The sequence below is a fragment of the Fringilla coelebs genome (assembly GCF_963513975.1).
Source record: "Fringilla coelebs genome assembly, chromosome: 10".
In the NCBI taxonomy this organism is placed as follows: Eukaryota; Metazoa; Chordata; class Aves; order Passeriformes; family Fringillidae; genus Fringilla; species Fringilla coelebs.
In genome coordinates this window covers 14,438,647-14,510,210 of record NC_140036.1, presented here as the reverse complement: position 1 = coordinate 14,510,210, position 71,564 = coordinate 14,438,647, and the positions used below count along the sequence as shown (strand labels likewise).

The 71,564-nt window shown below is 44.3% G+C and overlaps 2 protein-coding genes across 2 annotated transcripts; one reads left to right on the top strand and one right to left on the bottom strand.

The window, feature by feature from the left end:
- Positions 1-51,105: 51,105 nt before the first annotated feature.
- Positions 51,106-56,551, top strand: OSTN (osteocrin; the record flags this gene model as incomplete). Its single annotated transcript, XM_084211958.1, has 4 exons — positions 51,106-51,204; positions 52,928-53,145; positions 56,046-56,142; positions 56,418-56,551. The coding sequence occupies 3 exons, from the start codon at positions 51,106-51,108 to the stop codon at positions 56,128-56,130; spliced, it is 402 nt and encodes a 133-aa protein (XP_084068084.1). The 3' UTR covers positions 56,131-56,142; positions 56,418-56,551.
- Positions 56,552-61,345: 4,794 nt separating this feature from the next.
- On the bottom strand, positions 61,346-69,815 carry UTS2B (urotensin 2B; the record flags this gene model as incomplete). Its single annotated transcript, XM_084211957.1, has 5 exons — positions 61,346-61,444; positions 63,111-63,204; positions 64,484-64,521; positions 67,414-67,515; positions 69,662-69,815. The coding sequence occupies 5 exons, from the start codon at positions 69,813-69,815 to the stop codon at positions 61,419-61,421; spliced, it is 414 nt and encodes a 137-aa protein (XP_084068083.1). The 3' UTR covers positions 61,346-61,418.
- Between the last annotated feature and the right edge of the window lie 1,749 nt (positions 69,816-71,564).

The following is a 71,564-nucleotide window of genomic DNA, read 5'->3' as shown; positions in this document are numbered from 1 at the left end:
GTCCTCTTGCCATTCTGGGTGAAGCTGTCTTAGTCATGAGGGGTTTTGGTCTTTTTACTGGCCAGGTCAGGTACAGGAACAGCATGTTTATTTCAATATTAAGCTGTCAGCAGTTTATACCAATATATTGTAAGGAAAAAGAGGTTCCTGAACATTATTAAGTCTTTAGTTTGGGATTAGGAGGTTTTAAGACAGATTTAATTAAACAGAGCAGGGACACCTTTATGAACCTGAAGTTGGGGTTAATTCGCTCCCCTAGTGCTCTATTTCTTGATTACACAAAGATGAAACAAATTCCATGTCCTACCTGGGGAGCCCTGGATGGGAATATGAAGTTTCATCTCGAGACAGTTCAGTGCCCTGTCAGTGAGGCCATGATTAATAACCATGTCAGGGGACTCTTAGTGCTGGGAAGAAATGAACTGGAGCCACGTCTGACAGTGAGCCAGTGCCACACTGGGAGCTTTCATGGAGATGGTGCTGCTGGCTCAATGGACCTGATAAAAGAGGCCCTTCAGGGCTGCAGCAAGAAGGGGGAAGAGGAAAGTGGGATCCAGAAGTTGTCAGGAGGTCATGATTAATGGAACCAGAGATAGACGAATTCAAATAAGCACCTTTGTGCTTGGCATCGCTTGGACTGTGATGAGCTCCTTTTCAGTGAAGCAGTGCAACGGGTCAGATGTAATTGGAGCTCACCCCAACTGCCACTGCCATGGTAACCAAGCACAAACAAATCCTTCTCAGAGCTGTCTTGAGTTTCTGATGGTTTTTCACTAGATGCTTCCCACTTTTGCTTATTTCTGGCCCCCATGTCTCAGTGTTAAGTGGAACAAGATTTGCAGAGGAGAACACTGTGACAGTCTGTGTTACACCTGCAGAGCTTTTCATCTTTAAACCTCTATTCATACAGACATGGACCTGACATTGGTGAGTTTCATGCTAGATGCATAATAAAAAAAATAAGCATGAGTGTATTTTGTTAGGAGAAATGAATGAATGAGATATTTGGGGATATTGCAATGAATTTTGTTTTGTAGAATCAAGTATTTGCAGAGCTTGACACCCAAAAGGGACCACCTTGCCTCTGACATCATGTAGCACTGTCGGTTCTCTTTACACTGAGGTTTTGTATGTGGTTAAAACATCCTATCCTAAAAGGCACCTGCCCTGAAGTACTAGAGGACAGTGTCACAGTGTGAGGGACAGGGCTGTTGTGTGGGAAACAGTTCCAGTGTTTAACTGCTGGTGTTATTTGAAGTGTTCCCCTTCTTTCCATTGTGAGCAGTGGCTTCCAACTATTGAAAGAATGATCCTGTATGTACCTGGAACCGGAAACATGCCCACATGTGGCTGTTGGTCTCATGCTGCTCTTCTCATTTGCTGGAATGATGTCAGCAAATCTGTTTCTCAGTCCAAATACACCTCAAGTGTTGGACAAGACCAGGGCAAAGCTGATTCCCTGTTCTGCAGTTTCATTCCTCTATCTGAAATGTACAGCTGTCATCTCTCTTTAATTAAAAAAAATAGCTTCAAATCCTTAAATTTTTTGTCTGAACTGAAAACAGATAAACCTGCAAACCATGTTCCTGTATTCTTTGCAGTTACTTTCTCATTTCTTATTCCATGCATCTGTATCAGTTTGGAAGTTCCTGCTGTGGGCAATCACAGCTGAACACTGAGTCAAGGATTCAAATGAAGTCCAGATTTTTAAAATGTTATTTCAGAAGTCCTGTACAGTTAATGCACTAAAAGCCTAATAGGCTTTTTATTTTTTATTTTATTTTATTTTATTTTTTTTCAGTCAGGCCACTTTATACACGCAGTATTTGGGGAAAATTTAAAGTCAGGAAACAGTCAGGATTTGGCTGTGTCTGGTATTCTGAATGCATTTTGATTTTCTCACTGGGACTTTTTAAATTGTTTTGTACTATTTCTGGAATGCCAAAGAACGATGTTGTAGCACTGTTGACATGCAGGTCTGGACTCGGGCCCTGCAGACAGTTAAGGAAGGGCAATAATGCCACCTTATGTCCTGATTTGTCACTGCCGAGCCAAGTACTTGGTTCAAGTCAGACACGTTCTGAGCAAGGAATGCTGTGTGCTGAGGCACCCCTGCTTTCTGGAGTTATTGCCTCTAGGCCAGAAAGACTGAGATGACTGGTGTTTTGGTAGAGAATTCACTCCTACCTCACATAAGTTTGGGAGCATGAAAGTGTGAGGGAAATCAAGACAATTTAGCCTCAAAGTGCTAACATCAAAACCTGTGAACATAATGCTGCAAGCTTGCAAACCTATAAATATTTACATGCTTCTTGAGTTTTTAATTTGCACTACTAATTTAAAAGATTTTAATGGTAAATGACACTAAAAGTGGAACTGCATTGGAAATAGACATTTACAGGCAGTAGGCATCTATTTGCTTTTGACTGTTGCATATTTTCTACATAAATTTTAATTTCTTAGAAAATATAATGATCTGAAACTTAGCAGGACTGTATTTTATGAAAATAGTTCCAGTAGTAGGAGCTAATTGAGCATCGATATGGCCAGATTCAAAACTAACATTTAATAAGGGTCTCTGATTATTGATTTATAGTCCCAGTTATTTGAAAGTGGAAAAGTGTGGTTTAAGAATTAAGGAATACAGTGTTTTCACTGAGTTTCTTGTTGAGAATGATGCAGAGGGCAATCTGCTGGAAAACTATTACTATTTTTCTCACATAAAGGGAACATAGTCCTGCCAAGTGGGTGTTGTTGAAGTCATTGCCACTTACTGAAATAAGCAGAAGTTAAATGTGATGCTCTGAGAAAATAGGTGGGCAGATAAAGCTTCTTCAGGTATAAGACAAGACTGTTCTTCCCAATAAAGACTTTCTGCCCTTTGGTACAAATGTTTTCTCCATGTTATTAATTTTCTGTTGGGAAGTTGTTATGCTGCTCCAAACAGAGTCCCACTCAGGGAGTAAAGAGGGTTAGAACATAATGCAGTAAGCCAGTAGAGGTACAAAGAGCTTAATGCTTAGGGGTGCCAGAAGGCCATAGCTGCAATTTTGCATGTATGGGGCTTGCAGAAAATATGAATTTGATAAAATTCTGTAAACATGTTGAGAACAGGCATGTGATCACACTGCATCATGGCAGAGGAACTTCTGCCAGGGTTGGTGACCTTCAGAAAGGAGAGATGTTTCCTGTAAGGCAGCAAGTTCAGTCTCACAAGGGGACGGGTGTGTGCTTACCTGCTGCACGTGTTGACACACGTTTAGGAATTTGCCACTGTAGATCTTATTAAAAATAAGTTGGCGAACTCACAGCTTTAGTGATCAAGTAAATGTTGTTGCATGGGTCAGCTGAATGCCTCAAATGCTTCTCTGGCATGGAAAATTTATACAGGACCCTTAACTCAGCAGAACTTCAGAGCAACCGAAGCTTTACTTCCAGTTACAGGCGCCTGCTCTTCTTTCTCTCTTCCTGTTTTCTGGGGCCAGCATGCCTGATATCCCACAGCCTGTATGGCCCTTTTCTGCAGAAATGGACATGCAATGAGTATTTAATTTCTCTCAGCCAAAGGAGAAACCCCAAAAAGCAACCACAACAAAACCACAGGTTTTGATCTTCCTGTTACTACAGCATGGATTTGTTTTTCTTCATGCACGGATCGCATGGTAGGGGGTTGCCGTTGTCTAAGCAACTTCTTTAGGATGGAATCCTTTAGAAAGAAAGGAAAAGAATCCACTTACTCTCCTGCTTTTGTAATTTCATTCCAGGATTTTGGCATCATCTCCCTGTGTATCTGTTGTGCAGATTAGAGAACATTTTACCTCTGCCTTTGCTATCTTTATGCCCTTATGGATTCCTTTGTAGGTAACACCTCCTCCTTGGATTGAGTTCATTTCATTTGCTTCCCTCCTGAACTCTTATCTCCTTGGTTAAATAGAGTGCTGAAATAGTTGGCAGACTTTGAGCATCTTTAATTATCATTAGCAAATTGTTGAGAACACAGCAGACAATTGACAGTCTGGTCTTCAGAGTGCCATTAAAAGAGATTAGAAAAGACTGTTTGTGTGCGTTGTACAAATTTGTTTGTTTTCTAGCCCTGAGAGTATAATGAAAATGTCCCAGCCAGACTTAGCTGTTGCCGTAGCACCAGTCAAAGCCTGGGACATATGAGTGAGGCATCGTTGTTCTGGGTTACCCAGGACCTCTGGGTTAATGAACCTGGCTCTTCTGAGCAGAAGGCTTGCAGGGCGAAATGAAATCCCAGTGCAGACTGATTGCCCTGCCCCTCCTCAGCTTGCTGGGCAATGTCTGTCTACATGGCACTTGCAAGTGGATTATAATGCCACTTGTATATAATGACATCACTTAATTATATAAATTGGTACTGTAAAGGGTGAATCTCTCAAGAAGTGTATTATGTCCAGAAAATATCAGTAAAAATGCTCTAGTTAAGAAAAAACAGAAAACAGAAGAAAAATACAGTCTCCAACATTGTCAAGGGAAGTTTGAGTTGGAGGTAATGAGTGCTCAGCCTGTTCTTGGATGTGCAGGAGGTTAGGACTGTTTAAGTGTTTATTTTGTCTAACATAAAAAAGGAATTCTCATTTTACGTGTGCAAGAACTCTTCTAAACTTTTGTTGTCACTAATGCCTTATGCTTGAGGAGTTTCCCAGGAGAAACCTCCCCAGCACCAGAGTGTGTAGAGACAATGTGGTGAAACAAGGGTCAGAAGGATGAGGCTCTGCTCCTGGTCATAGGTCTCCTGGCTCAGTTTAAATTACTGTAGAAAGCTTTCTTGGTTATGTGTGTCCAACAGGAGAGATGCTGGAAACAGCCTTCACACTTTGCAGAAATTCATCTGGCTTTTCCCTTTTTGTTACCAGTGTGTTTCTCACAATGAATTTGTCACTTCATTTTTGCAGTCACACATGAGTTTGAAATATTGAAGTGGAGCTTAACAAAATGTCTTAGATTTCTCACTTTCATCAAAATTCTGAGTGGTTGTGTTTCAAATCAGTGATGCTTTCTCTCAGGTTTCCTTGGAAATATGGAGACCTCTAGGAAACACTTACAAATGTGCCAACTTCAAGCTTCTCAAGAAATCTGGTGGGTTTGATATGATTTCTCACACTGTTTTGCTGACAGATTCACAGTTATCATGGTTGTGTGGATATCACTGTCCAAGGTCTGCACAGGTGGATATTGTAGTGTAAGGTGGAATTAGGGGGTGTCTGGAGAGAGTTTCCAGCTGCTCTGGTGGAATATGCTCTAGGATCTCTGGTGTTGATTTTGCTCAGCTGAGCTGCCCAGTATGTGCTACCATGGCTCATCCTATGAGATAGCTTAAATATGCAGGAGAGATGGTTCTGATTTCCCCACCTGTGAAGTGTTAAACACTGTTTTTAACAGAGAAGAGCTGAGAATTTTTCAGGCCCTGCAAACCACCAAGTGATCTTGTCCATTACTACCTGACTTTTCAAATAACTCCTGAAAGACATTCTGTGTTAGGGACTGGAGTCTCCTTGCCAAAAAGTGTTGTAGAGGCTAAAGTTTGACTTGTGTGCAAGGGAAGACTGGAAAACTGTCGAAAGGAGAAATCCAGCCAGGGTTACCAACCATTCAGAATGTGTCTCTTACTTGAAGTTCCTGGGCTGAAAACAGTTGGAGAGTGGAGGAATTTAAGGGAGAAGTATCACACATCTGTGTGCTCTGTCTGGTTACTGAGACCATTGTTGAGGCTGCTTACTTAGGGAGGTGTTCACTCTGATCCAATGCAGCAAACACTGTTTCTGTATAAAACATTTCTCTATTAGCATAATTTTCTCCTAGCCTTATGTTCCAGTCTTAGTGAGTACTGAATTCTCAGATAATTTGAATATGAATTATTTCTATCCAGAGCTGATAGATGGAACCCTTTGGAGCTGCAGACCACTGGGCATAGAAGGGAATCTAGATTTCTTGCAAAGATTTTCCTTCCTTACAAAGTACTGTACTGCTGCAGAAAGTGAAGTTTATACTTAGGGGGTAAAATTCATGGGACACTTTCCTGTGTAGCTGCTATGCTTTGGTCTCCAAGGGAAGTCCCTGTGTGAATCCTACAGAAGAAGTTGACAAAGTTACTGTCTGCAGCTCTGTGTGGTAGAAGGGCAGCAGGTAACAAATTCTGAGCATCCCTTTTATCCACTTTTCCGGCTTAATATTAGTTATTCCACTGTTAAATCAGATTTGAGTAGGATGTGTGAGTAGCTATTGCAGTGACAGAGATGAGGGCATGTTCCCCCTTTGCTGACCTGCTGTGCAGGCGGGGACTCCAGCTGGAGATCTGAGCAGCTGCTGGTCTGTGTGTGCTTGCTGTCCCCTGGGAAACCACATTGAGGGATGGTAGTGGCTTGATGAGACAATAACAACACAGGTTAAAATATTCTAAGTTTTCAGTCATGTCATGGTTGACTTAAGCAGAGAAACTGTAATAAGCCTCAGAGATGGGAAGAAGGCTCAACCCAAACAGGTTGAGAAGTGAGTTTTTGTCCCTTCCTGTAGGTCTTTAGCCCCATTGCTGCAGCATGTTGATGCCACGCCCTGGTGGAGCAATGTCTGTTTTCACGTGGCGCTGCATGTGATGCAGTTCTTTGGGTCTTCCTCCTTTTGACCCCCTAATCAATTTTTTCCACTTTCATTTGCGAAGAAACAAAAGGTTTGGTGGGGAGAGAGAAGCAATTTCCTTTTAATTGCTTGTTTGTCCTTGTCTGTTCTCCCATCTTTTCAGATTTCTCGGAGCAGGGTTGGGAGTGTTTTGTCTCTCTTATTTTCTCTGGTACCAATGGAGAAGAATGACATTTTCTGCTTGGATAGAAACCAATCACTTCTCCAGACCCCCTTGAAAAACCTTAATTTGCTCAACTAGTCAGTATTCCATCTTCGTTAAAAAGTCCCAGACTGGAATTTGGATTTAATCCTTTGACTCACATTTTTCCTTCTCTCCTTTGCCTTCCACATTCCCACTACTTTCCAAAGTACTTTCCTCACCACATTTTTTGATTGCTCTGCACTCAAGTTACCCTTAGCTCAGGAGGGAAAAGGACAGAAAAGTACTCCCAAAACAAAAGCAAATAAAAAAGCCCCTCACCAAAGTAAATAAATAAGTAGACAGAAAACAGGCTGCTAGTTCATTTTCTTCTGCCTTTCCCTTAAGGCATGAGGTAATGCCAAACTATTCAGTGTGTGATGCAACTGCCTGATGGACGTTCAGCGAATCCCAGCAGTGGCAAAAACAGTTTACCCAAGTGCAAGTTGGCAGTGAGACCGAGTTCTCCAACAAGAGACTATTTAAAGCCACAATGTGATGCATTTTTAACATTTTTATCCAGCACAGGATTTAATTGCTCGCTGACAAACCACCTAGACATTTGTGCCTGGGTGTTTGTGACTGGAATTGTTTGCTGTCTATGGATTGTTTCAGAGCTGTTCAGGCATCAGCTGCAAGACTGATGCAGGAATGAGAATTCATTCCCTTAGCACTTGCTGCCTGAGATGTATCAGGAAAGGTTTTATGCTCTGGTCATGTCTTGCCTCTTCAATTTTTCTGCAGTTATTTCTTCCCAGCAACCTTTACCCTTCTGCCAGCTTGCACGCAAAGAGTGGGGGTGGATGGCATAGGAAGGTTTCCTTGGCTGTATTAGCTACACCTAGAAATGAGAACCTGCAGCAGGGAGAGGTTAAGTGTGTTGCTGAAGGATGTGGAGGTGTCTGTGGCATGGAATGAGGAATAGCCACAGCTCCTGACTTGGAGCCACCAGGATGTCTTGGCCGTGCAGGTGAGCTTTGCATCAGGGGCTCAGCTGGCCTGGCAGAGCTCTACAGCTCTCTCTCAGGCTGTGCCCCTATGGATCATGCTGCTAACACAGCCACTGTAGGCATTTGACCAAAGCTCCTCTATGTGCATCCACCTTGGTATTCCAAGCCTTGAAGCAGTGTCACTTTGTACAGAAATGTGTTACACACACTCCCCATCAATGGCAAACTGTGATCCTCAGTCATTTGTGCATTTCTGTCTTTAATGCTCATCTGGTTCTTACCAGTTAAAACCCACTAAAAAGTTTTAATTTAATTTAAAGTGCCTAAAAAATGTGTTGCATCAAAGTTAACTCATTGCCACATGGGACTCACAGGATTCACAAACTCTGCTGGGTTGTGGCCTTGTCTGCTGAATGTTTTGACATCTTTGGACAGAAGTAGCTTTGTGTAAGCCAGGTTGAAGGGTGCTGGAGTTGCACTCACAGCCCAGCAGCTTTATTTCATTAGAGCTATGCAGGCAGTTGAACCCTAGCAGTGTCTTTTCAGAGCTGTCAGCAGTGAGCTGGTATTTTCTGAAACAAAAGCTCCAGAGTAAGCCATTTGTTTACCCATGTGGGCAGTGGGCATCACTGTGTTCTCTGAGGTCTCAGTTTCCCCTCTTGCTGAGAGGCAGCAGTGATGGTTGTCCTCCTTTGTGGAGCACTCAAAGGCTGCTGATCCTGGGCTCCCTGCAGGCAGGCACTGCCAGCTCCCAGGAGCTTGCTGCAGGTACTGATCATCTGAATATGGGAGACAGGAGGAGAGCCCAAGTAATTCCAGAAATTCCCACTCCCAGTAGCCTCCCTCCCATCACAGCACAACTTTGGGTATGCTTTGCTAAAGTATTAATTAACAAATGAGCCAATGGAGAAGCTCTTAAATGATTGGTCTGGTTGGATTGCTGAATCCCTTGGATCTCCTAGGCTTTCTTCTTTTTTTTCTTTTCCTTTCCTTTTTTCTTTTTTACCTTTTAAGTCAAGGCAATGTGTTAAATGTGGTGACTGTGTTGGCATTGCACAATATAGAACCTGAGTCAGATCCTTTTGCTGCCCTTGCATAGGAAGTCCCTGCAGGAACACTCTGTTGGGAGATTGCACTCGATGCCATCTCATTGCATGGCAGGGGTCCAGGCCAGCACCCAGGAGTGAGTCAATGTATGAGATTAGTTTAATCCTCTCTCAGAATCCTGTGATGGGGAGGGGAAGGACAATGACCCAGTGCCAGCGTTTATTTTGTCCACAGGTTCAGCTTGAATAGGGAGGAGAAGGTAGTGGTGGTGAGGAAAGGAGAGGGAAAAAAAACTTCCTGGAGTTCATTTGGTCTGGAGAGGTGCCAAGCCTGGGGGGGTGACTCACAAATGGGGAGTAAAGAAAAGGAGGGAAAGAAGAGTGGAATGATGATTAGAAATCACAAATGAAAGAATCTTGAAGAGGGGGGTAAAGAAAAAAAATAACAAAAAAAACTTCTCTGCTTCTCTGAATATGTGTAGGGAGGAAAAAAAAATTCCTTGCCTTTTCTAAGAGTCCTATTCATTAGTAAGTGCACTTGCCCTGCTGCCAAGGGAAGAGGAGCACTCTGAACAACCTCCTTGGGAGGCACCTACTGGCTCAGCCATGGTGAGAGGAAAATACTGTGTCTGCTGAAGTTTCTCTTGTGTTCATGTTTCTTACAGGGCTCTTTGGTCTCTTATCTCCTACTCCAGCCTCACATCACCATGCATACATCTCTAGGCACCCCAGAGACCACTAAGAACAGCCCCTGCAGTCTGCTCTGCAGTGTGAAATCACAGAGGGCCTCACCCCTGTGTATTGCTGCTGGTGTGGAGCTATTCCACACAGACCAGATGTGAAATCACCTAAATGTACCATCCAAATGTAGGTGGGACTTCACATCCTGGGTGTCTGGGTCATTTGAATAGCCCACCAGCCTGTGGTGTGTGCCTGGACACACTCAGCTGACTTGTCCAGTGGGACCAGGGACAGGCTGGGCTGGGTGCCCCATGGCTCTGCCTCATATTGGATCATCTGAGCTCTTCCTTCTTCAGCAGAAACCCTGAACGTGAGCAAGGATCAAGGAAACAGGCAGACGTGTCCCTGGGAGGAAGCAGTAGGGTGTGGGAGGTATCTGCAGCAGATTTTGGAAGCAGTTTAGGTGGCTGCTTTACAAGGGGGCTGCTTGTGGCTCTGCCTCTGCTACAGGAGCCTGTTTAAGGGCCAGGAGACATCCACTTCAGTCTTGACTTTTTATGGAGCTATTTGATGTGCATTCTACTCATAATTCTGCTTTGCAGGACAGCTAAGGAATGCTCTGTACACAAGCCCCTATGTATATCGTGTGTAGTCTTCTTGACTTAATTGCACTTTATTTTTCCTCTTTTACATATCCTTCCAGCCATTTCCAGTCCTTTTAAAATAAAAGAGCATTATGTATATCCTGCTCCCTCCTTTATGCAAAAAGCAGCTTTTAGATGGAACTGCTTTCCCTGCTGATGGGAACACGGGCAGGCTGTCCCCTGTCCGTCTGTCCGTGCGCACAGAGCCCCATCTGCACGGGCAGGCTGTCCCCTGTCCGTCTGTCCGTGCGCACAGAGCCCCATCTGCACGGGCAGGCTGTCCCCTGTCCGTCTGTCCGTGCGCACAGAGCCCCATCTGCATGGGCAGGTTGTCCCCTGTCCGTGCGCACAGAGCCCCGTCTGCACGGGCAGGCTGTCCCCTGTCCGTCTGTCCGTGCGCACAGAGCCCCGTCTGCACGGGCAGGCTGTCCCCTGTCCGTCTGTCCGTGCGCACAGAGCCCCGTCTGCACGGGCAGGCTGTCCCCTGTCCGTCTGTCCGTGCGCACAGAGCCCCATCTCGCGGCACGGCGTGCGCGGAACAGGCGGAGCGCAGCGCGGCCGGGCACTGCCGGCAGCCAGGGGCTTTCGGGGGACAGCGTTTTGTCTGACGTGGCCTCAGGAGGGAATGATCCAGCCTGGCAGTCCTGGGAAAAGAGCTCCCTCCTCCAGTGAGCAGCTCTGGGAGGCGGGAGTCTTTTTTATGGTGTCTGAACCCTCTCCGGCTTTATCCTGTTTGCCCCAGTGAGACACACGCAGTTTTCTTTGAAAATATTTTGTGAATAAAGATAGAAATTAATAGAGAATATATTATCTAAAAAAAATACTGGATAAAGGTAAAATACATCCTAGTCCCTGGTCTGGAACCCCAGGGGAGTGCAGATCTTTCTATGTGTTATGTGTGCATGATTATTTTATTTTCTTTAAACCATATGTGACGTTTGGACTGGAAATCCAGATCTGAATTTCCTCACAGATCAGGTTTCTTTTGTTCTGGGACCCCATTTTAATTTGTGGACAGCTAGAGAGGCAGAAACACGTTTCCTGGAAGCAACCTGTGTGATGCTGGATCATTAGGTATCAACAGAAATGACTGAAATGCCACATGTGAGTGCTGAGCAGGTACAGTTATAGTTGTGGAAAGCCTCTATTTTTTTTATGAATGCTATGAAGAGTGATTGTTTAATCTAGTAGGGCAGAATAAGTGTATTTGGAAACTGGAAGTGTAATTGATGTAGTCCCTGTTCCTGCAGTTCTCACCTCAGTGTGCCATCAGTCAAGCATAATGCAAGCATTAATTTTTGCCTGTTTTTTTTAATTACTTTTGACTACTTTCTAACACATCACCTGGGCTCTCTGAGGGTCTCAGAGCTGTGGGATAAGGTTTAGTGGGAGAGCTGTCTGATGGAAGAGAGAAGACTCCCCGTTTTTCCCAGCCCTCGCCCAAATCCCTTGCTGCGTTCCTTCTGGTGCCCACTCTTCACTGGCAGCAGGGTCCCGTGTATTTCCAGCCAAGGGGAATGAGGACTGCAGGAGCCATGTAATCCCAAAGAGGTTGTAGAGACTTTGCTGCCAGCAGACAGGTTCAGGTGCTCTTGCCCGTGAGAAGTGTCTGGATCACCATCCCTGGCTGATGGGACCATGTGCAGTAACACTTAACTGCAGCACATCCCAGTGTGACAACACGGGGCTCAGCTATCCTGGGTTTTCAATTACTGCCCAGGAAGCTATCGGGAAGGAAATATTCCTGGAGCAGCCCATCTAGTCTAGAGTTTAATTCCTCTGTATATTTTTCTAAAGTGATCTCAGAGTATAACTCTGAAAAGTGGAAATCCAGGGGGTGAAATTTGCTGTGCGGTACAGAATATGTGAAAGGGGTGAAGAGAGGATTCCATTTGCCTTACACTGCTCTGCTGCATGCTGAGAGCTGCCTGAGGTAAACACAGGCTTGAATTGTGCAACATCTCATTGGTGCTCAAACCTGAATCACCGTTCTTCTAACTTTCTTGTGTAGGAAACATATATTCAGGGATCCTTTTGCTTTACATTTACATAACTGCAAGACTGACTAATGTTAAAATATGAATCAGATTTCATCAGAGTTTTAAAATCCTTCCCAAACTATGTGCTTGGCTTGTCCTCATTTAGCATCCATATAATTGTTAAAGCAATATTCCAGTCAGTGAGGAATTGCAGGAAGTGTGAAGCTGCAGGTTTGTTTTCAGAGCCATTTGTAGAAGCAGCATTTATAGTCAGTATAAAATTCTGCACAAAACCCAAACTGTAATTTAGTTCAAACACTGTTATTTCATCTATAGGAAGATGTACAATCAATTATGATTAGCCAGCTCACCTGAGGGAAACTGAGGCAGGAGCATGGATCCATTGTGTGTTAAGGCTGAGCAACAGACCCGTGGGAAAGACTCTGTGGCTTTAATACTACAAGCAACATTTTGCATTATTTAACTTATAAATACACCTAACTGGGGACTGGCTAAATATCCACCCCTGTTTTCCTGCTGCCTTGTTAGACAGCCTGCTCCAGAGTGGGATGGTAACTACAGCTGGGAGTAGCTTGGCCTTTTCTTGGCAACAGTCTGCTGTAATGTGTGTCACCTCTCTCTGATTCAGTGGCACAAAGCATAATGCTTTCTTGGCATGGTAGGCACCTGCAGACCTCCTAATCTGTCATGGTAATAAAGACCTTGCCTGCATCCAGCTCCAGTGAATGATGGGTTTGAGTGCTGGGACCGGCTGCAGATGCTTTGTTGCATGTTTAGTGAGGAATGTGTAACGCTGGAGTGTTGCAATCGGTATCTTCTACTGCTGTAATTGTAGCCAGGTCATTGCAGCGACTTGCTCTAAACCTGAGTACTTTAAATGAAGGTGCAAAGGTTATAAAGCCCTTCCTAAAGCTCATTAAACACCTGCTGCACAAAGGGAGTTGCAGCTCTTTGAGGAACCATCTCAGAACTGTCACAGAAAGGCAGCTTAGTGTGAACTGTCATGTGTTAGGCTTGTGAGTGATGGAGGAAGAGGAGATGTGGAAATGGGAAGGGGTGTTCAGCTAAGGCAAACCAAGTCCTGGGCTTAAGGGTGTTAAGTGTAGGTCATTTGAAGGCTGTTAGCCTGGGGTGAACCTGTAGGCTCCTGAAGAATAGCAGCATCTTGGTAATTTAAGAGAGTTTCAGTATCAATACATGGGAAGTGATCAGAAATAGGCTGATGTAATTCCAGGAGCCTTCCACTGTGTGGCTGGACTGGCTTCAGGAGAGCAGCATTCTTAAAAACTGGAAAACACCTAGAACTAATCAATTAATTGTGGGAAGACTTCCAGCTTGTGTTGAATCTGCACACAGAAGCACACACATATATTTTAGCAAATTTATATTTCTGTTCTGTTTTCACATTTAGGTAATTGATTTCAAATTTATTAGGGGTTGAAAAGCTGTCACTGGACAAAAAAAAAAAAAAATTCTTTGGTGCAGACAAATGACTGTCAGTTTGATTTAAAGTCTGTTGTGAGTGAATGTTTGCTCCCTACAGCTCCTATACAGGCAGGCAAACATAGAATTATGTGGTAGATATACTAAATGTTTATTAGTTTTTCAGGGCTAACCACAAAGTGGAAATTAAAACCAGAAGTGGAATAAACTCTCGTTCTTGAGGCTTTCCCCTGACTAATGGAAGGAAATGTTTCTGGGCTGGTTGGTGATTCACTGTCCCAGCCTGGGAGCCGTGGTCGGAATTCTCTCTTGGACTGATCAGATCTGGCACTTCCTGCTTCCCTTACCACAGGGTGCCAACACAGAGGCATTATTTGCCCTTGTGCTCTGAGCTCAGCTTGCAGCTCCTTCCCATTTAAAGCTCCTTCAACCTTTACATTAAGAAGGACTTTCATTTCATATGTTAGAAAAATTGCTTTAGTCTGTTTTCTCACTGAACTGCCGTGTCTAAGGCAAAAGCTATCAGGTAAAAGATATTAAAAAAAAAAAAAAACCAAAAAAAAAACCCAACAAAAACCAAGGCAGAGCTTTGATATATTTAAAGCAATCACAAGCAACAGTTTCTTTGGCATCAATTCAGGAAATTTTTGTGGCATGTTTGTGACTTACAGTGAAAAAATCCAGGTCTGAGAGAGAGGGTGCTGAGATAAATGAATGCTTATGATGGAAACAGGCCTTGTTAACAGCGTGTGGCATTTGTGTTCCCCTTGGATCCCTGGTTAGGATCAGAAGCTCTCCAGTGGGAAACACAACTGCAGTTTTTCAATGAACACCTGACAGCGCTTAGTTTCAATGACTCTTTTTCTGGCTCTACTGCATGCTGTGTGTTTTCTTTTTGGAGCCTCACTTGGTCTCTCAGTGGTCCATTTCCCATAAAGCAGGGATCTCTGTCCTCTTTTATGAGCCTCTGGAAGGGTCTGGTGAGGTTGGAGTGGATTCACCAGTGTGAAACAGCAACACTGTGCGCAAATTGCTCTCTTGTGTGAGCTGCAATTCCCAGCAAGGGTTTCTTATGGAAAGGCAACAAAGCTCAAGTATGAGTTGGCCAAGAGGGGTCTGGGATCTGCAGCACTAAAAGTATCTGGACCAGGCTGATCTCCTAGGATTCCTCCTGGCCCTTGTTTAATCTTGGATGCTGTGAAACTGAGACAAAGAGTGAGAAGCACAATGATGCCGTGCCCTTGGGTTTTCCTTCCTTTACCATGGAACAGTTCACAAATGGATTTTCTTGAAATACTGAGCTTTTTTCTTGTAAATTGAACCTAGCAAACGTTATTTATCATCATTAGGTTTTTTATGTGTATTTGAGGCATCTCTTAGTCTCTAGGGAAATCCACAGATTAAAGAGCTCTGTACTGCTGCAAACTTCTTCATAACCTGATGCTATTCATATCTTCAAGGTAGTGCCTACCTTTAATAACAGAAATGTCTGAAATCAAGGAAATGCAAACAGAAATTTGAGCCATTAGGGAAGAAAATGTTGATGAAAAGTTCATGGCCTTCATTCAAGTTTTGGATAAAGATTCAGCTTCATCTTTTTAGTTGAATGTGTGCCTACCCTGACTGTGACAAGAAAATCACGCTCAGTGCAGAATTTCAGGTAGACTAAATAAAGTATTGCTGTAGTATCTGATTGATCCAGAAAATAATTCCTTTGGCCTCATCACTACATGGACACAGTATGAGAAGGTTGCAACTCAGCAAGACCCAAGAGAGCCTTCCACTAACCATTGTCACTTTGATTTTGACCATGGACATTATTTTTCTTACTGCATTTTTAAAATTATAATCACGTATTTTATCTCCAAGAATTAGTTTATAGTTTCTGCTCTGCAGATGTTGTGAGGAGCTTGATGGAGTGCGTAATAATTTCATATTTTCTGTGTCAGAGTCCCTATCTTAAGACATTCAATTACCCCCCTGTCTTGGCATTACATTCTGAAGCCATGTCTGTCTTGATGCAAACTCTGGTAATGTGGATGAGGCCTCTACCACACAATCCATGGAAGTAAATAAATATGCCTTTTTAAAAAGAAACATCAAAGTTTGATTAAGATCAAGTTCTGAAATACTATCAGTGTTGCCCTGTGTTTAGTTGTGTAAGTTTCAGGGCTATTCTTGTTCCTTTCAGCTTTGGTACAATCAGTTCCTGTATGTTATCCAACAAATTTTGTGGGATTACAGGAAGTTTCGCTATCAATAGACAGATCTGGTTTTCTGACATTCACGTCTGCATGAAGTAGGATCTGTTCTGCAATTCAGGAGCATCATTATAATATTTATTTCACTATTTCACAAATATATGTCTGTTCATTTTCAGTAATTCTGCAGGGATATGCACTGTTTTCATTGTGTTTTTCAAGTTGCTGTGGTTACAAGGAGATACTCCACTTATTATTTTCCATGTGCCAGATCTGTGCCCTGGCTATTGGCCCAATTCTATGAGGTATTTAATACCTCCTGAAAGTGTCAGAGTGCTGTCAACTCGTACATAAACCAAAAGTTACTGAGGGCATTTAGTCAGCCTCTCTGTCTGTGTGTCTGCTGCCAAACATGGAAGATTACCAGTCTGATGCTCCTCTTTGGCTGCAAGTGATGCAAGTGTCAGCCTGAGCAGGAGCAACATGTGGGAGAAATCAGGTGGATTGACCTCTCTAACAACAGAAACAGAGGGAAATCAGCTTCCACCTTTAATATCGAGCAGTTCTTTGTTTCTCCAGGCACATAATCAGTACCTGGATTTCTTTGGCACAATACCTGAAAAGGGGAATTGTGTAGGAGCTCTGCAGTTAGAGCACATTTGAAATCCAGAGGTAAGCTTCTCTGAGTATGGTCTTTTGTTCTTTGGTCTAATATCCTCTGCAGTAAGTGCCCTGGGCACTCAGTGTAAATTGGACAGGGTGCTTGGCCGAGTCACCCCACCTCCTTTTGCTGCAGTTCAGCTGAAGTTGTTTGTCCCCTTTCTGCAGAGCTGCTGTTCACGTGCTTCCCCTGTCATGGGTCCTTTCTCAGCAGTGTAGGGTTTACTGACAGCAACTGTGGCTGGCAGAGCTTCTTGGGGGTTAAATTCTGCCATACCCAGGCACACAGAGAATGGTATCAACAGAGATATTTCCATAGAAACCCACTCCAATTCCACTTCATCCTGCCAGGCACTCACTGCCCACTGCTCAGGGTAACAGTTGGCTGCAAGACCCCCCAGCTCTGCCTGTGATCAAGTCTTTAACTAAAGCAAGTTCTGCTGCTGCCTGCAGGACATTATTCTGTCTGCTCCTTCCCAGCAGAGGCTGAGACTCAAACCACTCTGCACCCTACATTTGTGCATTTGCTGGGCTGGGCCAGAGAAAACTGGAGAGCTAAACTGGTGTGTGCTGGGACTGGCAACTGCTGGGCATCCTACCCCCACTCTTTTTACTTTCTGCAAAGCCTGTGAAAACTTTTAGTTTCAGATTTCTGGACAATTCCATATTGATGCCTATCCTGGTTTTTGTACAGTGGGGCTGGATTTCACTGGGATCTCTTACACACTAAGTTCCTGTAATCCCTAAAGAATATGCATGAATAATGAGGTGTAGCAAACCCTTTAGAGTGGCACCAGACACTTCATGGCCTCACATAACTCTGGGGTGTGAAGAAAGCATCTGACTTCTGACTAATATAATTCACAGTTCTCTTCGTGCCTAACAAGAGCTCCATCTCAGGGTCTCACCCTTAGCTATGTGTGTAGGAAATGATCATTGTGAACCCAAATGTCACCAGAAAGGGCAGAATTGTTTTCTTCCCATTGATCACTTACCTGTGCAGAACAGCTTCATGCTGCAAGGTGGAATAATGATTCTCAGTTGTGTAAAACTCTATTTCCCTTTCAAGAGATTGCCTAAGTGCTTTGATAACATGGCAAATCCTATGACAAGGAAGTCTTGTCTTGCCCATAAATTGCCACACTGAGGTCCCATCTAGTCCTATACACCACAGCCTGCAATACCTTTATTTCTGAAGTCCAGGAAACCCTGCAGTGGACAGCCATGGAATTAGTAATGTGCAGCTGAAAATGTATTTTTGGCGAGACGTTAATTTCTAAAAGTACCCTTTCCAAGATTTGTTATTGCAAATCTGCTATTAATCTTCATTAGTACAGATTCAGTGCTTTTGGGAGCTGTTTAAATGAATGATACTTTTAAAACTCTTATGGTGGAGCAATTAGAGAAGTACTGGTTTTCTGATAAAAGGATACACCAATGCTATTTTTTATTATCAGGGGAGGGAGGGAAAACTGGGCTTGGTATTTGAGATTCTGGGAAACAGAGAAGCTTTTCATTCTGTTGTGCTTTGGGCTTCTTTTGTAACTGTTGGGAAATCACTTGAATTTGGATGGATGCTCGCATTGCTGTGACTTGACAAATTATTGCAGATCACTGAGTCATGATCACTGCCTTGATGCAGGTGCTCAGCTCTTCCTTCGTGTAAGGTCTTGCTGCCTCAGTGAGGCTTGCCTTCCTGCATGCTGGGCTGGGTCTGACAGATCTGCACTTGCAGAGAGGTGAGAGCCCTCGTGGGGTGGCTCCTCCAGACTGGCTGCTGCACTGTGCCTTACTGGTGCCACTGGGCACTCTGTGTAAAAAGTGACATAAATTCACATTTCCCTCAGCCTGTGGCTGGATCCAGATGCAGGAGGGCCAGCCTAAATATAAGCCAAGGGTCTGCCCTGCTTGGCGGGTGTTTCTCTGTGTGAATCAGTTGACTTCGAGTTGTAGCTGTGTGTGATCACAGAGCTTGGCCTTGGTGTGAATCCACCTCTGCATTGGGAAAGGTCACATATCCCCAGCAAAGAGGTTAATTGGGAGGAAAAGTGCAGAAAATATCAAGCTCAGAAAAATGCTAATTGTGCTTTAATATTATTGTGAAAAATTCATCCCTTACTCATTGTTGGCCCACAGGCTAAGAAGCAGGCCAGAATAATTTCTGGAGGAATTTGAATCAAAAGTAGAGTTCTGGTTTGGTTGGTTTGTTGGTTTGCCCCCCACCCCCTTCAGATTTTAGAAAAGTGAAACCCTGCTTTTCCACAGACAGTAACCAACACCAAGCACTGGCACACAATGATCATCTTATTCAGAAATTAAGGTGAGTGCTTTAAAAGAAAGTGTCAGCTGCTATGGAAGGGTAGAGCAGAGCTTGGATTTAAGAAAGAATTGGCTGTATTTTCATCTAGTCCAGTGTGTTTCATTGTCAGGCTCACTTGGAGGAAGCATTGGGTAGGGATATGGAAGTCCTGAACTGTAAGGCTGGTGGCTGTTCCACATCAGGTAGATGACCTTGGAGGAGGCACATCCCATCCCTTTGTTCCATTTCTGGTAGGTAATTACATCCCACTGCTCTAAAGTGCAGTGAGACCTTCCAGCAAGAGGTGTTATTATTATCTTTATGACAAACATATCATGTACTGTGTTAGCATCACAGGTGCTGCAGCTCCAGAGGCCTGGAGCCCTTCATGGACAGGACACAAAAATTATCCTCAAGCCATCCTCACCTGCCTTCCAGTTCAACCTGATTTCCTGGGTATTTATGGGAAAGAATAGGCTGGGCTTAAGTGATACACAAGTTTGCTGAGGTCATGTCTGGGGCAGGCATATGCTGAATGAAGATCACCAGTGTCACGTTTGGTTTCCGTAGTGATACTACAAACAGCAAAAGCAAGCCAAAGTAGATTGCATGAGAGCAGTAAAACTGCTTCTCTCCAGTCCTGAGGGTGTGAATCTGTCCAGTTTGGCATGCAGGTGTAGCTCCAGGAAAGCATTAAACATGACCATGGCAGGAGAGCAGCACAGATGGTCCAGCTGCTGCAGAGTCCCCTGAGCCTGGGGCCTCTTGCTCTGGGTGTGCTCCTGTCTCCTTGAGATTCAGAGATGCACAGAGGAGTTTGTTGTGATACTTGTTCTCTACAATCCCACCCTGTAACAGAAATGGAAAAATAACTCTGAGGGTCCACAGTCTGGTAGGACATAGACAAAGTAGCGTGAAATTAGAAATATGCAGGAATGAAAGCATGGGGAGATGGTTAGTCTAAGTCTTCAAGAGGTTACAGTACCATGATATCAGCAATTGTTATTTCAGTACAATTTTTCTTGATTTTTAAATTTTTCTTGGTTTGCATTCTAAGCAAACCAATCAGGAGACTTTATCAAGAGACATTATTTCTAGGATAGCCACTTATAGTTCGGGGGAATGACATAGAGTTGACGAAAATGGAAAAATAGTGATTTCAGGCAATGTCAAGGCTGGTAAGTTTTCTGATCCATTTCTGTCCATTTCAAGGTGATTAGAGAACAAGAGAAACCTTAGGGAATTTGGAACAAAACAGATCCCTCCCATAAAAATCCTTATTAAAACACCCCCTGTGTTGGAGGATGCTGCCAAGGAGTTGGATGGGCTAGTGTGAACCATGCGGAGTACCAGGTTGAGACCTGAGCTAGCTCTGGACAAACTGTTGCACCTGTGTCACACAGCGCAGTGTCACACAGAGCATGGGGCTCTGCCACCTTAGCCTGGCCTGGCAGCAAATGGCTCCTCCATGTCTTCCAGCAGTACTGATTCCCTGATGTGTTATTCCATCCATTCCACATGGAAGCTCCCTCAATGTGAGCATTGCTCTCTCTGATGTGGAGGAGTGGTGGAAGGGAGTTTGGCCAGCAGAGATGAGTGTGGGCAGTGACAGTAACTGGGCTTGTTTGGGTGCAGCTCATCAGCACGTGGTGAGCTGAGCTGTGTGGAGCTAAGTGGTAAAATTGTGAGGTCTTCAAGAACCAGTTCTGTGCCCAGAGCCCAGAACTGGGCAGGGACCATGATCAGACTGGGGAATGGTCAGTTAGGTCAGATGGAAGTGATCCTGACTGCGCCCCAATTTATAACAGCACAGAGGGGAGAAAAACACTGGGCAGCACCATCTGTGACCCAAGCTGATCCATCATTCACATCACACCATCTTTGTGTTCTCATGTTCTTTGTAGCTCCTCCTGACCTTGTCTTGGTGGATGTATTAATCACCTCTTCCTTGTGAGACTAATGAACCTATTACCAGAAATTCTGATGATGACTTGGAAAAATCAATTAAATCAAGAAAGACTGTTAGCACACTACCTTGGAAGGTCACTGCTAACAGAAGGAATTATTTTCCTCTTGTCAATGGTATGGCTGGATGCTGTTAATGTCACGCAGCATTGTGCTGCATGAAATGAGTGATGTGGAACTTGCTAAGTTTTATTCTAAGGGCTGGTGTCTGTATCAGAAACCTTGCCACTCCAGTGAACTTATGGGTAGGAGTGGAAAAGGAGGGAAAATAATTTTTGTATAATATTTGTGTGATTGGTGCTTTAGCAAATTCTCTGGCTTTTTTATATGAACTGAAACAGCAGCACTGCAGCCTTGGGTGATCCAACATTGGCTGTTTTCTGCCAATGTAAGTACAATGCAGGTATATTAGGCAGGTGACCTGTGGAGATAGGGATGTTTTCATCCCTGGTGAAATATCTGGAAATGGAACTGCAGTGCACAGTAGTAAAACTGCAAATTATTTGAGCGTAGGTTGGCAGTGTTTGGGCAGTTCTGTAGGTCTGGCTTGGACTGTCAGAGCAAGCAGCCTCCCATGTTGTTTGTCACCAGGTGCCTGTGAAGCCCTTGCCAGACCTCTCTGTGCGTGCAGTGAGCGCTGCCCTGCGCTGCCTTTGAAGGTGCCACAGCCCCTTTGGCAGGAGGGCCAGGAGATACTGCAGGAATGCCCCAGGGGCTGTCCTGCCAGCCTAGGGAAATAAGGGACAAGAGAGCCACCCAGCTCAGAGCTGACTGAGCTGCTAAGTTCTCTGAGGCTACAGCTGCAGGACTGGAACTTCCCTGGAACCTGGCAGCTTGGCATTGGATTTGGATAGTCTGCTGGGCTTCCTGCACACCTGTGTATTCTCACTGAGCAGCATGAAAGCATTTTGGCAAGCACCACAGGTAAAAGTTCCCTTCTGTTACTAATATTCTTTTTCCTGCATTTTAATTTAATTTCCCCTATCATTCCTTCTTTTTCCACTGCACATTTCCCCTTGAAAGCTAAGATTGCATGAACGGATGGATATTTTTTCTCCCCAAGTGCATGTAGCCTTTTGTGCTGTTTGAAGAAATGAACAGTTGGGCTGAAGTGCGCCTGCAATTCCCATTAATGTAGCAAAGTGAAACCAGTCCACTGGTGGAAGGAAATAAGCTCTGAACTCCCTTCCTCTGACAACAGATCTGGTGAGGAAAAGAAAAAGCCCCAGAAGATGGCAAAGAAATCTGGTTTTTATGCCTGGGCAGTTTGTAGGGTGTATGGCTGCTGGTGGAGCCTGCATGCCATCAGGAGCTTTGCTCTGGACAGGAATGCAGTGCAAACACCCACAATTTAAGTATTTAACTTGTACTGGTATCATCCATAGATGTGTGACCCAGATGGATGAGCTAAAAACTCCTGCACAAGAAACTGTGTACGTGGAAGCTGTACAGGTTGTAGGAAAAGGAAACTGAGGGGATGGGGTGAGGGGAAGGAATGCCTTCTTGACTTGAGTTCTTCTGCTGAGTGGTAAGAGGTTAGCGAGCACTGTGGTTGTTTATGCCCTGATCAGCCATGTAGGGCACTTTGTCTTATCCCGCAGTTGCATTTTAGGATTTCTGTTTGGATAGAAATAGTTGCATACCAGTGAAGAAGGCTAAAACAGAGAGGAGGCACAAAAAGAGGAACAATGGCAATTTTGTTGCTTAGTAGTGCAATACTGGGGTGTAATTCTGGTCCCCCAATCCAGTAAAAACAAGTTAAATTGTCACAGAATCTGTGCATGAAGAGCAAGTGGAAAATAAAAGTTTTAATTTTAGTCCAATGTTCCAGTCAAATTATTCTTAGCAAAGTGATTCAAGTTATTTATTAAGAATGCTTTTTGTGAGGAAATAACTCCTCTGTTTGGTCCTGGTCTGTCTGTTCTTTCCCAGTATGATTTTTGCCAGATAATTTGGACAAGCACAGATGCAGCATGCTTCTACTTTGTTCATGTAAGCTGACCCTTGTTTGATGTCTGTGGCAAATCCAGATGATGGAGGATTTTCCTCCTTTCTGAAAGGAGTGACTGAAGTGCTGTGAAACTGCTGGTAAGGCTCACAAAAAAAAGGCTTGATTTGGGTGAGGAATAAGACAAAGTCTCCAAACAAGACCATGGGTTCCAAGGGTTTTCCCACTGTGTGCTGTTGGTGGATCAAGTCCTGGAGAGTTGCTGGGGACAACTGAGGGTGGAGGAAGGATGTTCATGGTGTGCCATGCAATGTACAGCTGAGCTTTGCCTTCCAGTAAGGCTTCCCCTTCCTGCTCTCTCAATGAGATAGTGAAAACCCACCTGGTGTTTGGGTATCTTGCTGGCTGAGGTTGCTCAAGATAAAACCAGTGTATAGGACAAGGTTTCCCTTATCCAAAAGGTGGATCTGTTTTGCTTTGGGTACTGCAGGAGCTTGACTCATGAGGAAAAGATGAAAGAGTTCAGAAAGGAGATGGCACCAAACTGATTACAAAGTGGCCACAGAGAGTCTTTTGCAAGAATTGCAGGAAATGGGAACCTTCAGGCTTTCCACCTATGTTATTTCATCTCTTGCTCTGGGAGCATGAAGGCTCTATGTTTCCCTTCAGTCCCTGGCAAGGCAGCTCATGTTGATGGGAGTCTATGGAGGAGCTCATCTTCAGCCCCAGCTGGTCCCAAACAATTGTGTGATTGTTCCTTATTGGGAACTGTAATGTCCTTCTCCTGCTTTAGCCATTCCCCTCAGACCTCTGCTGCTGACAATGCCTCAAGATCATTGCATAACAGGGCTTGGTTCTCAGCTCTTCTCCATGGTGGGGGCCTGTGAGATCCAAAATACTCTTCCAGCTCTCCCTTCTGTGTGCAGCTGGTACAGAGTGCTGCCTCTCTGCCAGCTGGAGCAGATCAACATCTTTTGCCTCACACCTTTATCTTTTCCAAAGGAGGGGTCTTGGTGCTTTGTGCTGGCACATCAGCTGGGGATTGAGCTCAAGGTAGTATTGCCCATCTCCATGGTGGGCACCAGCTTCAAGAACCAGTGCTGCAGCATTTACCCTCTTCTGTGCAGAATTCCAGTCACACTTGCATGATTGTCTTCTGTGTGTCAGGCACCCAGAGGATTTTACTTTGATGTAGGAAGGGTGGGTAGGAAGATAACACAGTCTTTGTGAGTGACAGATATGATGCACATTGGTATAGTTTGAATTTCAGCATCTCAGCAGTTCCTCTGAAAATAGGCAGAAGGAGCAGAGGAGGCTGCAGCAGGGATGGAAAAAATGCAGAACAGAATTTCAGCCTGCAAGATAGCTGGATCCAAACTGTATTCTTTCTTTCCTTTTTCTTTCTTTAGAACAGGAAATGAATCCCATATTCCAAACTGTATTCCTCATCTAAACCAGGAGCAGCAGTTAAAGCAGAAAGGGTGTGAACAGGAGCAAACCTGGGCTCTCAAAGTTCTGTGGGAACTGGGGCTAGTGAGTGCAGGCTGCTAAAGGCAGGATTCCTGCTGTCTCTAATTGCTGCTCACTGTTGCATTGGCTCTCAGTTGCAGGGACTGATGCAGCAATGCAGTCTGGATTTGCAGTTTCTAGAGCAGGGCGTTTGCAGATCCCAGCAAGCCAGAATGGAGGATCTGAAAGGAGAACGGGGGAAACAAAAAATAAAAAACAAAAAATAAATCACATGGTCCAAATGCCAAATGTTCCCAGGCCACAATTGTCTTTGGCACCCCTCCACCCCCCAAGGTCTCCAATGGCTCTCAGGCCTCTACAGCGAGAAAATCAATGGTTTAAAAGTACAATAATTAAAGAAAATCTTGATGTCATTTGGGTTTGGGAGTATTTGGACATTAGTGTTGTGTGAGGGTGTTTGCACATGTGCACCCTGCTTTGCTGAAAACTGAGCTCTATGCAAGGACTGAAACTTTCTACCCTGGGGGAGAGGGAGGATGTGCCCACCTGTTCTCACTCTGAGAATCCAGGAACTGGGAGATGATGAGGCACTTTTTGTGGAAGAACTTTTAAGGAGACAAGTCCCCCCCCTTTGCTTTGTGCCAGCCCCACCCTGCTGACCTAGAGTGCCCTTGCAGGATGAATAAAATGTGTACTACACTCAAGGCATGGTGACACAATCAGCTTGATCCAGGTGAAGTTGCTTGTGGTGCCCTCAAATGTGTTCAGGAGCAGGAAGGTGATGGGGAGAGTTCTGTTTGTACATAACTTGTGGAGCAGACCCAGGCAATGTGCTGGCCTGGAGCCTCACCTGTGGAAGCAGGAGACAGCACATTCAACAGGTTCATTCTTCTGCTCCATTCAAGACAGTCTCAGCTGCAGCAGGGATCCATTCCCCTTCCTGTCCTGCTTAGGGTTAGGAGGTGTGCTGCAGCCTGAAAGTGTTCTTGCAAGTTGGATGTGTGGATGGCTCCAGCATGCTGCACTTGAGCTGTGATCAAACTCTTTCCCAGATCCAGTGGTGGGGATTTTGTGCATCATTGTAACTCCATTGCTTCAACTGTAATTGAGCTGGTTTGGACTAAAGTATTGTTAATTTTCTTCCCAGTATCTGGGCTGGGGCTGTTTTGGATCTGTGCTGGGAAGCTGTGAGAATTCCAAGGATGTTTTAGAGCCCTGTTGCTGAGCAGCACTTACACATAGCCAAGGCTTTTCCTGTCTCACCTCGCCCCAGCAGTGATGGGACTGGGGGGGCACAGAAAGCTGGAAGGGGACACAGCTGGGACAGGTGACCCCAGCTGACCCAAGGGATATTCCAGACCATCTGACATTATGCTCAGCAGGAAGCTGGAGAGAAGGTCAGAGTCAGGCAAGGCTGCTCAGGGACTGGTTGGGCATCTGTCAGTGGATGGTAGGCAATTGTTTTCATTTGTATCACTTGTCCTGTCTGAGGATTGTTTCTCTCATTTTGTTAATTTCCTTTTCATTAAAATTTATTATTGTTATCCCATTTCAAATATAAAATTGATCTTAGCTCACCAATTGTTTTACTTTTACCCTTGGAAGTTTCTTTTCCCCCCACTGGTGTTAGGGAGTGAGTGGCTGTGGTGCTTTGTTCCTGGCTGGGTTAACCCAGAGCAGCAGTGAGTAAAGGGAACACACAGGAACAGCCTGGGCTCAGAATGAAGATACAGACCTGCATGTTCTTTAAACAAAGGATAGAGTTTTCCTTCAGAAATGTGGGTCTAAAGGTTAGAAAATCCTGCTTGCACTGTTGTAGACTATTGCATCATTTCAGACTGGTGTCCTGCAGGTTGAACTCTCTGCTGGCCAGCAGCAGTTAGGTTCTTTACTTTCTCTCTGGATTAAGTCCCAGAGGTAGTATTTTATTAATGAATCAATTGCAGCTCAAGTCCAATTTATGACAGAATACTTGATGTAGATGGTGCTGAAAGAAAACCAAAGAAGTGAGCTTTCAAGAAACTTCAGTATAAAATATTGCTTCTCTGCAGATTGGTCTACAGATTTATATACAGTGATGCCAGACTGCACTCACATACACTGACTGTTCATCAGGGATGGAGGCTGTATACCAGCTGTTGGTACCCAACATGCAATTTTTAAAATTTTTAAGTCCATATAAAGTTATTAAAATGACCTCACTAATTACAAAGGAATTGTATGAGGAGCAATTAAAAATGTCAGTTAGGTATTTGCTACATCAAATGCCAAGCCACATAGCTTTGTTTAATGAAATCAGTTTCCAGTAGAGTTCATAACATCATCAATGACCTAAGCAGTGCACCTGACAGCTTGCCTGCCATCTCGAGCTGTAAATCTGGGTAACTAATGGTATATTGAAGAAGAAAAGGTCAATAAATGCAGAAATGTGGAGAATCTAATCTTTCCCTGGCACTTGTTATTCCTCCCTTCTCACTCTCTTTCCATTCTATAATCTGTCACATTAAACTAGTCACGCTTGGCCAGAGCCAGAGCAGGACAAGTTCCTGATAAAGCTGCATCTGTTCTTGCCACACGTATCAGATGGACTGCAGCCCTGGAAACCTCTCTTCTGGAAATGTAGTTTAAGGAGGAGCCATAAATGTATGTAAATGAATTAAATATGAGGAAGCAAAGGGAGAGATTACACAAGTCACTCGTCTCTTCGTGCACAATTTAAAAAGTTTTCATGAGCTTGGTTTTGCTCTGAATAAAACTGCTACTGTTGAGAACAGAAATGTCTTAGGCTTCTGAACAGCAGAGCTGGTAGTCTTTCTGTCTGCCAGCACATTTTTTCCCTACTTTGCCCAGTCCAGAAAGAAATGACTCAGTCAAAAGGACTTCCTTCCTCCCCCTTGGGTGATTATTCCACAGCCTATTAGGTCTCCCCATTAGGAAATATTTCCAGCATCATTTTCCCTGCTCTTACTTTTAAAGCATATTCTATGACTACAAATTATCCTAAACAGTGCCCTTCCATCATTAGTGTTTCCATTTCTCCTGTGCTTCTCTGTGGTTATCACATGTCCTGCAGCATTTCACTGTGTTTGGTGTTTGTTTCACTAGTTGGGCTGCAGATGTTTAATTTATTTAACCTTTCCCTGTGTGCCAAGCACAGGACTGGCACCAAGACATTTATACACCATTAAACAAGGGAGGTGCCTGCTAAATGTAATGACTTTCTTCTGGTGCTTTCATGGTAGAGGTTGTGCTTGAGAACAAGGGCAGCTTCTATTCTAAACTACATGGAAAAGGTGCAACTGCTGAAGAAGAATTACTTATAGACAGACTATATATAAGTACATTTTTTTAGCATCCAGCCATGATTTAAGTCCACAGGGGAAGCAGTTACATTTAATTGGCATTGGCCTCTCAAGCAAAGACATTGCATTTATATGTGTGCACAAGAAATTCCACCCAAACGGAGGAACAAGTATTAGGTTTACTAGGATGCTGAATTTTTACTGCAAAGGATATCTCTAAAACCACTAGAGTCTTTTAGGCTGTGGGAAACATTGCAAATGTCACCACAATATGTATTTATTTTCATGTGTCTGTATATTTGAGTTTCTTTAAATTTTAACATTTTCTCTGAATTTCTTTAGCTCACTTCATGAGCAGTTATATAATTGCTGTATTTTGTATTACCCTAAATTGTTGATATGTGCTACCCACTTGAACTCTAAATATGTTTTTTTAAAATTAAAGGTAGGGCAGATAGCTGTCTCTTATTTAACTTGCACACAGTTAGCATTTCCCTTCCTTTGGTTGCTTATTGAATTTACTAAACTTTAGGTCTTTGTGTTGAAATTTTCCATGCCAACTCTGCCTATTGAACAAAATATGGGGCCTGTGTGAATGTAAATGATAATTATTTAAAGTGATTTCTATTTTAGGTTTTTCTGAGAACAAGGCAACAGGAAAATGTGATATAAAAGTGCAAGAACAGTCATACCAGGTCAGCCCAGGCGTCTCTCTTGCTCTGGATACTCACTCTGACAGCGCCAACCCTGCAAGCATATTTGTCACTTCCTTCAAATATTCTCCCAACCCCAACAATTTGTGGCTGAGAGATTTTAGAACCAGACACAATATTTTGTGCTTAATAATCCTTGAGGGATTTTCCTTTGGTGACTTTGTTTTTGAATCTGTGTAAGCTTTTGGCACCTAGAACGTAATTTGGTGAGGAGTTCCACTGTTAAAATCCACTCTGGTTAAAAAGAGGTCCTTTCTGGTTTTTAAGCATATTTCCTGTCATTTTCAATTCAAGATCCCAAGCTGTTACATTGGAACCAATAATTTTGAGAGCCAGCCCTGCCAAACCCCCTCTTGGTCCTCATTTTGGATCAGAACAGTCAGCTCAAAGCCCTTTGCTATGCAGACAAAGTAGAAGGATTTAGGATTGTTTCTTCCTGCGTGCATCACTTCACAGTTATTGACACCCAATGTCATCTGTCCATTTCCTGGGCCAGACAAACCATCTTGTCACCTTCACCTAAAGTACTTTGGAATACCTAATTATTGGCAGCAAACTCTCTTCTAACTGTTTTCTGTCTTTTCTAGATCATTGCACAAAGCTTGTTTTTCTGCAGTTAAAAATGCCAAAAGGTTTTTTTTTTGAGCAGCTTTAGCCACTTCATATGATAAAAAAGAGGAAGGTGGGAGTCAGGACTGTCAGGAATATGCATATTGCTATGCCCATGAGCATCCCAAAATTTCATGAGTCATGTAAAAGGGAATGCTGCAGATTCTTGACAGCAGTGATTAAGGAAAACTGCAGATTTTCTGTTTTAATGAAAGATAAGTACCTTTTATTAACGTAACTTTAAAGGGCTGACTTGGCATACCATAGGCCAATAGATTTTGGTTAAAAAATTAAATAGCAGATCCAGTGCTGACTGAAATTGAGAGTAAAACTTACTTAGAAATCAGTAGGATGTTGTATCAAATGTAAAAATAATGTCCCTGGGTTAAGAATTAATAGGAACTAGTCCAGGAAAAAGTTAAATGAACCTTCAACTGTACATGCTTGAGTAAATATTTTCAGTGGGGACAAATATTTTGAAATTGGAAACCATACCTAGAGCCTTTGCTGAACTCTTCGAGGAGTTGTACAGCTGTCTGAAAATACTGAATTTATGTAAATTGTTTGAAATGTTGAAAATAACTTCTTTCTCAAGGGGCTTCTGACTGATCATTAGTTATTTGCTTTTCATGCATCTCTCCCAGATTCCCTGTGAGCTGCAAACTTTGAGAATCTTCTCAGGGTCTGGTTTGGTCCCCATGGAAGTTAAAAAGTGGCAAAGTTCACCAAAACAGTATCAACAGGATTTAATTTTTTTTTCCTTCAAAAGGAAGTTTCTTAATCTTCTCCATTCCTTCCCCCTGTTCCTGTCCAGGAGATCCATTCCACACAGACCATGGAATTTTGGCCTCTCATTTATACATGGAAGAAAAGCAAATTTCAGAATGTTGGAACTTCCCACAGATCAGAAATTCCCTTTTCCTGACAGTTCTTCTTGAAAGTGTCCTAGTGGCTCCTGTGGCTTCCTTCTGTAGGATTGTCAGGCAGGTGTAGGAACACCTGAATGGGGGAGAAGGAATTGTAAGGTAACAGAGCCAGCACCCTGCATGAGGTGCAGCCTCCTCTGCCCTTGCAAGGGCACTGGGGACCCCCGAGCCCCCAGTTCCCCAATCCTCTGTGGAATCTGTTCCAGGGCATTGCCTGCCCTGCTGAGCCAGTTTAACCCCTCCAGCTGTAAAGGAAGTGAATATCTTTGTTAGAGATGGGATCTCAGAAGTTCTGGGCAGGGCAGCTGTCATCTCTTAGCAGCTTTCACAGGGACTTTTCAACCCTAGCCTGCCAGTGAGAGGGAATTTTGGAGTGTGCCAGGAGCCTTTGCTCCTTCTTCACATGATGGTCTTTCCCAGCATAAAAGGAAATAAATTACAACAGAAGCAGGTTCCAATAGTCAGTAGAAAAGGAATTAAAATAATTCTAGTGTCTCCCTTTACATTGTCCCTGCTGCTTATATTTTGCCTTTCAGGGTATCATTTCTGCTGTCCACTCTCCAGACTCCTCTGTTAAATTTTCTGTGGGAATATGACAGCATAAAATTTCCCTGGAATGCAGTAGAAACAGAGATGAGGGGAGACAGGAAGCTCATTTTATGTATAAATAGGTAGAATTTAAATCATCTAGGAAATGTGTCTGGGGCAAGGCAGGGGCAGGGAGTGTGAGGGAGGTCCTGAAGGAGTTCTGCTCCTCTGCTGCCTCACCAGTTGTGACTCTGCATGTGCAGAATTTGAGTGTAGGTGGGACACTGCTCCTCATTCTCCAGGGTACATCTCCTGTAGTCATTTCCACCAGTAGGAGAACATGTAAAAGTGACAATTTCACTGTTTCTGATTTGCTTGTTTGTTTGTTTTCCATAGAAGAGGGCAGTTAAAGCCCACACTTATGCAGATAACAAAGGCACCAGAGCAACTTTTAAAGCACTTTCTTTCACAAGTGAAACTGATTGGCCTTTTCTGTGCTGGAAAATAATAATTAAAGGAGGCTGAGCTCGTCTGATTTGTTTGCAGTCCCCTTACCCTATGACAAAGTCCATCATAAAATGTTCTTACAGAAGATGAGCAGTGAGGAAGTAATAATGAAATACTGACTAATGGAGAAAAATAGAAATAAAATTATTTCCAATGTGTCTTAAGGAACAACAACAGATACTTTAAGGCTCCCTGGATTTTCTACCTTGCACTTAGGTAATATAAATGTTTGGTCTTTGGTCTATTTTGATCAGAAGGGATTCTTTGGCCATGGCTTTCACATCCCTGCCTGGCACTGCAAACCCTGGCTGTGACACCCCACAGCCTGGCTGGCTGCACTCGTAACACCACTGCCTCAGAGCTGCCCCTGACAATGAGATGGTGGAAAGGGAGACAGAAAATGGTTGTTTCCATCTATTCTAGTGCAGATTATCTGTGGAAAATACCACTGCTGTAAGGCAGAAGCTGCTTTATATGGCTCAGTTCAGGCTTCATTTATCCAGAGCTAAGTCCTTGAATTTCAGAAATTTTTGTTTTTCTCATTGACACCAGTACAAAGAAAAGAAAATCAAGTGATAAAAATCTCTTCCAGTAAGTGATCCTGGAGCTGTCTTTGCCATTAAAGTCTCTCTTCACAGCAGGGTCTTAAGCAAGTTCAAGGCAGGCATGTCTGGAGCAGGCACAAGAAGTGCCTTCCTGAACCACTGCCTTAAAATAACTCCACCAATGGACACTTGTACAGTGATATTTTGGAAATGTGCTCCATCTTATTAGAGAATTCAACTGTGAATACCAGGCACTCTGCTTGAGGTTCCTGGAATGTCAGCCCAGGATCTCAGCAGCCTTCTCATCTCAGCATAGCTCAGAGAGGTGGTTTTTAAACTAAAATCTTTGTGTAAAATAATAGACATTTTGACATGGGAAGCCTCATAAATTGAAAAACGTCAGCTGGTTTTGCAGAGGTTGCTTACTAATTTTCACCTCATAAAGATTTCAGAAGGGATTCTAGCACTTTGTTAAACTGCTGCAGTGAAGTATTCCACGTTTATTTATGCACACCTAGCAAACTCCCTGAAGCAGCCAAAGGCTCCACTTTCATCAGCACACAGCTGGTGGCTTCTCTGGTTTTCACTGTGCTGGATTAATGTTCCCAAATGTGAGCGAAGTGTGTGCATTCAATTGAGGTGTTTGTTCCCAGAGGAGATGTGGGTGCCCAGCTCACCTCTCCAGTCCAGGTGCTCTTGCCCAAAGAGCAGAGCCCTGTCTTGCCCTCCCCTGTGTCTCCTTCCTTCTGCAGCTGCAGCCAGCTCTGGTTTCTGTTTGGAGCTGTTGGCTTGGGCTCAGCCCCTGTCCCCTGGGCACCTGCCCTGCCACACTCAGCACACGTGGCTCTGCTCAGGAGCCTGCAGGGCAGGACCCCAGCCTGACAGGGGCTGGCTCAGCTCCAGCCAAGCTTATTGCCCAAAATCTCAGCTGTTGGCAGGTTCAGTTGATTCAAAGTCATTGTGAAAATCTCTGCAGCTCTGTACAGTGAATTGTTTCCCCTTTCAGGATGTGTGCCCCATGGAAAGCTGCTTAAGCTGGTGGAGTAAAGCAGTGTTTTCTCTGTTTTCAGCTGGTCTCAGAGGATTCCAATCCTCCTGAGCCACGTTTTCATTGCAGTTACACCAAAGTAAATGCTACTGAGGACAGAGGAGCTACAGCACCAAACTAATACTGGGAGATACAAGAAACCTTACACTTATTTTGCTAGTTTATTCTTCACCCTGTGCTTGTGTCCTTGAGTGTCCCTCACCCTGCCCAGCAGGATCTCCCCAGTGTTCCTGCCCCAAGCCTCCCCTGGCAGTGATCCCTCCCAGCCTGACAAGGGGCACTCAGGGTACCCCTCCTGAACAGCCCAAATGTGTTTTTAAAGTCATTTCAGTGGTTAAGCTTTCCCCCAGTGCAAGCCAGCAAAGTGAGCAGTCTGGGGCCCGTGACAGGGAGAGCAGTGTCAGGGTGAAGCTGCAGAAGGGTTCTGCATGGGTGTTGAGGGCTGTGCTCCTGGCAGACTGAGCCAGGGTGGCTTAACTGTCTGGACAGCATCTCCTGCATCTGTGTGTGTTTCCTGCCCTATTATTTTTGTTGAGCCATGTACCTCCCTCATCTGGAATATCTCCATTGATTTTTGTGAATTTCTCAGGGTTTTCATCCCCTCTCAAGAACATTTAGTTCATTGCTTGCAGCACTGACACCACCTCAACCCTGCAACGGCTCTGGCAGATGGGCCAAAGGCAAAGTTGGGGTAGACAAGAATATTCTCCACTGGAAATGCTGGGGGCAGATTTTGCAATCCTCTTTGTGCAAGTTTGACCCAATCAGTGTGTAAGCTGGCCAGAAAAAGTGTCTAAACAAAGCTGGTATGGAGTGGGTGTGCAAAATGAGCGGGGCTTCCATTTCACTGGGGCCAAGGGGAGGCACTGAACAGCATGAAAGGAGAAATTTAATGCAAAGATGTGTGTGGGCATTTAGCTGCATGAAGAACAAGGGAAAATAAAGCCCTGTACAGAATTATGCTATTGGTAGATCTAGCTGCTGGTGTTCTGATGAATTATTGTTGCTATTACAGCCATCTGGAGCATGCAAAAGGGATGAAACTCGTAATTTTTTTTAAAAAAAGCATCTAGGATAATTTTCTTAGTTGCCAGCTCTTTGGAGGGCAGTACCAAAGCAGTTCTTGTCATTCACTGAGGGAGGGGAAGGGGCAAGTGACCTGCACTGTGTCTGCTGGGGCCTCCTGCAGGTGCAGAGCCACTCCTGGGCTCTCCAGAGAGCTGCAGTGCCTGCCTGGGTGCCAATGCTCAGTGTGTACTTCGGTCCTGCCAGCCCTGAAATCCACCCCTGCCACTCAGATTTGATGCTGATCCCTGTGCTGTGCTGAGGACTGGCTGTGTGTGGCAGGTAAGGAGCATCCCCTCTGTCCCCTGCCTCCAGAGCAGGTGTGACCTGTGCTGCCCCCGTGGAAGGGGATGTGTTAATGGCTCTGTGTGGAGAGGATGATTTTTCCTGGCAGCACTCTTGGGTTTGCTTCCAGAATATGTGCAGTTATCATTTATGTGCCTTTAAATTCTTTCCTTTACTCAGAAGAGGTCAGTGTGTAGAAAGAGAATTTGCATTATTAGGCTGCTGGCACTGACCTGCATTTTCCACTGTGTGTACTTGGAATACAGTTTGGTGCCTCTCCTCATTTGTTTCCTTTTTCCCTTCCCCTCTTTCTGCTCCCACCTTAATAAGATGCTGGATTTTTCTTTAAGTGATAAATGTTTTAAAATTTTAAGTGATCCATTAAATCACTTCTTTAATTTCTCTGGGAATCTTTAAGATTGCACATTCGATCTCTTGAAATGCGAAGAGCCCAGTGAAATGATTGAGGCAGATTAGTGCTTCAGTCCTCAGAAGACACCAAATTTCTGTCCTTGTTACTGGAACAAGAGCTTTGAGAATGTGGGATCCAATCCCATAAGGTGCCACAGCTGTCACTCTGAGCTGGTCAGTTTGCAGATGGGGCTCTGGGAAAGGAGAACTCCTGGCCTTGTAGTTTTGAACCACTGTCAAACTCATGATAAAGCCCACCTTGGGCTATGAGGTATTTCTGCTACTTGGAATCAATGTTTTTCAGAAAGTAGTTTTACTTTAGGTAGGAAAGTTATTTTTTGTTATGAAGAGAGTTGTAGCTAGGGAGTCTCTGTGGTGCAATCCATCAGCATGTTCAGCTCGTAGCTGACAAGTTGAGGTTTGGGCCCATGCATAGGAGGGTTTTCCCTCTCCTCTGCCCCTGTCAGGAAGGTTGGAATTAGGTCACCTTTAGGGCCCAGCTCAACCCAATCCATTCAATGATATTGGACTGCAGGGTTTTGTCCACACAAGGCTGTCTGTTGTAAGGTGGGATCTGTTTCTGGGGCAGTTCCCAGTACAGAGGAGAAAAGGAGCTGCCTCTGCAGCCCCACAGAGATCTCAGGGCTTGGGGATTCAGTGGATGCACTGCCATATGGAATGGCCAGGGATGCCTGTGATGGGATGATAATAAGTTGTGGTTCCTAGGAACCAGTCCTATTTCAGAGCACGCGACAGAAATAATACTGCTTCTGCTGCTGTTTTGTTCTAAAAGAGATATTAATGTAGGAAATAGAGTAATTTAGAAATAACTGTCTTCTCCCAGCTGGCTGTGTTCTCCCAGTGGCAGCAAAAGCCCCATAACAGAGCCATTCCCTGAGCCAAGGGTATTTCTAAACCACTTTTAGTTCATGGAAAACAATTTGCAAAATTTTGAGTGGTTTGGAAATAAGAAAAGTCATTTTACAAATCATTGTCTGCTGCAGGAAAAGCAATTGTCATAAATTGACATAAAACCACAATATGGGTGTTTTTAGTGTATCAAGTCACATGACAAATCAGAGGGCTACCAAGGAACATAATTTCAACACTGTCAAACAGCTTCTGCTCTGCCTGCATGGAGATCATCCTCTCAGTTTACACAGATCTTTGCACTCCTGTGGTGCTTTCATAACATCACTGCTACCCCCTGACATTTGAATTCTCACAGCACCTACAGTCATCAGTCACTGTCAGCCCTGGGCTGAGCTTTCTCCTCCCCAGCCTAACCGTGAGCTGCACGGCTCAGACTGCTCTTTCTGACACTGTGCTTCCCACGGCCCCAGAAAACAACCTGAGGGGTCTCTGGGTGATGTGCCTGAGGCTGCAGAGCCTGGGCAGGCAGCAGGAGGAGGGAGAGGCTCCAGTTCATTAACCCTGGCTGCTCCTCGGGAAGATGCTGCTCATACAGAGTTCTTTGTGTGGTGGGAGATGGAGGGGAGGGGGGAATCCCCTTTGCTCCATGGAGGTTACAGGACCAGTGGAAAAAAGAGGTGGAAGAAGGGCAGGATTGAGGTGCTTCAGACAGTGACTGTGTGTGATAAATGCCTTGAAGAAAAAGGGTCTGACTTGCTCTCCATTCAGTCTCTGCTCAGGCTTTGGCCTTGCCTGTGCAGGTGTCAGTCACAGTGCCACTGCTGACTCAGTGCAATGGCAGCATGCTCTGCTGTCAAGGTTCTGACTTGAGAGCAGTTGTTCCACTGCTGACACCCCAGAATAGAAGCCAGTCCCTTGTCTGCTGGGAAGAACCAGGGATGGCTGGTGGCTGGCTGGTTTTTCTCCCTGTTGGTTGTTTATTTGGTCTACTGAGAACTCAATTCATCTCTCCATGAATCAGGCACTGCCTGCTCCTGGAGCACTGGAGCTCTCTGAACATTTTGTATGAGCAGGACTGACGCCAGTGGCATTGCTGTGTGCCCAGGAATGTCTGTGTGCAGCCAGACGTGGCAGCACCCAGGGCAGGGTCCCTGCCCCATGGGATGAGCAGAGATGAGTTATCTGTGGCAGTGTGCCAGGTCTGTCACTCCTGTCAGTCCACTCAGTAGCAGCTTTAGTAGCCTCCCTCACTTTTTGCTGCTGCTGTTTTGTTTAATATGCTCCTTGTGTTATTTATAATGTACTTTTATGATCTGTCATTTTATCACAGATTTTGCAAAAAAGATCAGCCACTTCTTCTATGTTTACCTTAAGCACATCCGATGTTCAAAGCTTTCATACTCTCCCAATACCATTTTTTTTCTCAAAGGCATCCAGGCTTTGCTGTGGTAAGGCTGGGCTGTACAAGTGTAGATGCTTCAGATCCCAGAAGGATCCTCTTGGGATGCAACATCCCAGCTTGAGTTACATGATTTAGTTTAGAACTCGGCTCCAGATCCTCTCTCTGACTGGTCACTGCAGTTGTGTGCTTGATTTGGGGCTGTGAGACAGGGATTGGGGCACTTAGTCAGCATTATCTGCTCCATCTCCCTCCTCTAGTCAGCTAGTTCCAAATGTGTTTTGGATACCTAATATTTCCAAACCAGATTTCTAGGAGAACATCAGGAAAACCATCCCCAGTATATAAAGGACTGTGTTGATGAGACTGAGCTCCTGTGGCTGAGATTGCAAATCATTTTCAGATTCTCTCAGCATCTTTTTTTTGTGCTTTGTCTCTGTCCTCCCATGACCATTGCTTGGAGAGCTGTGTATGCACTCAGAGGAATTGCTTTGAGGGGAGGCCTCAAATATCAAAGTGGGAAAAAAGCATTCAAACTTAAAAGCTGACCATAAAGCCCAGCACATCATTTTCAGGAGCAGAATATTATTGTTACTCTGCTGACAAACTTCTTTTGAGGGCAGCAGCACGGTCCAGCACCATTTCAGATTTGTCTTGAAGCCGCACGTAACCAAAATAAATATATGGTTACACAAGGAACTGTATTATATTCCTGCTCCCTGCTTCCAAGTGTAATTGTAAAGTAAGCACAAATGCAGTGTGCCTCCCTTTGTGGAGGTAGAGGGCAAACCTTCCACACACAATTCTGTGGATTCACACCTGGGATTAATTAATGAGGCCAGCAAGTGCAAGGGAGGTGGGTTTGTCCCCTCTTCTAAGGTCCTTGTATCAGATGTGGAGGCCTCCTGAGGAGAAGACAAGGGACAGGTAGGGAGGGAGAGGCACCAAACAGGCTCCAGAAAGCAGCCACGTTGCAGGGAGGGCAGAGTGTGGCTTTGGGACACTGCTCAGCTTGGTGTGAGTAACTGAGGCCCAGAGGATTCCACAGCTCACATGAATCTCTGCTGGTTTATGCAGCTGGTTAACATTTTTACTGTGGCAGTGACTGGCTAATAAACAGGCTGCCCAGAGAGGCTGTGGAGAGCACTGGCAAAAAGGTGTGTGATCAGGCTGCACATGCACAGGTGGTCTGTGAAGATGCATGGTTACCTGCAGAGTCCCTCCATACGCAGGCAAACCAGCACATCCAGCCAGCCTGCCAGAAGAAAATGTAAAAGATTGCTAAATTCCAACTAGACAGAATTTCCAGCTGGGAAAAAAAAAAAAAAAAGAGGAAGGATGTGTCTGGGGAAACCTGGCCATGTGCTATTCCTGCCTCCAGGATCTTTAAGTCTCTGTACCGAGCAGTTTCTCCTTAGCACTCACCTAATCAAAGAGGGCCTTTGCACACCAGGAACAGTAGATTCATCACTTGATTATGTGGTAGGTTACTTACTATTCCTGGCTCTTTGTATTCTTCTCTTTAAAGCTCCCAAGCTATTCCAGACAAGGGGAAGTGATGTGAGTGTGTAGTTGTGCAGAAGGGCTTGCTGCTCTCCTCATACAGCACATCCAGCTCATGCGGGCACGCTCAATTCGTGCAGCTGTGCCACTGGTTTAGTTTATGCACATTGCTTGTGAAAAAAATAAGCTGTAACAAGAGTTTAGCCTGGCAATTACTGGTACTGCTTTTTATCGTAGCTGTGTGCTATGGTTCTCTGTGTGTTTCATCCCTCTCTGCATGGCACAGCTGCAAAATGCACGGAAGGAAAACGCTGCCAGTGCGGTGAGCTCGGAGCTGGAGAAGGAAGGAATAAGGGAGGAATCGGGAATCGGGGCTCAGTCCTTTGTACCCCTGGGAGTACCTGGATCTATTCAAAGCGGCCAGCACCTCCCTCCCGCTCCTCGCAGGAGCGCTGGGGCTGTGGGATGGCTCGGCGGCAGCGCACCCACCCCTAGATGGCGGTGAGCGACTGGGGAACGCTCTGCGGGGTCGGGATGGCTCCTGAGCATCCCGGGCTGGTCCGGCTGCGGGACCGCAGCTGTCCAGGGAACTGCAGCTCGGTGCAGAGTCTAGCAGAGTCAGGTGTCTGTCCAGCTGGAGTGATAGAGGAGCTGAAGTGGACAAGTAATGTACCAGAATTTGGCTCAAGTGTTACGATGAATTTACAGACTGTTGTGAGATGGTTAATTCTGAGAAATATCAGAGACCTTCATTTCTGTAATGAAGGTTTGCTATTTCCTTTGTTTGTTGGTTCCCTTGAAAGAACCAATCCATAAGCACATTGATACCAGAGTGAAGCAGGAAAAAAATCAAATCAGCCAGCACAAATTGCTCTGAACTCCTGGGTTTACACTAACAGCCTGCTGTGTTTGGGTTCCAGCACAGCATAGTCCTGCTGTGCAAGCCACCATCCCAGGGGTGGACTTGCCAGGAATGAGGGGACAGAACCTTCCTTATTAATCCCATTTGGTGCAGGAACTGTTTCCATGGAGAAACAACTTCCCAGCCTCACCTTTCACGACTTCCTTCCTCCTGCGTGTCAGGTAGGAAGCGGGTGGTGAGATTTCCTGCAGCATCCTGTGATGCTGTGAGTGGTCCACATGTCTCTGCCCAGCTTCCACACCTCTGCATCTGACTGAGGAATATCTGTCCTTCCTCTTTTTCCCCAGTTTGCTGTCATCATTTTGCTGGTTAGCTGCTTTCTTTACTTCTTCTGCACCTCTCGTCCCGGTGCCAATAAACAAAACTCCACCGCACTTCTCAGTTCTGCAAGAAAATGATGAAAAGTTGTTTGAAATAAAGTTTGAGGTGAGGACAGCTTCAAGGCAGACATATTTTTTCTTCTTTGAGCACATTTAAACTTGAGCTGCTGCTGCACATTCAGGGCTGTGCTGCGTGGCCACATTTGTAGCTGGCTCTGGAGCTGCAGTGTGTGCTGTGCAGGAGCACACTTTGCTGTCCTGTGCTTTGTGTACTGTGGCACCAGGGTTCGTGGGCCACAGAGAGCTTGTTTCAGGGGCAGGGGCCATCAGCACACGCATCTCTGACAAGGCAAGCAGTGTGAAAACATCAGCACTCTTCCCTCCTAGCACAGAAAGATGGGGCTGGTTCCCAGTTTGTTGTCTTTATGTTTAGCATTGACTCCAAGGAGCATAGTTAGAAGGGATGGGAACACAATCTGCTCATTTTCATTTCTGTGTTGCCAGTTGAGTCAGGCTGACACTGTCCCAGAACTATTACTGTTTGCTTGGTACACTGAGGTGTGTGTGTGTTTTTGCTACCCCTTGTCCATTAGCTCCTGGACCACTGTGTCCGTAGCACAGAAGGTCCTGTTGCTTTTCTTGGCCATCTTCACTCCTCACGTCCATCTTGGGCTGGGAGCCAATGGCTTGGGCACCAGAGATAAAACATCTTTTATTCCCAAACACAACCTTCTGCATCACAGCATGCCTTGCCTTTCAAGAAGCTGTCCTTTTGGGGACTTTTGCTTTGTTTTTTGAGAGCTTTTCATGAATTCGTACATGTCCTGACCCGGCACCTCTCGCAAGCACATAATTCCAGCGCAATGGACTTTAAAAAAGTACATATATAGAAACTGCTGGTAGGAAGCCTAACATTCCTAAAGAATGTCACTGTCTTCAGTGCTGTTTTCTACCTTCACTTTGTGGGTTTTGTTTCTCCAACTCTATCTAGCTGCAAAGATTCATCTTAAATGGAAGTGACACACAAAGCCTACTTTGATAGTTTGCAGATTTAAAAATAGCGGCCTTAACATAGGTTTTCCTTCCAAGGTAGAATGTACCTTCTATTGGAAAACATTCATGCACATTGTTAATGCAGGGTCTCTTTCCCATAGTCTGTCTTACAGTGAGTCATCTGCTCTCTGGCTCTCTGTATCAACATGCAAATAGGTGGGAATTAGCTTGGTTTCTGAAATTCTCTCTTTTGTACTGACTAAAAATCTGGGGTGATTATTTTTAAATATTTCCCATTCTCCAGACAAGATATGAATGTAAATGCAACAAAAGTAATGTTGGATGTTCTCCCTGTACCAATAATGTAGCTGTAAAATGCTGTGTTTTTATTAATCTGGTGGAATGCTATTCCTTTTTTAGACTGGTGTCAGAATTGGGCCAATTTTATCTGAGGAGTTTATTGTCTCAAGAAGTAAAAATAAATTGAAGTCATTGTAATTTGGAATATCTCGGTTTTTTATCGCAGAGCTCTATGAATCAGTATCAGCTGAGCGTCTGGCTCATGAAAATCAGTTCTTTATTTTAAAGAATATAGTTTTTAATTTGAAAAGAAAAAAAAGCACTTGGATTATTTCTTAGAATTGTGGGGCTAACCTTGCACATCTGGAAAAAATGTCCACTTCTGCTAACTTCAGTGTGGCGTTGTTTTTCAATGTTAAATTGAGAACTGGACTCTTCCTGATGACACGCTCAGTGTTTAGTGAAAATAAGTATAATATGTATAATCATAAGTGATCAGAATGCCTCAGGTCACAAACCTTCACTCCATGCCAGATCAGTGAAAAATTCCTGAGGACAGGTCTTTTGCTTTGGCCATGACACCTGCTGGACCCTCAGTGTTCACCCTGATTTATGGGTGTGATGTTGTGTGAGGAGCCAGTGGCTGCTGGAAAGGGCTGCACCCTCTGAAGAGGCTGGAAGGTGAAGTTCCCATGGGACAGCTCAGTGATAGAATGAGGAGGCTCCTGTGGCTCAGATCCCAGGGATGTAACAGCACTGCTGCATGTTTTAGTGAGAGAAGGGGAGGGCTGAAAGTGCAGGAATATCAAGCATTGTATTCATGTGCCATTCCCACGCCTTTACAGACAAGGTCTGACAACCCCAAATATAGTTTCCACAGGCAAGGGTGCTGAAGAGCAAGATTGCTCAACACTTACACAAGTGAGCCCCTGCTAACTCCTGCTCTCTGAATCAAAACTTGTCCACTTAAGGAAAACAGCCAGCTCAACTGATTTGCAAATGAGTGTTGAAAGATTTATGGAAATTCTTGTGGGACTGTGAAGTCAGTAGGGAGGTAAGTTTGTCCTTCTCTTGGATGGTAACAAAAAGAGCTTCATGTCTTTTGTCTTTACCTCCTCCAATTTCCCCTTTTTTTTTGTTTTCATAGTTGAGGAACATCATGTTATATTTGTTTATTCATTCATTTTTAAGACAATAACGAGTATTTCCAAACTCTTGGTTGCCCTAACTTAATTATATTGTAAGTATAATTAAACCACAGTGTTGCTGAGGATATCTGTTCCTTAGATGCTCTGCCAGCAGAGTAACCACCATATACCTTTTTCATTGTCTGGGAAGCTTCCTTGGCAGGCTTCACTAGAAGGTGTCAAAAAAGTGGTAATAAATCACAGTCAATTTAGAGCAGGAAATTAAATATTAAATTAAATTAAACTTTAACACACGATTCATTTTTATGAGTATTTCTTCTTTTGTTTTGTTTGTTTGCTTCTTTGCTTGCTTTGTTTGTTGGTTGGTTTGTTGGGGTTTCTTTTTCCCCAGAGAGAAAACCCACATGTGTGCTGGTAGAATGTTTTATGGTAAGGTCAAAAGCAGCCCGTGAAGATGACAAGTTACCTAGATCTGAGTGTTTCACACCTCCTGGTCAGACTTGATGATAGTTGTGTGTATCAGCAACCATTTTGGAAATCTTTTAGATTTTGTAGGAAGGATACCGTGATAAATTGTAAAATGGAAAATAATTTTTCTTAAAGGAAGACCCTCTACCTGAGAGTAGGTCCAAAAGTGGCTGGAGATTTGCTATAGCATCACTGATCCATGGAGAGGATAAAAGAAAATTTTGATGCCAGTTCTTAGACATCCTCTTGAAGCCAAAGGAGGTGACACTATGGCTGCACTTTTCCTGCTGTTTTTTCTGCAGTCCTCCCCCCTCTCCCTCACTCTTGTGAGGTGCTGAGTTGTAGATGGCTGAGTCTCAGCTGCTCTCCAGACTTTCCCCTGTGCTGTGAAACACCCAAACGCCTTCACTGCCAGCTCTCAGCTCTCTGTCATCAGCTTACTCCCACTGTCACAGCCCAGGTCTCCCACCAGCCACACCAACAACAAGCATGGTGGCAGAATGGACTCCTGCAGGGATTCTGCTTGAAGACCTTAAGACAGACTCTGTAAGAACTCCCAAGAGGAGCAGATGCCTGTGAGTGCCACCTTGTGTCCTTCCAACAGAAGAAAGAAGAAACTCAGTGCCTGGAGCTGCAGTGGCTGGTCAGCAGCACCTTGTGGTCATGTGTCACTAAGGTAGCCCATAAACTGATCATACCTCATGGTGAGATTGTCATGATCTTTATTTTTTTTTTTCCTGAGATCCTGCTTGCTTGTTTTAGACACATTGGTCAGTACTGCTGCGTCCTTGGACTTCCAGCAGCAAACCACCACCTAAATGCAGTAAAATGGACCTGGGTCCAGTTCTCTTTGTGCAGCAGCGTTTTCAGCTGTGTTTCAGCAGTCTGGTGGTGCTTGGCTCTGCTCTTTTGATTCTCTTGCTCCTCCAGCACCCACAGGGCCCATTTGGACTTCTGCAGCTGCCATCACTGCTCTGTTACACCCTGCAGTGGAGAAGAGTCTCAGCCTGCCTGACCCTGGTGTGGCTGCTCCTGTGGCCAGCTCATTTGTGTTTCTGCAGGATTTCTGCAGATCTGCTCCAGGCCATGTTCTCATATTGGCCTGTACTGAGAGATGCTGTGGAAACACAGAGCACCTTCCCCTAGAGCAGGGTGCTCAGAGCCCCATCCAGCCTGGCCTGGAACATGTCCAGATATGGGGCAGAAGTCCTTGCTTTGCCTCCATATGACCAAACTCTTATTTTTCCCTAAACACTTTGATCAAGACAAATGAAATCAAAGTGTTTGCTTCCCGGCTGGCAATATTTTCCCACATACTGCAAATTTCCTTTCACTGCCCATGGCTTGTAGGAACAGCTTTTGGCAAGTCAGAGTAAAAACTACTTTCAAAGTACTGTGCCTTTCTATTTAGGGAATAAAATTACTGCAAATTAACTTTAAAGGAGCCTGCGCTGGCTAGAATTTTAAACCTCAAAACAGGTCTAAAGTACTCTGCAAATCTATTAAAATCTGAGATTTTAAAAAAGGGGCAAAAAAGAAGATAGACTTATTCTAGGGAGGCAAACAGGGAAAGAAATAAGTCCTCTGGTATTGCCCAGGAAAGATAGGCACCTCCAGAGCTCATGCTTTACAATTCAATAACTTAACAGTTCAATAACAGAAATTGTCTTTCAGACACTTGAAGTTCTTGTCACTTGCTTTACAAAGCACAATCCTTTTCTAAAGCTTAACTTACGGTGCTGTTTGGTCTACTAAAAACATGCTAATTTCTTTCTGAAGCTAATACAGTCCTCCTGATGTCCTCAAGAAACAAAGCTTAGAAAAAGCCCCTCAGTAATGACTCAGGACATCGTGTTTCTGCACTTCAGTTTACAAAAGTGAGAGTTTAGAGGAATGGTGATGCTGCTGAAAATCTTTCTACTCCCATGACTGTCTGAATCTTGAAGTTAAATGAAAAAAAGGTGAAAAAAAACCAGAACAAATCGCTAGACCTTTAATTATAACCTGATCATTTTGATCACAGCAATAAATATAACAAATGCGAGGCAAGTATGTGTGTGAGAGTGCAGGACAGAGAAAGGTTTAGGGCAAGGATCAGTGGAAAATCTTTAGAAATGATGTAAGAGAAAGCAAAGGCAGTGATTGGAGTTTGTAGCTTACACCAGACACTATAAAAACTCTGAAAGAAAGCTGAACATTAGGGATAAGTTAGGAGGAAGAACATAGCAGGACCATTAAAGTTGGAATTGCTTGCATCCAATGCAAGGTAAGAGGAGTGAGGGCAGAATGTGTTGGGGATGTTTTGTGTCTTCTGCTCTTTTTACAGAAGCATTCTTCCCTTCTGTGTTTTCCTCTTTTTGATTTTTTTCTTCATTTTTTTTTTTTAAATTAACAGACTTGTAAAAGGTATAAAGATCTGATGGGAAAAGCACAAGTACTTTTTCCAGTACTTTTTACTTTAGAATTAAGATAATAAGGTGCTTGTCACCTAGGATTTTTGGTAGTAAAACTGAGCTACAAATATTCAGTGGAAACTTATTTCCTTCAGTTAATCAACCAATATTTAAACAGAATGTGTCAGTACATTTTGCAACAGAGACAAATTACTTTTATGCTGTTGTAGTGCTTTGCAGTAAACTGCTGTCTGTTTATATTGTTATGGATTTTCCTTTTGTGTAAGTTATTGTCAAATGCATATTACTTCTTAAAATGAGCTGAGGAGCTGTGACAGAATAATTCTTTTGCATTGCTAAATATCTCATGCGGTAGATGAGTTTGCTACATCTAAAATATTGGAAAACATGAGATAAATTATTTAGGAAAAGTCTCTAATTTCTGGATCTGCAAAAGGGTTTTACTATAGACAAATGGTGATCCAGATTCTGCTGCATTCCTGCAATAATAGAATAACTGCAAAAACATTCCTACACTAACAGAGTAATTATCATTATCCAGTGATCTGGCTAGTTCAGCTTTGTACCCCTGTAACTGAAGGCAGACTCTGATTCTGTGATAGTCATTGTAATTTCTCCATTCTGAGTTCAAAACTATTTCACTGTTTTTTTTTTTCCTCCCACACTGAAGTTGTACAAGTAAATACATGCAAACAACGTTTGGTTTAGATGTCCAGAGGCTACAATAAAGTTCAGAATCCACTAATTTTTGAAGCACTAACATGCAGTGCCCTTAGCTTTCCTTACTTGGTCTTTCAATTTGCAATGATTGTTCTCTCGTGGGGAATGCAGAGCTGAAACCTGAGGAGTTGAGAGGACATTTTGTGCCTCTGCCCACTGCTTAACTCAAGAAATTTATTATTGCATTTATCTGTCTCTGCTCACCTGTATTCAAAATGCAGCTCAACCTACTTTTCTTGTAAAATACTTTGAACATTATGAGGGATAACAGACAAAAACCCCCAGCTCAAACCAAGCAATTCTATGGTGTAAATGATGAGAAAACTGCAAAATATATCCGGCTGGACCAGGCATTCTTCATTTTTTATAAATACCTGCCAATCTGATTTCAGCAGATTAGGACTTTGTTTTCACTCTTGGAATGAATGACAAGTGCCTTTCTGGGCTTCTTGAATAGCCAATTAAAACACACAACAGTTGTAAGAGCTCTGTTAGACTGACAACGATTGCAAGTGCTTGCAGCTTTCCTTCTCTTCTCACTTAACTCAGAGAGAGGGTTACTCTCTAATTTACATTTGCCATGCATCTCCCCCAAGACTTTTCTTCTTCAAGTAACACCCTTGATCAGAATGTTTAAGTGTTTTTTGAGTAAATCAGTATCAGTATTTGAATCTTGTTAAGAAATTCCAATGCCATTCTTGTCTCTGAAAAGCTTATCTTGAGGGATATTTTTATTGTATTTTAAATGGTCTGCTTTTCTATTGATAACCAATTTTGCTAACATACTCTTTATACCTGGTGTGAAGATCTTCTACTTATCACTTCAATGCTGTTAGGAACAATTTTTTTCCTAATATAGAAAACCACAATCTATTTCTTGATTTTTCTTGATGGAAAGATTTCTTATTTTTGCTTCAAATTCTGAAGATGGCACTCTAACAATGAAAAGTTTTGGGCTCTTGTGGAAAAGAAGAAAGAAAGCTGAATGTCAAATTGTTGGAAATGTTATGAAAAGTTGGCATGTTTAGTCAGTACATATATAAACAGTGTAGAGCTGAGAGTTTGTTGGCAATGAAGAATAGTCTAATAATGTTTTGTATTCCATGTACATACCAGGAATACTGCAGCTCACTCAATTATCTTTTGAGGAAAGGTGCAAATAGGTTTTTCCCATGACGAGATATTTTTTTACACTTCATAGCATCCTTCTTCATTAACAAGCCCCTTCTAGATGGGCTTCATCACTTCTGTTTGTCTGTTGCTTCATGTCTCCTACTTTTATGGTATATATATGAATTTGGGGATTTTAGTTTTTGAAATCTGTTGCTAAAAATGGATTTATTACACAGTGTAATAGTGTAAATGTGTAGCTAGCTTTGCAGTATGTCCAACCTGTGTCCTTCCTGCCCATTCTAAAGAAAATTGTCCTCATTTTTTCTGTGTGGCCATTTGGTTTCATGCCCTGCTTTCAAGGGAGGAGATGAGAACCATGACTGACTAGTCTTTTCACAAGTGTTTGCCCACCTCTGTCAGTTCATTTGTTCCTGAATCATGCTTGTGTCTGTTCAGCCAAGGTGCCCTGGCAGGGCTGTGTTCATCATGCACTTCTTGAATTCTTCATGGGAGTTAGAGGGTCACCTCTCCATCCTTTCTCCACATGATGCCAGTGCTGCTCCCACAGATGTTGTGTCCTGTGGGGCAGGATCCCTGCAGCAGCTAAACCACTGAAACCATGGCATAAAGCTGTTTTGTCTGGGTACAACTGGTAGGGACAGCTGTGTGCTCGAGCAACTTCTGAGCCAAAGCACAGCTGTCAAACAGGCAAAGGAGGCTAACGTGGTGACATGAGAGCATGTCAGGACTGAACACCAGAAATCATGGTACAGGGCATGCAATTATTGAAATGAAGGCTTTAGAAATCAATCAACGAGTCTTGACTACCTTGAGAAACCTTGAAGAACCTTCGTTTTCAGGAAGTGAAGCGTGCTTGGCCTTGAAATACTGTCTGACAAAAAGGTTCTTTTGAGACACAAAAGTGCCTAGTTATCTCAAAATAACTAATCATAAGCCTCTTGCATAAGTCTATGAATTTTAAGTTCTCTCTGGTTCCACTAGATGAAACCTACCTGCCTCTATACATCTCTACAGTCATGAAACTGAAAATAGAAGGAAAATATATTGTAGAAGTTGTGTCTGTACCATGTATAACAAAATATATGGCATTGTTTAAAAATCTATGCCTACTCCAGAAAACACATTATTGATAACATAAAGAGCCTGACACTGGCAGCTTACATTTCATTTTGTCACTAAAGCCCCATGTTTCAATGTGTGGCTTCAGTATCTTTTAGAAAGCAGTATGTGAGAAACGCTCCATATCTCGTCTGTGGGATGACAACAGAAACACCACTCTAACCTATTTTGGAGATCTGCTTTTTTTTTTCTGAGGGTGGGATTTGTTTTGATTTTTATCCTTTTTCCTTGACATTTACATAACTACAAGATTTCACCTGAGACACACAGGGTCCTTCAGCAGTTCTGGAATCACTAGAACTGGTGGTAGGGGCAGTATTTTTTGCTTTGTGGTGATATATGCGATCAGAGGATACCTTTTATAATTTTTAAAAGTAAGGAAAATTTGTTCCAGCAGGAGCAGACTTCGTAGAGCTTCACACAAGCCATTTTTGAGTTGTTCTTTTGGTAAGATAATCATCCATCATAATTTTTGTGCCCAAGATGTATTCCTATTGGGCGTGCAATGCAAGCATAGCAAGGCCAATGTGAGTACTCAATTTGATTAATCAATTCAATTAAGAAAGGTAGCAGCAGTTAATATTCTATTTTGTGGTGCTGGAGCAGTAACAAAATAGGTCAGTAACTGGCTTGCAGACCTGATTTCCCCCAGCTGGCCAGAATCTGCACAGTCCCAGAGACCTTCCTGGCTAGCAGGTGGTGAGGTTCATCACTTCCCAGTGCTGTCCCAGTGTAAAAGAGGAGCACTGCAGGCCAAAGAGGCACTGCCAGGAGCTTCCCAATGCCCCAATGCTTGGGACAGCCAAGCCTTGGCTCTGCATCAGGTCATTTTGGTGGCATCCAGGCAGAACCTCCAGGCTTGGCCACAAGGTGCTGGTTGCAAGAGCAAGGTCCTGGTGTGCAGTGCCCTGGGCATGTCCCGCGCTGGAGTCGCAGCCAGGAGCGGAGCACAGCCGTCAGGACACGCTGGCAGCTGGGGTGAAGGATTGCAGAGCAAGGCATGATGTCTTGCCTCGGTTCTCTTGCTAACAGGCCAGTAAGAAAAATAAGTCCCTTGTGATTTATGCTTGCAGAGTAATCTCCACAGTAATGTGAAATATCGTGGTTCAAATGGGTAAGAGCAATGATGGCTGTTACTGTTTCTGACAGGCAATGGGTTTGGAGCTTGGTGATGAATTGCATTCTGTCTGAGGTTTGTTCAGCCCACTTATCTTCAGGATGTCATTTTGGGTTTTGTTTTTTTGTCTGTAAGAAAAACATCTTTTAAGTCCTTTGGTTTGATGTTGGAGACTTAACAGTTTCTGTTGGGTAAAGCGTTTTGCTTTCTTGTGATATTTTCTTGGAAAATGGCTCTGCATTGGTTCCTAAGTAAAAGTTTTGTATGTTTATCCTGCTTTGATAAGGTAGAATACTGTCCTTTCTTTTATCTTTAATTTTATTTTAATTGGACCGCCAACAAAGATACCTACATATATGAGGAATTTTAGTTTTGACACATTTCAAGCTAAAGTATCACTAAGACACATAAATATGTCTGAATTTCAGACTTGCAATTACATTCAAAGAAGGGAAAACCATATTTTATGTCAGATAACACAAGACCCTCAGATACTACAGACATGGAATTATACACCAGTCCCTTGACCTAGGTCTGTGAAGTTGGTGGTGAAGAATTTTCTGGAAGGATACAATTTCAGTACAATCAATTTCAAATTCAATTAAGGGTGCATCTTGAAAAGCTTGTCAGAGCTTTGCTTATTCTCCTTCAGGAACAAATACTGTCCAGCCTCTCTAAAAGCCTCCCTTGGAATGTGTCAAGGTAAAATATGGATGGGGTGAAGCAATAGCCAGTGCATGGCTGGGAAAACCCCTTTTTGGCCAGAGGGCTCTGCTGGGCCAATTGCAACAAATAAGCTCAAGGAGAAATACCAATAACTTCTTTTAATAACTAAGGTCCTTTGACATGGCTGAAGGTGGTAAAACTAAGCCCCAGATGGCAGAAGAAAGAGTGATTTTAATTGTATTTACATAATCCTCACTGCATTATTACTTTTGCAATTGCTTTTCTAAAGCCGGACTGTTCCACTACAATAACCCTGCCTTTTTCTCCTGCCTTGGTCCCACTGCTGCATGAAAATCAGTACAACAGGGTCTTGCTGGACTCAAGTTTAGCTCCCTTTTCAGCCAGTGACACCACCTCTTTAGCTGCTTATTTCTTTGGGAAGTAGAGCCAAGCTTTAAGTCCTTAAAATTTCCTCCGCTTCTAATTTCACTGGCGTCGAGTTCTGACCAGTTAATCAAATGTCTTTAGTGCTGCAGGTGCCTCACTGTTTATTTTCATTAGTGTACCAGTTGCTATTTTTAGCTCTTTAGTCTTTGGCTTGAATGAATACCAGCACAGATCTTAAACCATAATAAACATATGTTTTTAACCTTGCCCTTTATTTTTACATCTCTGTATCCAAATAATCAGGATGTGGTTATCTGTGAAGGTAGTAGACTGCTACTTCAAATTTCAATGCACACCCACATACAAAAATATACATTGTAGAGGGTTCCAGCTTTAAAAACACCCAGGCAGACCTCTGTGTTTATGTCAAGCAATGGCTGTTGCTGTGGGGCTGAGAGGCAGTGGTCCCAGGTGGCTTAGTGCTTTGACTTTGTCCTTTGGTTCCAGTGAACTGTCTGCCTCACCCCTGCAGAGAAACCAGCAGCTTTCTGCCTAACTGCCCATCCCCTATGGACAATAGTGATAATAATTATATATGTGTATTTATATATTCGTGTACTCTTTGTGTTTCTGCTTTGCCAAGTGAAGACTCAGGAAAGAACTGCAGAATCAGACTTGAATTATACTCTGGGGCAGGACCTGGAGACAGAGAAAACAGCAAATTAGCAGATGCCTTTGGCAAAAGGCCCCGGCCCAGCTCTTTCTAACATCATCTGAAACACTCCCCACTGGGGAATTGGAGGCACATCAGGTTTTTTGATCTGGATCCAGGCAAGGACTTAGACAATGTAGGCTAAAACCATGTCCAGAGGTAACCAAGCACCTTCCCCATCCTGAGCCTCCCAAAACTCCCTGCATTATTTAAGGGCTTGGTGGGCATCTGCACTTCTGCAGCTGTGACACATGGTGAGACCACCAGCAGTCTCAGCAGCACTTCCCTCTGCAAGCTTATGGTGAATAATTTTATTTTGCTGGATGCCATTGGAGGTTGTGGCTCCCACTAGATCATGTTGGGAACTAGCAAAACTCAGCCTTGCCTTCAAAATACTACTGGGGCTGGGGGGTACATGACTTCTGTCACAGCTTTAAGCACCTCTCCAGCATGTGGGGAGGTCAGGGGCAGCCTGGGCTACAAAGCCAAAGGCTCCCTGCTTACAAGAGAGCATGCAGTTCATCTGGTTTCAAGGCAAGTTTGCATTCCTCACTGCTGCTGCTGCAAGGATTGCACCTCTGTGCAGAAAGGAATCAAAAGATTGGCAGGGCTGTGTAGAAGGGGCAGAGGAGGGAGCTGATTCTGCATGCAAGGGTGAGGAGCATTCAGCTGGCATTGTCTTTATGCAGTGACCCTGACAGATAAAACTTATTAACAGCCATGGGGAGAGTCTCCCTTTGTTTTTACTTCTTCAAGACCTGTGGAGCAAGATTCCTCAGGGGATGCAGCTGTGGAGTAATTTACAGATTGTTCTCCTTTGCAGATGCTGCAGTTCCAGCTCGTGGTGGTGCATTTGGCCCTTGTGATTGCCCTGCTGTGGTGGAACTCCAGCTCTGTGCTCCTTGCACAGGCAGCTCCAGAGGTAGGTGAAGGTTTCTGGTGGTTGTCACATAACTGCTCTTCCTTGGGCATTCTTAGCCACAGAGTGAGGAGGACACTGGAGTACCCAAGCACTGTGGGAAGGTGTAGGATCAGTATTGACTCTGCAAGGGCCAAGGAGGAGCCTCAGGAAGAGAGAGATGCAAATTGCATGGCTCTAGGGGAATAGAATGAATGAGGCCTCACCCAAATTCTCACAGCCTCTCCCAAGCACCTGGGGATTTCCTGTATGTTAAAACATTGCCCAGTGGATAGAGAACTTCCTGAAGAGGGGAAGGAGGTGATGGAAGGGGGAAAGCAAACTTCTCTAACACTAGAGGGGAAGTTTAATTCTTCTTCTTACAGACAAATTATAGCATGAGAAAGCTGAAGCTTTCAGAAGCCATAAAGAGATCCCTGGGAGAAGTTCACCTGCACAAAAATGACAAATTAAAGGAGATGGACTAGACCAGGAAGGGTAGGGAGCAAAGTCACTTGCCTAAGCTTGCAAAGGAAAGCAGCAGATGAAATGGATGAGTTGTCTCATGTTTCACCCAGGATGATATGTAGGGGTTGCACCTGAAAATACTTCTACTGCATTCCCTATTTTTATGTCATCTTGACATAAGGCAGATTTGGCAGAAAAGGTATTTATGTAATGGTTTCATGCCATAAAAAAAAAAAGTCAAGTATCTAAAAGTTAACTCAAAATAGCACTGTTTGCCTCTAGGGTTTTACATAGGTTTTACATAGATCAACTTAAACATTGGATGGCTACTGAAGAATACTGATGGATCCCTCTCTTCACATAAGCACGACCTGATTCTCCAAAAGTGCTGCAGCAGCTGCTGTTCTGGTGCCACAGGCACCTGGTATCCTGCCTCCATCAGTGATAGATTTTTGTGAAAAGAATATAACAGAACACCTTTGCAGACGTCTAGATCTAGAGCCCTGCACTGGACCAGGGCATGTTTTAGCTGCTGATGAGCAGAATCTGTCTTTGACTGGTTTCATTTCTTTCTCAATAGACCCCAGTATTCTCAGCTATTCTTAGAGCAAAGTCTGGTTTTGAAATGGTGTTAAGCCTAATGTTGTTATTCAGGTTCAAACTGCTGCGTCAATTCAAGAGCATGTTCTTTCCTTTCCTCCTCCCCATGTAGTGTTACTACATCATTTCTTTGAATGCCTGGGCTGAGCAAGAATTTTTTGGGACATTTTTTGCATAACAATTAATTCTAGATATGGATGGAAACTTCTGTAGAAGTTTTCATTACTACTTATTAGCATTCATTTAAAAAACAAAAATCAGCTTCCTGAAAACTATCAGAATGTATATTGGAGCAGGGCAGTAGTGATTGCATTTTTCAGAATGATTACATTAGTCAGCTCATGCTATAAATGCTACTAATCACAGTGCTGAGATAGGGATAGTGGGATGGCCTGCAGAACTAAGCTTTGGGAAGTAGTAAATTTTAATATTTCTTGCAATAATAATGAAAGCAAGTTCAGCTCTATAAAAAAAATCCAGACTTTGACAGCAAAATCCTGTAGATGGAAAAAGGCCACATTTCTGAGAAGGAACTTTGTTTTAAAATATTGTCCCATTTTCAGTGGGTGTCCTGGTAGTTCTGTATTTACAGGACTGCTCCTATTACATTTGTTGAATTCTTTTTTTTCCTGGGACTTGAACAGTCAGCGAATTGAAATTTTACTGCTTTCTTCTGCAGCCTCTGGAGCCTTCTGGTGCTCTGGATGAGGGAGACCATCCCATTGCCAGTGAAGAGAAGTCAGCCACCAACCTGGCAGCCAAACTGTTCCTTCTTGATGACTTGGTGTCTCTGGAGAACGAGGTGACTGAGACCAAGAAGAAAAGAAGCTTCCCAGGATTTGGCTCCCCCATTGACAGAATTTCCTCATCCTCTGTGGATGTTAAAGGCAAACAGAGGTAAACTCTTAAATGCTCCTGCCAGTGATAAAGTTGGGGGAAGGCTGTTGCTAGGTGCTCTGGATGCTGATGGGTTAGCTTTAGTCCCCAGCAGGTTTGCTGGTCAGTTGTGAGGTGCCTCTGATCAGAAACCTTCCAAAGAGTAAGTCACCCTTCAGCTGTGAAGTGCAATACATGCACTAGCTCATTTATCCCTACAGTGCTGCACAGCTACCATTCAACATTCCAGCACAGGTGATTTTCCAGTACGCTTCTTTCCACTGGTGTGAACTAACATTCAGTTTAAAACTACATTTCTGATCACAAGCTTTGCTGAAGCAAGAAATGTGCCCGAGGTTCACAGGCAGAGGGGCAGGGCTGGGCGCTCCTGAGACTGGGATGGAATAAAGGTGTGCTGGAATGGATGTTTTGAACAGAAAGATGAAGGACACATCATGAAAATGGGCAGGCAGATGGTAGAATGAGCTTCAAGACGTCCATTAACTTTGGATAAGTCAAGGTTTAAACAATGCAGCAATGTGTGTTTGAAGATAAACTTGTTTATAAGAGGGCTAAGCACAGAATGATGCTCGATGTGGCTGGGGAGAGACAGAGAGTTTGGGGCACAGCTTTAGGGGCTGTTTCCTGTATCTGAGAGAGCTTGCCTGTCTTGGTCTGCTCTTCTGGTAATTGTCTTCTCTTGGATGGAATCCCTAATGCCACAAAGTATTTAATAATGTGCTTAAAGCTTAATCTGGAAGTGGAAAGTATTCGTGAGAGCCAGTCAATATTACAAGTATTTTTTCAAACAAAGTTTTGCAATATTTTCTTGTTGTTTTTCCATTTATCCACCCAGTCTGCCACTAGGACTGTTTGGCTGCAGCCAAAAGTGATAAAATACAAAATTCTTAAAACCTTAAGTAGAATTATTCTGTTCTGTCTGCCTCTTCAGGATATCAAAATCAGCTCACTCTTCATTTGCTTTTTACCATGTTCTCCCTGTCCAGGCAAAGAAAAAAAAAGGGTAATTTTTGAATAATTTTTTGCAAAGGTACATGGTGTTCTCAATTTTTCTCTTTTTTTTGGATGGAAATCTTTCATTCTATATGCAGTACAAGGGAAAAACTAAACAAAGAAACAAACAAAAAAATCCTCAGAACAACAGCAAAAAGCAAACAAAGACCAAAAAGGACTGAGCAGCCTGTCACAGCGGCTCAGCCAGCAGATAACAGCTCATTCCTGTATGAGCTGAGCCGGTCACCTTTGGAGACCAGCACACTAATTTGTGAGAGTTGAGAAATAGATTGAGCCCCCCGAATTAATGCAGTGTGTGCAGTGCCTGGCACAAAGCAGAAACTTTTGGAAAAGAGCAGATCAAAGTCCACAGCTTGTCCTGACACCCACGGATGAATGGAGAGCCCAGATCCTGGTCTGGCATCAACATCGGTTCGTAGCGCTTTGAAAAGCACTGGGAAAACCGTGCAGGAGGCAGGAGAAATATCCATAGGCCGACTGAGAGAAAAAACAGCCTTGTCTAGGATTGCCGCAGGTTCTAAGTAGAAAAAGCCACTTTGTCCCTCGGTCGCGACGGCACGGGGACCCTGCGGAGCCGAGGGTGGCGGGGCTGCCGTGCCGCGGGGCGGCCGCAAGAGGGGACGATGGGCTGCGCTCTGCACTGGTACAGCTCCTCATCCCTGCTCCGAGCCCTGGTACAGCTCCTCATCCCTGCTCCGAGCACCGGTACAGCTCCTCATCCCTGCCCTGAGCACCGGTACAGCTCCTCATCCCTGCTCTGAGCACGGGTACAGCTCCTCATCCCTGCCCCGAGCACCGGTACAGCTCCTCATCCCTGCCCCGAGCACCGGTACAGCTCCTCATCCCTGCCCTGAGCACCGGTACAGCTCCTCATCCCTGCTCTCAGCACCGGTACAGCTCCTGATCCCTGCTCTGAGCACTGGTACAGCAGGGCCGCAGCATTCTCTGCTGCTTGTTGCTTTGCAGTTGCCAACTTACAGAACAGAATTTATTTTTATTTATGTTCCTCATCAAGGACTGATAAAGAATTAATCTTCCAGGGCTTCTCTTGGACTTGCATTTCACTGACAAGTATTTCTGAGGGCAAAAGTTGAGGTCATTTTCAGCTGCAGGAATTTTTGCCATTTCCACAGCTAATTAAAATAAAACTTCTGCTGGTGGAAAAAATGCTCCAAAAATGCTGAATTAAGATGGGAAAACGTACTATTTTATATAAAAAGAACTGCAAAAAAATATAGCTGTGTAGAAATTCTTTCACACATTCCTCATGGCCGCGTTCATCAAATTGTCAGGAAATTTACCATATACAGGAAAAAAAAATCAACCCCCAAATCTTCCCATTTTCAATCCCATCAAAGGACTGCTGCTATACAATTTTGATGAACACTGCATTGCCAAAGAACCTATAGAAAAACCCTGTTAGAGCATCTCTGACTCGTCCCCTCTATTACTGTGCAATACTTTCCACCTCCTTGCTAATCTTAGCCCCAGCTGGCCCTGGAGCTCTCAGAGCCCCAGGTAATGGGTCACCTGCAGCGTGTGATACTGTGCAGGAAACAATTCCCCTTTATAAATGCAATGTATCACCTTTCTTTTATGAATAGCAGTTAACCTGTGAAGTTAGTTTGCTGCCAAATAAAAATAGGGATAGTGGATCAAGCTCAGCCAGTCTGTAAAACAGCTGCAACTGCAGCCTTTTGTAAGACAAGTGCAGCATCTTATTTTTAAACCCTCACATCTTTGGCTGTTCCTGCACACTGTTCTACCTGAACAATAAGGTGTTAATGGGATGAATGCAGGAATCAGACGTGTAGTAACATCTTGATTATTCATGGTTGTCTTTTCCCATTTGTTTCCCTCCCTCTCTGCTCATTTTCCTCATGCAGGAAAGTGCTGGAGCTGCCTAAGAGAAGGTTTGGAGTTCCTCTGGACCGGATTGGAGTGAGTCACCTCGGTGATGCCAGGGGTTAGTGGCTCCTGCAGGTAAGCCAGAGCATTCCAGCTGTGGGCAGGCTTGGAGGACCCAGGTGTTCCCAGTTGCTGGAGTCACTCAGTCATGTCAGCAGGCTTGGGGAATGATGGCTTCTTATAACATGGAAAGCCCTAATTTCCCACTGACTACCTCTCTACGAGCAAACAAGTATTCCTAACATTTTAATCTCCTCCACTCTACCTTACAGTGTGTTTGCCCAAGCCTTGCATTTCTGACATTGGAAAATGTAATGTTTACTGGTTTGTTTGTTTTTTTTTGCCTACAGATGCTTCCATTCTGAACGAGTGATGCTGTATTGGAAACATTACAGAGTTTTGGAAGATGCCTCACAGCATGTCTTGTCGTTGCCTAATGATACAGCACTCAAGGAATTGACCTCCTGCAAAATCTGTTTCAAGCTGCATTTTACAATTGTTGCATTTACAAATAATAACATGTTCAGTTCACCAGGTCAGAATGCTCACAGCTGTGCACAGTGTCACTGGTAGCAGGGAACAGAGAATATGTGCATATTTTAATTGCATGGCATTTATCTGTTAAACTTGCAGAATTTTATTATCCCAAGCAGGACTGAGATTTTTTTGGATTGAAAAATAAAACTTCCAGAGATGCCAGCAGCAGTCCATGAAAAGCAGAGAGTTTGCTTTGCACATTTCTTTCTGGAGGGGAGCTGACCAGTAGATGAAGGGAGGATATAGCAGTTATGGGACAAAGCTGGAATGTTTTTGAACTGCTGTTTGGGAGGAGATGTTTTCTGCCTCCACTAGGAGTTACTCTGAATAAGAACAGTGACAAGACCTTAGTATTTGTCCTAATGTTTTGAGTAGTCTGTCTCTTATCTCTGCACCATATTTAGACATGTTTTCATCCTATGGCAGATCCTGAAATGTGGTGAGACTTTCAGTTGATGAATAATTTCACTCCTCCCTATGGATAACATAGGATAGTGTCCAAATATGAGGTCATCCTCTTCCAAGGCCATCTGCATCATATGCCTCATTTTAGCCTCTTGATGTGTGCACAGGGCACGGTCAGAATCCAGCTCTGAAAGTTCAAGTATTTCTCACTCTGGTAAAATGTAAACATGTTCTCTCCACTTCATTTCAGAGTAAAACAGGTTATCTTAAATCCTCTTTCATCCTTTTCACTTCTTTCCAGATTATAAAATACAGCTGAGAAGAGCTCTCTGCTGACATCTCAATGCTCAGATTCCTAGTTGATGTTTTCTAAACCTCACATTCTCTCTCCTTCTTGGACTTTGGTCCATATCAGTTAAATTCCTTGGATTGCTATTTGGGGGTATAAATCATCCTTAGCATTGCAAAAGAAGATCCGTCGAGAAAGGGATTATGCAGGATTAAGAAAAAAAAAGTTATTCTTGCCAAACACCCTGTGTTAGGCAGGAAGCAATGCTGAAGATGGGAATTAAGTGTTAATTTCCTGATCTTGTATGAGGCACAAAGCACCTGGCCATCAGCTAGCAAATTAAAAAAAAGTATTTGGGAAATCAATGAGACTTAAAAGCTGTTGTGAGGGTTGGGACTTTGGGACAATTGCGGTTCAGCCATGGTGAGAGATGAGGCTCCCGCTCAGAAGGGCAGGTAACATCTAATTCACGTGCTCAGACATAGCAGGGGCCTTTTCCATTTTCCTCCTTGCCTACAGCCCTGCCTAAAAACCAAGACTGGCCCAGGCAGAGAAAATTTGCAAGAAACTTCACTTTTATTGATATTTCTAATGTAGGCTGACGCTGCTGAGAGCAGCAGCACAAACCAGTGACTCACAACAAGAGGTGTCCCTGTCTTTGCCATCTGCCAGAGCACTGCAGCTGAGTGAGGAGATCATTCCCCCTTTGGTGGGTGAGCTGTCCGTGCTTGTGTGTGAGCTGGAGCGCTGCAGATGCTTTCCAAGAGCAAGAGATGCTTTCCAAGAGACCAAGCTCTCGAAGGTCAGAGAAAAAAAGAAGGCCTGTAAGTCGATATGTGATGATCTTGGGTTTTTGCTTTCTGCTTTTCTCCTGGTCACGCTGCTAATTTTCTGCCTTTAAGCTTCCAGGTGAAGGGTCTGGGAGCTGGGATCGGTGGGTACATGTACACTGACTGACCCAAGAGCTTCAGCCCATGCTAGAAGCCAGCCTGCAAATGCAGCTCCAGGCAGTCCTCTGCAGTGCATTGCCACCATCCATCCTGAGCCTGCCTTGCAGTTTAGGGAGCTTTTATCTTCTTGCACTGAGCTCATCCAGACAGGCTGCAGATAATCAGCTTGCAGGGCAGCCATATGTATGGGGCATGGGCAGATTATGGAAGTGGTGACCTGACCACTCACACAGCTGACCATCAAAAGAACCATGGACAGAGCCAGTGCCTGACGTATTTTTGGAGACTGAGAGCAAGTGAATCTAGTGCAAACACTGCAGCTTTGCAAAGACACTGCTGGACCATAGAAGTATTTAATAATTGGCAGGTATTAGCCAGGGCTTCCAAAGAAAAGCAGAGTTTTAAAGGCTGAAAGTTGTGTGCAGAAATGGCCTTCATCTGAAGGGAAATGTGAAAGCAAAGCAGGACAGAGGGGTCTCTGGTGGTGTTGGTAGAACTGGGAGCTGGAAGCTTCAGTCCTGCTCCCACCCCACTGTGTGGATTACCTGGGAGAAAGCAACAGTCTCTCTGTTCTTTTGCCTCATCTATCACTGAGCATCCTGAGACTTCCTGTGGCTCAAGAAGCACTCTTTAAAATCTAAATTGGCAAGTGCTGTTTCAAATATGATGATGTCTGAAAGGCCAAACACCACAATTTGGTTTTCTAGACAATGTTGGATGGCTCCAGCCCTAGTGCACAGCATGGAGATCAGCAAATGTGAAATGAGGATTAATTGCAGCATCCGTTGCACACTAGACTTGCCCTGTGCTGCCTGGATTTGCAAATCCATTCAGATGTCTGTGAGGATTTTCTCCTAGTAAATCCACATGATCTACTAGAATGTCTCAGGGAAATCCCTTTAATTATTGCCTGTGGGTCATTAACTTTAGCAAGAGTGACTGCCCAAGCATGGGTAGGGTGTGAGCAGCCACTCTGTGGAGGAGAAGGGTTTCTGCTCTGTGTGTTTAGGAGAAAGGACAGGACCCTCACACTGCCATGCAGAGGGTAAGCCTGGGGGGAACACCACCTCTGCTTCTAATTAGTTAATAAATTGCATTCAATACATGCTGATGTCTGCAGCACAAGCAGCTAATGCAGGAGCATAGAGCGCCTGTCAGGAAAGAGGGGGTAGTTTGGGTACCACGAGCACTTAAATAACCGCACTGATGGGATGTAGCAGAAAATCACTACTAAGCAGCATGATGCATTGCACTCCAGGGAACTCCTGTCTAGGGTCAGAGCAAGCTGTTAAATATCTGCAGACACAGTATTCATTTTCCTGACTTGCTGTTGAGCTGTCACACTGGCTCAGGAAGGCATGCTGCAGCAAGCAGGTGGCAGATGGAGCCTGCTGCTCTGGCCTTTCCTTACACTGGGATTTCCTGCAAGCTGAAATCATCTGAGCTCAACAACAATTCAGGGCAACTCTTGGAACACACCTCACTTTCAGCTGGAGCACCAAACTTTTAAAGAAAGAGAGAGAGTATCTTGTCCATAGGTTATAATTTTTTCCTGGATTTGGTGCCAGTGTGCAGGTATGTGAAAGTGTGTTCCCACATACCTTTTCACTCACACAAAAGCAACAAAGCAACAAAGAACAAATGGGAAATGGGTTCTGAATCACCACCAGAGAAATAAAAAACAACTAATGGTAACAGGAAACTGTATTTTGCATGTCATTAGGCTTCACTGATCTAATCAAGCAAGCTGGCCTTATTCCCTAGATGCTGGCTTTGGCCTGCAGCAGGATGAATAGGTCTCCTGTTAATGGAGTGCATGCAAGGTACCGCTGTGGTAAGCGCGTGCTTCTTGCCAGAGCCCAAGGCAGTGAGCGTAGGATGGCAATTATGGCTTTGGGAGAGGTAACTTTGGAAGAATATGCAATATGCAAGCTGCAGTTAAATCACATGGCTCAACAGAGCTGGAGAGACGGTTCAGTGCTAGTCAAAATCATTCCACACATTCACAGTGGCTACCAGATCCTGCTCTCATTTAGGTTGTTGGAAACCCCAAAGTTAACATTGGGATTTATTTTGAATTTACATTTTCGGGAATGATGTCCTTTGCTTTTACAAATAAATATGGGTAATGTGACTTGAGATGAATATATGTAGGAATCACTAATGGATTGTGATCTTTTCCTTCTGGACAGGGCCAGATATAATTCTGCAGTAGAAAAGGCCAGCTAGCACCTGCTTTGACCAGCCAGATTTACCAAAAATCTCTGCTCAAAACATCTCTTTGGGGTGAGAAAGTAGAGACCATTTGGTCTGGTCCAGACCAATGAGGACAGTATCCCATAAATAGCTATGAAAAAGACCCAGCTCTCATTCCTGATCCTGGCCAAAAGGAAGGGTCTGTTTCCCAGGCACATTAGAACACTAAATGTTTAATGGGAACCTTTCTTCCATTGTGAACTCCACATGAACCATTAAGGTAACAGGAGCCAACATCAAGGGAAATGTGCTGCACTTTGGGTCCCTGCAGGGGCTGAGAAAGCAAACACTGAGAAACACATGCTTCTGTGCAACAGAAAATCTTTATTGGAATGGTATCCAAAGGATCCAGAGCTCACTGCCTGCCCTCCCCTGTGCACACTGTGGGACACGGCGAGGAGCAGCCCTGGCTCAGCAATCCAGCCCTGAGCCCTCCACATCACACCCAGCCTGCCTTCTTGTCCCAGCAGCGGCCACCAGGGCAGCACGGAGCTGCTCAGGAGGAGACAGGAAACCCAGACACCGCTGAGAGCAGCGTCTGCAGGTGTGGGCAGAGCCCCAAGCCCGGGGAAGCTGAGTTAGTGCTCAGTGCCTCAGGGGACCTGGTGAGAAGGGAGAGAGTGTACAGGGACAGCAGCCTGAATGGCACACACAGGACAGCACAGAAGGTTGGGAAGCATCTTCTGAGTAGAAGATCATGGCAGGTTAAACCTGGAAGAAAGGAACAGTAGAGAGTGGCAGTGGGCTGCCAGCTCCTGCCACGGCTCCTGTTAGACTTGGCTGTGGTGCAGTCGTGGAGGATGGCTTCCAGATTAGCAGCACGATGAGGGAACAGAACTAACTCTTAACATGTTAATACCCAGCAAGGCAGTTTGGGGAAGGGCTCATCTTCATCCTCCAGTCCTGACAAGCCTTCAGATGCAGTATTTCCAAAAGCAGGCTGTGAAGGGATACAAAAGAAAGATATCAGCATACAAGGGACTTTTTCCACCTTCCCACTCTAGCCCAGGAGAAGGTCAATAACATCTCAATAACCAGCTCTGAGTTCATATAACACTTTTAGAAGGTGTTTCTTTTAGCTGCTCATAGTGTAAACATGGGATCTAAAAGTTGTCTTCATGTTGCTTGATTTAAAAGGTTTCCTTTTCTTCTACTTCAGCAATGTCAGGAACTAGCTTTTTCTTTCCTGTCTACTGGTCAGCAGTTTTGCTGCTTCAGAGGTGTGTGCAGGGCTTTGCACCTGTGGCTGACTGGAAGAGCAGGATACTGACTTGGAGAGATTAGATCTGGTTCTTACTTTTTATAAACCCAGTCATTACCACTCTGCTATCAACCATCTTACGAACAACATGGATTTCTGTACAATCTTCTAAGACTAAACTAGGGAAGGATGTATATCTTGGTGTTGGAAAAAGTAACTGTATCACAACCAGCATGAATCCCATGTGAGTTTCCTGTTTCCTCAAGTATGAGAAGAGATTTATACCTGGTTTTTGAAAGCAAGATCTTGGAAGAAAACTCCTACTGAATCAGCAGTGCTCATGCTGAGACATGAGCTCCTCCCAGACTGGAAGGACTTTAGATGAAGACAAAGATTCCCTGCTTTCATTTCTGTCAGAATCTGATTTAAACCTGGCACCGGGAAGTAGCTTTATCTACATTAAACCTTCCAGACTGGTGGGGGCATGAATTACATTAGCCAAATTAATTACAGCCTCCAGGGGTGCTTACAAATTGCATATTGCCTAAGGATCACCTAAGCATCTAAGCAAGCCTTGCACAAAGGGATTTTCTCTTGGCTCTCTGGCAGTTGTCAGCATCCACGTGCACAAAGCATGTGGGCTAAGGGCAGAACCAGCTCTTTTGGTTTTAGGCCAGATCTGCCATCAGTGGCTTCTGGTTCACAGCTGCTACAGCTTTGTGGAGGAATCCATGGAAAGCATGAGCAGCACTGTCCATGTGCTTATCAGGAGCAGCTTCACAGGAGCACTCGTGCAAAACGCTCCTAAGCCACTGGATACAGACTGGACAAACAAAGCTGGGAGACCAACTGAGGGACATACCAGATCTTAGTTCCCTGCATTCTTGGTTGATTTCCACATCCTTTTTAGCTGTTTTTTCAGCAGCAGACAAGTGCTCCTTTTTTCTCTGTGGGGAGGCACTGACCTTGGCAGAGGGGAATGCCTGCAGTCCACATGCCTCATTATGCCTCCAGCCGTTGCTTTGAGGCCAGAGCAAAGGAGGGGTGCACTGTGGGGTCGTGTTCATACAGAACTCGCCCCCTCCAGGGCAGGCACTCATGGTTCATGCAACCCCACACTCCTCTGTGAAAAGCAGGATGTGACACTGCCTGCCTCCGTGAGGTCCTGGCTGTGCAGACCTGGTGTATCTGCCTCCACAGCAGACAGGGCTGGGGGACACAATCCTTCTCAGCAGCTGCTAAACCAGCCAGCCATAAGAGAGGGCCAGGACTGCTTGAGAAGCTGCCAACCAGCTGCTTTTCTGCATATTTGGGGCATGTTTACTGTGACTGTCTTTCTTGCACAAAGGAGGCCCTGGAAATGAGGGTGGACAGGATGGCTGCAAGGCTCAAGCTCAAAACCTACCGCGTTTTTTGGGCTGGGATGCTGAGAGACTTTCCAAGGCATAGGCCACCTCTGACCCATCCTCAGCTGAGAGCTGATCCTTCAACTTCTCCAGCTGTTTAAACAGAAACACAGCAGTAAACAAGGGCCCCATCATGAGGAGCTCACAGAGTGCTGGGAAATGCAGGGCAAAGGAGCTACATGCAGATTGGCTGGCAGCCTCACTGGGAAGGATAGAGTGTTCCCTGGAGCAGGACCTTTCCCAGAGGATCTGCCTCTGGAGCACTGATACCTCCTCATGCCCTCCTTCATTAAGCTGCTTGTTTGGTGGCAGTGGTGTGGGCACTCCATGCTCTTTCCCTCCAGCCTAGGTGTAAGTCCCTGTGGAAAGGAGGCTGTGTGGAAGGATATTGCAGCACTAAGAGTCAGGACAGTGCTGGGACGAAGTCTCCAGGCATCCAGACACTGCAGCAGAGGACATTGCTTCTCCATTTCCCTGGGTTGTCCCTCCTCTCTCTCCCTCACAGCTCTTGCTACCTTCCCTTGGTTATAATGTGGACAGTCTGCTGCATTTCTTCATCTTTAGCTACTCTCTTCTCGTGGACTGGGGACACCTACAGCCTCCATCCTGACTTTTGCTCTGGCAGAGCTGTTCTCAAAAGTCAGAGCTTATGTCCTTCAGCACTGGAGTAAGAGGCTAGTGGAGGACCTGGCAGCCTCCTGTCTGCCATGATGCACTGGGATTTTTCACTCTGAAATGAAAGTGCCATGTGGAACTTAGCAGGACCTCCAGCACCCATGTAAACATCTGGAACAGCTGGACCTGGCCTGAGAAGGGGAAAAAAGCACTTCCACTGCTGATAGGGCTTAGGGCACAATGGGAGCCATGCCAAGGTTGCTGCAGACCTTTCCCTGTTCCTGGTCAGTGGGTCAGGGTTAGGATGGGGGCTCTATTTGTATTTGTGTGCTCTGATCAGCTCAGCAGGGCTCTGACCTTGATTAGGGCCACTCCTACAAAGAGTGGCTGTTACCTGATGCAGCCAGCTCACACAAGGCAGCATGGCCTCCTCTTCCCACTCCCTTTTCTCCTATGAGATTTCCTTTGGTGCTTAATTCTTTCCTGGCTGGGCCTTCACTGGCCTTTCAGTGGTGACAGAGGCAGGAACTGCTCAGCTTTTATTGCACCAGTCTATGGCCCTGTTCTCTTTTCCAGCTTGTGCATCTGTTTAGCCAGGTTCTGCTTTTCCCTTTTCTCCATCCATTCTTACATTATAGCAGCAGGGGAAGGGTGGCAGGGTGCAGAGATAGGATAGGGCATAAAGACAGCTTACACAATTGTTTAACTACCCATGCAAGAACATGCATCTATGTGTCTGTGCATTTGCTCCTCTCACCTCTTCAAGCTCTTCAAATTTCTTTGCCAGCTCCCAGTCTGCAAGAGGGAAAAGAGTAACATCAGTATCTGCATTGCCTCCTGAAGCTCAAATTAAAAATCATTTGTTCATTTGCCCTCTCCAGAGGTCAACAAGCAAAGACCTAGTTATAATTTAACTCCTGTTAGCGATCTTCAAATGAATGACAGCAGAAACAGAGAGAAAAGCAGGTTTTCTCTGTTGAATCCTATGGGACCTTATCCTAATTCTCCATTATGAGGGAGGCTTCTTTACTGCTCACCAGGTCACAGGGGAACTGGTCCAATGAGGTCACTTACTGTGTGATACCAACTCAGGTGAAACTCTTTGCCGCTTTTTAATTTTTATCTCACTAACTGCAAATCTCTAATGCTGGCTTTTTTGTCACTGGCTTTTATATGAAATCCCACTGCTCCCTTTAAGGCTTGTTTATCCTCACATCACCCATGCAGGCAGCAGTCAGAAGACACAAATTTAGCCTAGCATAACTTACTGATTTATAAGTCAGCAAAGATCCAGGCTGGCAGAGTGGAGCAACAGGAAAAGTCACATAGCAGTAAGTGCACAGGTTCCACACTTCTAAACCTTAGGGAGGCATAAGGACCTGGGGCCCAACCCCTGAGATCAGACTTAGAGATCTCAAGGCTAGTGAGTACTGTACTGCTGTCAAAAAACCATGCAGGTGGATGAATGAACTGCCCATGCAGAAAGAGGGGAGAGTTAGGTGCCTAGGAACAGGATTTGAAACATCCAGCTGAACTGAGAGGAGCCTGGAATAGCAACAGGGAAAGCTGCAGGGGTGAGGAATTTCAGTCTCATTGCTCTTGAGGGCTGAGGTACCTTATTCCAGACCCAAACTGATGTCAAAACCAGTTAATTTTTTAATAAGACAGATGAGTTCAGTCAAAGCTGAGTGACTGGCTACAGTAGTTCTCCTGGGAGGGGAGTGCAAAGTGATCAGCTGGTTTTAAGTGCTAGTTTGGGAAAAAAATGTAGTAAAATAAGCAGAAGAGCCAGGAAAGAGCTAAAGAATGTTTTTGCTGGGCCCCACAAGCAAACCAAAAAACAGCCCTGGAGCTGCCTATTTTCTCTGTTCCTAGTGTGGCAGCAGGCATTGGTCTGGATATCAGGGGGATTTAAGACATAATTCCCCTTGATTTCATATTTCAGATAGACTTCAGCACACAGACACATTGCCAGACTTGGGCTTTTTTTTTTCTTTCTTTCTTTTTTTTTTTTTTTTTGAACATTTGAAACTGAGCAGGAGGGTGCCAAGAAAGAGCTGACTTCCTTCTTGGTTCCTCCTTCAAGAAAGGAACAGTTTTGTTGAAAAAACCTGAATATTTTCTGATATTCATCCAACAGTAAAAGCAGCAGTTCCTAAGCAAATCCATTACATCAGGATTCAATTTGAGAGATGAGATGGGGATGGGGATGGAATCAGAAGGTGTGGGCTTTGTTCCTGGCACTATCAGCAATGACCTCAGGCAGACTCCTCCTAAGTATATCTTTACATACCCATAAGGTAGAGACAGACAGACCCTGGCCTATCTATAAGTCAAAAGTGCCACTTAAGAATTATTATTATTAACATTTTTACCTCTTTCAGAGTTTCAAGTGCCTGTTTTGGCTTGATTTTCTGCAAACTGTAAGTTTGGCCAATGGCTGCTATGAATACAAAATGAACAGCAGTTGAAATTTGGAACAGATTATCTCAGACGGGGAGAAGGAAGTTAATTTATGGATGGAGCTTTGAGAAACTGCCTGCTGTAAATCCTCTGTCTGTGCTCTGCTCAGAGATTCATGATATTCAATTGTCTAGCATAAAATGCAGCCTTTCCTCTAGGACTAATAAGTGCAATAATCCATAAACTTATCATAAAAATGTTATTTCTTGAATGCATCCCCTTTGCAAGAAGAATGCTTTGCCAGTATAAGGGCTTGATTTATTTATGTTTATTTATTTGTCCCAAGCTTGTTTAACCACTGCCTTGCTGCATTAACAAGGGTCTGGGGAAGAGCACTGAGTGAGTTTGACAAATGGATTTTCATAACAAGGATTTTGCTGGGCCCCCTCTCAGCTGTTTTCACAGGCAAGGGCAGTTTCCTGCTCTGAGACCACCACATCCAGCCCAAACCCTCCCCTGGCTGCAGTGGCCATGGGAATAGCTGACCTCTGCAATCCATTTGGTGCTTGTGATCACTGTGCCTCATGTCAGGGAAAGCCCAAGTTTCTCTTCAGCAGGTCTGAGTTTAGCCACAGATGGGCGGCTTTTAAATTTGGGGTCTGTTCACAGAGCACAGACAGGAAGAGCCTCTCCCTGGCCCATCTGTAGTGGCTGAGTGGGAAAAGCCAGTTGTCTCAACCTCTTCCAGCAGCAGCAGCAGGAGCTTAGGCCCAGGCAGGAGCCCCCCCTGCCCTTGTGCCAAACTACACCTGACCCCAATGGGTCTCACTGGAAAATCTTGGTGAAATCCCCCTGCCCCAAATGATAACAAGGTGCTGCTGTCTCAAAAGCACACGGGGCTGTGTGGGGTGTGGGCAGGGAGGTGACTCCCAAAGCCGGTCCATGCCCCAGGCAATGCACACAGCATCTAAGGAACAGTAGGGGCACAGGGACTCAGCAGAAAATCTTCTTGTTTTTACTTATGTACACACATGTTCCCAGCAAAGTCTTGAGTGTCTGAGGATCTAGGGTGCATGGCTTTTGGAGGCTTTACTTTGCATTGCCAAAGCAGGTCCCGTAGCCCCATGATGGACAGCACTGACATTAATCACATGTAGACATCATACTGGGTGCTGCTTCCACTCTCCGAGCAGTTGGTATTTCTGAAGAACCTGAGAAGCAGGTTCCTTGCATTCATGCAAACACAGATTCTAGAAGCAGAGATCTCCCCTCCCCTTCACTTACCAATATTTTCTGGCCTCCGCCATGCGAATTTCTTATTAAGAAGCAGAGTCAGCAATGTGTTCTCATGATTTGTGTCTTCTCTCTCTGGAAGCACTCGGTTCTCTGCAGCACATAAAACACTTCTTTCTCCATCTCATCAAATTAAGAATCAATTAATCAATTGATGCAATTAATCTCTTAATTAAATTAAGAAGGATGAGAAGTGGAAGGAAAATGTCTCCTGTCAGCACTCATCAGGGTAGAAGGAGCTCGGTGGAAAAGGAAGGTGTGCGAGCACAGAACAAAATGTCCAGGCAGTGAGGGCTGTGCAGGGGAAGGGTGTGGGATGGGGAGCCCTCCCTGCCAGCCCTGGGCTGCTGGCCAGTTCCACTGCAGCCTCATCAGCACGACAGGCTGCAGAGAGCTGGAGCCATCCCCTTGATTTACACAGTCCTGAGCTCTTCTGCAAGGCGGGTGGAGTGGGAGCCTCTGCAAAGCCAGACAACAGCCCACAACATCCTCTCTTCTCAAAAGTGCAGGAGTTCCCCCGCTCACTCCACACACCCTCCCAGGGCTGACAGAGCTGGGAAGTCCCTCCTCACTGGGCTGAGGTGTGGGTACCACTGCTGAAAAGCCCTGCAGCCCCACAGCCCTTTCTTGAGCTCACTCAGCCTTGGGGCTGCTCTGATTGCCAGCGGTACTGAAGGATTCATCCTGAACAGAGTTCAAGTGTGGAGGAACTTAAAGCAAGACCATGCAGAATTTTTCCAGGAAAAACCTCCCCAAGCTGCTGTCCTAAAGCAATTTGGTGCTCTCTAAGAGGCCCCTTCAGGGCACTTTCTCAGTGGTTTTACTTTAGTGGTTGTGGCTGCGCCCTCAAATGAATGGTTGTGAAGGTCAAGGGTTCAGCAGAAACCAACAGACACAGGGGATCTGACTGCTCAGTGCCCTGAAGGCTCTGAGACCCTCCCAGCTCTGCTTAACAGATTTCCTAAGTCATCTGAACTAAATGTTGTACTAATTTTTGAGAATGACAGAATAGGAGCCAGATTTTATAGGGAGACTGAGCATTCAAAAAAATCTTTGGTCTGAACAGCCCTATCCCACACCCAGACCTTACAAAGCTGTAGAAGATGCCTACAGAATTCCATGGAAAATACGAACAACTTATATAGAAAGCCTTTTTTTTCTCTTCTTCCAGGATCTTTAGGACTTCTCCTCAATGCAGTTTCATATGGCTATCAGCCCCTCTGAGGGGATGAATGCAATTATTCTTGGTACACATGAAACAAAACGTTGTACCAGACGAGCCTGAAGGATGCTCATGAGCATGTGGGAATCAGCTCCATTAGCTAATGTCACATAAACCTGCAGAAGCTCAGGGATGCTGGCCAAAGGGATGCTCCAAGTATTTGGCCAGACTCAAGCCTGCCTCCCGCTGCGGCTGAAGGCGCTGGTCCCGATTGTGATCTCTGGAAATAAACCCAGAGGAACGAGCAGAGCGACCTGCAGTTAGCATGGAGTGCCATAAACCTCATTCCTAAGTATGAAGGACAGTTATAATTTTAAAATAGCTACTTTATGTTTTTTGGGGGATTTGCTACAGGGGAAAAAAAAAAAACCAACGCTATAAACACACCAGTGAAAGCTAAACAGAAGCAGGATTTAGACAGAGTGGCCTGGGGAATGTTTTGGTTGTAATTCCAAAAATAAATAGGTGATATTAGAGGAAAAATCATTTGAAAAGTAATGTTATTTTCAAGCCTATACTTAGCGGCTCTTTCTTTTTTCCACTGCCAAGCCTCTTTAAGAAAGAGCACTAATGACTGACATTTCCCTGCAGTATAAACTCATGTTAAGATTAATTTAAATTATGGGAGAAGTACATATAAAAAGAAGTTCTGTGAAGAAAAAAATGTTCAGCATCACCATACTACTGACATTTATGAGCTGTCAAATCTCGTATGGTACGTACTGGAATTGCTACTCTCTGATATTCTATTTTTTTTTTTTATTTTCTTATGGGAGAGAAAGACCTAGCCTTGCCAGATTTCACCAGATTTGATATTTTCACTGATTAGCAGAAGGTGTCATACAGCCAGCTGCAGAGCAGAAGGACAGCTTTGGCTCATGATAACATGAACAAGCCTCTCACTAGCACCCATGTTAACAGACAGTATAGTTTGAGGTTCATTTTGTTTTTCTTTCCCAGAGAAGAGGCTGTTGCACTGGCCATGGCAAGCAGCAAAGCAAAAAGATAACCACCTACCTTTGTCATGTAGCCTGTATTCCAGCTTACCTTGGAGTAAAAAAGGGTCTCCATGCGTTGACGGGACACACAGAGCCATGGTCAGGATGGTCAGCACTCCCAGACACAGCTGGGCAGACCACATCTTCTCCACGTTCCCAGAGCCCAAAAGCATCCTTCCTTCAGGCACAGTGGAGGACTTCAATGCAACCAGCGCCAGATGAGCTCACTTTTAAGAGGCAGTGGATGTGCCGTGATTGCAAATGGCCTTTGGAGGAGGGGAGAAAAATATCTCTTGAGATATAATTCAACCTGTCAATATGATTCACTCCACTGGGAGTGGACAGAACAGCCCAGTAACATAAGTCAGATGGAACCTGTTCAATATATCTCATATCAGACTGATCTAATGAATTCTGATGTTCCCACAGGCGTGCACTGTTCACGCACGTTGATATACATTCCATACATACACACATTAAAAATACTTTTTCAGGGCTGTTGCTTTAACAGAGTTCAGGCATGAGGACTCCCACGTTAGCAAGGAAGATTTGTCTAATGTACAAGCTGCCATATTTTACCACTTTGGACAGAATCGGGTTAATGGGGTTTTGTAATTTATCATCTCACTTCCTAGTGCCTATATTAATTAATGTGAGATATAATGAGTGCTGAAGTGGTGGGAAACAGAGGGGGAGAGCTCTTTTCATTTAATTGATTGGAGAATGTTGAGTGTGTCTTGCTTGCTGTGACTTATGGCTTTGTCAACGGGAAAGGCATCACACCCTATTTTGGGATTATGTCTGAGTGGGGGAGTGCAGCTTTGGCAGTAGGTATGGAATACGTCAAGGATGGGCAAGAGTCTTCAGTTTTTTTCTTGGGAAAAAAAAAAACGTGGAAGGTCAGATGCTGGTTCTGGCTACACAGCCTTGTTTTATAATTTTAGAGCAAATACTGAGACACACTGTATATATTCCATGTCTTCTCAGGCCATGACTACATTTTGGTTTGACTTCCATTTGTTGCCTATCCATCACTATTGATCAGGGACCTGCTACAACTTTTCCACAACAACCTTACCAAGAAAAATATTGTAATAGTAACAGTGCTAGGCTTTGTTCTTCACTTCCTGCAGAACTGAATCATCTGTACTTGTCGTGGTTTAAGCCCAGCCAGGAGCTAAGCACCGCAGAGCTGCCAGCTCGCTCCCCCCGTGGTGGGATGGGGGAGAGGATCAGGGCAAGCTCTGATTTGTACATACCCTCCTAGTGACTCACTGTGTGTGCTTTTTTGACACCACATCATGCCAGATTACCCAAGATAGCTTCATCTGATGGTACCTCTCAACTAAAAGACAGTATCATTTCCATGTTTGGGCTTTTGGCTTCAGGTCCCCAGCTCCCCCTACAACTCGTTCTGTGCCTTGGATAGGTATTGAATGATATTGAATGACAAGCCTTTTAATAACCCTTTTAATATTTTATTATTTGATAGATTATTAACAAAAATGGAGGGGGAGAGGCTCAGGTTTTTTTTTGTGGGAAATGCCTATAAAGATGAATGGGATGCTTCCATTAATGAAGAGTTCTCTATTGAGAAAACATTCCAAAATTTTCCCTGGCGCTATAATATGCACAAATTAACCAAACCCATAGTTTCCCTCAGACTCATGAACTAGTGCTCTCCTTCTTCACAAACATCTGTTTGGACTGAGGGACACTTCCAGCCACCTCCATCTCCTGAAGGTACCAGTTTCAAACTGGTCAGAGGTGAGCAGCTCTCATGAAGCAGAGGCCATACGTTGATGAGCACCACTTTGCACAGGAGTCCAGTCTGGAAAACAGCAGCTCTGACTCAAAACTATACCCCTAAGGGAAGGTCAAGCCTATTTTAATTTAGTGCTAAATGGCTTCATCTCAATCTG